This window comes from Orcinus orca, chromosome 1, assembly GCF_937001465.1.
Source record: "Orcinus orca chromosome 1, mOrcOrc1.1, whole genome shotgun sequence".
Classification (NCBI taxonomy): domain Eukaryota; kingdom Metazoa; phylum Chordata; class Mammalia; order Artiodactyla; family Delphinidae; genus Orcinus; species Orcinus orca.
The window spans coordinates 137,990,415-138,056,667 of NC_064559.1; the positions used below are offsets into that span (position 1 = coordinate 137,990,415).

General features: G+C 37.7%; 1 protein-coding gene across 5 annotated transcripts; it reads left to right on the forward strand.

The window, feature by feature from the left end:
• Positions 1 to 5,258: 5,258 nt before the first annotated feature.
• SYDE2 (synapse defective Rho GTPase homolog 2) lies at positions 5,259 to 45,254 on the forward strand. 5 transcript variants are annotated; one of them, XM_004262972.4, is made up of 7 exons: positions 5,270 to 7,995; positions 18,031 to 18,726; positions 23,893 to 24,995; positions 28,627 to 28,753; positions 35,240 to 35,421; positions 38,146 to 38,377; positions 43,132 to 45,254. In XM_004262972.4, the coding sequence occupies exons 1-7, from the start codon at positions 6,525 to 6,527 to the stop codon at positions 43,626 to 43,628; spliced, it is 4,308 nt and encodes a 1,435-aa protein (XP_004263020.3). In that variant the 5' UTR covers positions 5,270 to 6,524; the 3' UTR covers positions 43,629 to 45,254. The 5 variants fall into 5 exon arrangements, with proteins under 5 accessions (XP_049564714.1, XP_033287842.2, XP_004263020.3 ...); XM_033431945.2 differs by having other exon boundaries at positions 5,271 to 7,995; positions 23,893 to 24,278; XM_033431934.2 differs by lacking the exon at positions 18,031 to 18,726 and having other exon boundaries at positions 5,271 to 7,995.
• The last annotated feature ends 20,999 nt before the right edge of the window (positions 45,255 to 66,253 follow it).

The following is a 66,253-nucleotide window of genomic DNA, read 5'->3' on the forward strand; positions in this document are numbered from 1 at the left end:
AATATTGACAATATTTCATATTGACAATTTGGTAATTGATACCAAGTCTATTACTTGGTAATTGATAGAGAAAAGTAAACTGTAAGTAAGAAGCCACTGGTATTTATTTGTTGAATATGTAGAAACTCTATTGAAAACCTAGGATTTGGTATATGAAAGCATTTCTGACAGATTTTGCCCAGTGAAACAGTGGCCAAGCTGTTCTTATTTGCATCTCCAATCTTCTCTTAAAGGTTCCTTTAAAACATTTTTCTTTCATTGAGATTTTCCATGAATATTAGCTGGGAGTATAAAGATAAAAGGGCAGGAAAATAGAGCCTCTTTTAAAAAAATGAGATGTAATTTGCTTACCATAAAATTCACCATTTTAAAGTCTACAATTCAGTGATTTCTAGTATATTTACAAGGTTGTGCAACCATCTCCACAATCTAATTCTAGAATAGTCTCATCATTTTAAAAAGAAATCCCATGCCCTTTAGCAATCAATCTTCATCTTCCCCCAGTCCCCGGCAACTACTAATCCATTTTCTGTCTCTATGGATTTGCTTATTCTGAATAGTTCACATAAATGAAATCATAAAATATGTCACCTTTTGTGTCTGACCTCTTTCACTTAGCATAACCCGCCTCCCCAACTCCGCAAAGTGCAGCTTGCAGCATCTTAGTTCCTTCCCTGACCAGGGATTAAACCTCCCAGGGCTCACGGTAGTGAAAGCTCCGAGTCCTAACCACTGGACCACCAGGGAACTGCCAAGCATGATGTTTTTAAGGTTCATCTATACCCTGCTAAACAGTAGCAATCTGATTTTACCAGGGAGGAAATGGAAACATATATTAACTTGCTCTTGGGTGTGAAAGTCACACATTCATTCAACAAATAAGTATGGAGCACTAATCTACCAGGTGAGGTTACAGCATTTGGGGGTGTCGCTATAAACAAATAAATGGTGTCATATAAACAAATATAAACAAATAAATATAAACAAATAAATGGTGTCATATAAACAAATAAATGGACATCTCACGCAGTATTAAATAGTAATAGGTACAATGGAGAGAAATAAAGCAAGGTGAATAGATAGGGGTATTATTTTAGGTAAAGTGGTCAGGGAAGGGCTCTCTGAGGAGGTAACATTGGAGGTGAGACCTGAATGGACGGAGGGAGCAAGGCTCCTGAAATGAAATCATTTCAGGCAGAGGGAACAACAAATGCAAAGGCTCTGAGGCAAGAGTGTGTTTGGGGTGTTGGAGGGCGAGGAGAGGAGGGAGGAGAGGAGAGAGGTCAGAAAGTTAGCCTCAGGCAGGTGCAGGGCAGCCCATCTAATGTAAGGGAGTGAGGGAGGTGGAATATCAGGTAATGCCAGCTGGTAGATTTGGTGGTGGAAGAACAAGGAAGTTCTCTCCTGAATGTTTCCATTATCTCAGTGTAACAAAAAGAAAAGTGATAACTGAGAGTGAGGAGGGGGCTGGTGTCAAAATTAAGTTCAGAAAGGGAAGAGAATGAATGCACTGGGTTATTTAGTGGAGTTGTTTGGCAGCATCCAGGAACCACTTGAAGTCTGTGATGTTTTTCTCCAGTCACATTAAGCCATTCAAGTATCAGTGCAAAGTATGTGGGAAAGTTAGTTTTAACCAGGGATTGGGGTTTTGCCAAATGAGTAGGACAATGGGAAAGAGGGACAAAAGAGTTGAGGATGTATGCAAGGGACTGATTATACGAAGACCATGCAATCTAAACTGGGAAAGCAAGAAGGGGAGTGATAGACTGGAGGGATAGTGGGATCAAAGTATTGTTGCAGGCAGTGCTATAGGGAGTGAGCTGGAAAATAGGAAGTGGTGTCTGAAGAGTTTGCAGTTATTGGTTATGACAAAGTCTAATATATGACTCTAGGACTGGGTGGCTGAAGTGGGTGAAGGACAAGATTATTAGAGAAGTTCAAGAAAACAATAGGCGAGGGTATTGGGTGGATCCTTTCTGTGAATAATGAAATCACCAAGAGTGATGACAAGAAAAATAGTGGAGAGAAATATTGAGGTAGATGTTAGCAGGAATGAAGGGGAAGTTGGTAGATGACTACAAAAGCAGAGGCAGCAGGTGGTATTTCAAAAGAGCTGTGGAATTTTAGAAGGAAGGGGAAATACTGATCTGGAATTGGCAAAGATGAGCAAAAGTTCACCATGATCAGTGGTTTTGGGGTATATGATTGATCAAATTAGGATTTGAACTAGTTCTATCAGATTTCAGATCATTTCCATTATACCACTCAGAGTTTGGAATTATATAGTTCTTGGACCTAGATTTCAACATTCTCTTGACATCCCTGCAGTGTATATTATTTGGCTGTCCTCAAAGTTGTATTGCTTTAAAACAGGTGCCAGGATCTATTTGAAAAGCTGGATTCCAATTAAAATTTTGAAAGCTCATACAGTGCAATTGGTTAATATGTTGAAGAAACTGGATCCTCTGACCTGTAGCTTCCCATAGTCTGGATTTTGTGATCACATTCCCATGGTGCTATCTAACATGTTCCTCTGTTCTCTGTAATTCCTGGAAATTGGTAATCAGATCTTGATCAGACTCAGGTTTCATTTTTGGTAAGAATACATCATAGGTGGAGTTGTGTACTGGATCAGAGGCCGTGTAGTGTCAGGTTGTCTCTTTCTCCCTTTGTGATGTTAGTAGTCATTGGTGACTTTTGCCTAGGTCCATTCGTAGAGCCATTATTTCTTTAAGGTAAAAAATGTTGATATTGCATCAAATCTTGTTATTAGAATGACAACTCTGCAAAAGAGCAAATTCCCTTCAACTATGGGTTATCCTGAGGCACAAGTCACTTAGGAAAGACAGGCTATACCAGTTCACTTTTCAAGGGGCTTATCTGAGGGCTCCTGTGGTTTTAAGGATGCATATATTTTGTCTTTAAAGTATTTAATTGTAGCTTGTCCTACTTTTCAAATTAGATGACATTTACAGGATGCAGTTTCACATTGTGGCTTAATATTTACAGTTAAATGGGAATACATTATAGGATTTAGTTCTAACACCCTTGAAGAGGACTGCACAGAGAAGTATTCCAAATGTTGAACAAGCAGCTTTCCAATGTTCAGCTGCATTTCACAAAAGCTCATAAAATATTAAAATCTTTTCTGAAAGGTAACCAACTAAATAATTTATGAAAATAAAGGTTCAAGTCAGTGCAAGTAGAAAATGTCTGTTCTCTTCTTCTATACAAGGAAATATCCCAGGGCTGTAGTGGTTTTGGAATCAGATAGATGGGGTCTGAATTCCCCTTCACTTATTATGGTGACCTTGAGCAAGCTACTCTGCATATCCCAAATATGTAATAAGAGAAGCTGAAATAGTGAATATTCTAAAACATTATAGATTTCTAAATATTAGAAAATACATATGTACTTAGCAAAAGCCTCCTATTTATTACTTTGGTTGGAGGTGTGGGATGAGGTAAAAAATATTACCAATTGCCAGACACTGTTAGTTACGAGAAAACTAACAGAAAAAATTGCTCTATTGAGGACATGACTTCTTTGATTCCCAGGGCAGTGGTGATGTGGTCAGCTTTAGGCTGAAGCACTTTTTATTCAATTATTTATGGAACTGCATGGCAGACCATGTAGGTCTACACCAGAGGATCCCCATAAGGCAGTTTAGAGAGAGAGAACTGGGCAAATGCCAAGTTAAACTTGCCTTTGGTTCCACTAAGAACCAAGAATGGAAGACTGAGTAGCAGTGAGAAATGCACCCTACATTGCCTAGAAAATAACCATAAGATACCTAGATATTTCCCTTCTACTGCTGTTAGACTTAGCCCTCTGCCTCAACCTGCCCTGCCTTTCCCGCCTTTTCCTAGATTCAGTATGACCCCATCTCTAGTTTACCTCCCTGCTTACTAGAGCCCTGTTATCCCATAGTTATTTTATCTTTTGTGATAGTGCCGACACACAGTTGTTGATTCATGGGGCATCAGAATGATTTCCAAGTCACTGAGAAGCAAGTACAAACACTGGAAAATATATCCCTACCTCCTAGTTTTCATAGGAATCTGTTGATTAGAAACATATGAAAATTGAGGTAACTGTGGGAATAGGGTAGAAATTGTTAAAACACAAAAAGGATTTTACACAATATAGCTTATGTTCATATCTTGTCACTGTCTTAATTATATGCATATATAAGTTTTGAGGGCACTGTCTTCTTAGAATTACATTTTTATAAACTTATTGAAGTGTTATGCACATACAGAAAAGTGGGATTTGCATTTCTAAAGTCATTAAATAGTGTCACATAGCTATGACTGCCTACATTGCTGTTGTGACCCAAAATACTTCTTAAAAATTGGGAATTTATGAGTTAGAACATTCTCAACTTTAAAGCAACTTTAAGTTCAGTTGTGCCGTACAGCATCAGACTTAGTTCTGAATAATTCTTAGAACACTGCATAATATTTTATACCGGCCAATGTTTTATAGTTCCTGAACTCAACAAGATGACAAGTTGAATTAAGGATGAAGTTCAACCAAGACCTACCACCTTACATTTTTCTATTCATTTTAACATAGATATGCAACTTATGGTATTCTTAACAACTGTGTTAACTACAAAGAATAAAAAGATTTTGCAAACAAGAGTTGGAATGGAAACAATTTCTGAGATAGAGATCAAATTGTGTTTATAGACACCATTGGCAGCTTTATCATCAGCCATTTCCTGTGGGAATATTTCACTGGGACATAATTTTATGCCTTGACTATTCATTAAATAGCTTTGGTTCCAGAGAATAAAAATAGTGTAGAACTATAAATAGTAATGTATGCAAATTGTAGTGTAACATTTCACTGTATTTTCCTAGATGAGAATTAAGATTATTTAACAAAGTATGTTCTTACACATCACTGAAAGAATTTTAAAACAACACTAATAGAGTATGGTCTAGTGGAGAGTCAGGCAATAGACTGGAAATTAAAGTCATTTGCTTCCTTCAAATTAAAGTTGACATTAGTTTTAAAATATTTATTCGTCATGTACAGTGTATAAGATGTTATACTCTATGAAGAATATAAAAGTCAAGTATAAATAGTCTCTGCCCTCAAGGAGTTTATGAATTTTCTTGTATGGGAGATAGGGTGCACCTTGTAAAAAACAAAAAATAATAAACATACTTTGAATGGGTATGAATAAAGTACTGTTGGAGTTTGGAGGAAGAGAGATCGTGCCCATGTGGAAGATCAGAGACGACTTCATGAAGAAGGCAGCTGAATGGAATCTTAGAGGATGGGTAAGATTTCTGCAAATAGAGATGCAGGTAAAATTATTCCAGGATGCAGAGCCTACGTACTAATAAAGGAAGTATAGGTCAAAGCACATTTAGAGGCTGGAGCCTTTGACTGATAGGAGAAAAAAAAAAAAAAAAAGGAACTTACATAGATATATATCGTTGAAAATAGGGTCAGTTAAATTCACTCATGCAAGCATTTGTTTATTCAACAAATATTTCTTGAGTACTTACTAGGTGCAAGTACTGTGCTAGGAGTTAGTAGTACACTTATGAGGTACTCGGACAAAGGCCCCTTCTAATACGTAAGCGCTAAAAAGTTTAACTCTGAAATCAGATTGATTCTTATCAACCACAAACAGGTCCACTGCTCTGTGGCAACACAAGGTATTTTACAAATGTTACACAGAACATGGAATTTAATGCTTTTGAGAGAGAGTTGGTATTTCCAAATAACATTGTTTCTCAATTTCAACCCAATTGTTTTTCAACCCAGTTTTAATTAAAACAAAGTGTTAGGTGATGGGGGAGGCTATATTTGCGCCTCCGTTTTACAAGTTTTGGTTTATGCTACAATTAATTTTGTGTTAGCATGCATTAACAGGAAGGAAGGGAGGGAGGGAGGGAGGAAGGAAGGAAGGAAGGAAGGAAGGAAGGAAGGAAGGAAGGAAGGAAGGAAGAAAGAAAAATAGACTTTAAAAAGAGACACCAGTGGTGATTTTTTTGGGCAAAAGGGTTTTTCCTAATTGAAAAGGAATCTCTGCAAATTTCCTTTAAATGGGCAGCTCCCTGTACAAATTAAAATGATTCGGAACGTTTCTAGAACACACTTCACTAAGTGAGATACACCTGTACTCATACCTTATCCGTCAAAACAATCTTTGTTTTCCCTCAAGCTAGGACTTGCACTATAGGACACGCCTCGTGCAGTGGTGGCAATGCGGAGGGTGGTGAAGGTGACTGAGTGGCAGCCAGGAGGGCACTTTCCCTTTCTCCGTCTCCCCAACCAGAACTTTGCAGCCTCCAGCGCAGACTCACCTTCCCGCTCCTTCTTTTTCCCGCCTCGACTCTTACTGCAACCCCCCACCCCCCTCGGTACGCTCTCTCTGCATCCCTCGGTCTTCTTAGCTCTCACCCACCTCCCTTCCCCGCCCTCCGCCTTGCCTCGCCCGACACCCGCAGAGTAGCAGCCGGCAGCCCGCGCGCCCCGTTGCGGCCCGGGGCTCCGGGGCATGCGCTCTGCGGCGCCGCCGCCCTCCCCCACCCGTCCCGCGGCAGAGTTATGCCAAGAATGTGAGGAGCCCGCGAGGGCCAGTGTCGGTCATGGGGAGCCGCCGCCGCCGCGAGCGCGGCTTCCTCCCGAGCGGGACTCCGAGCTCTCCCCGCACCAGGGGCGAGCCTGGCTGCTGAGGCGGAGGGGGATGACGGACCCTTTGAGGAGGACGCTGTCCAGGCTCCGGGGGAGGCGGGGTCCTCGTGCCGCCGGGGGGCCCGGGCGCCGGCTGGCCACAGCAGCCACCGTGGCGGCCTCTTCGGCTGCCGAGGGAGATGCCGGGGGTGCTCCGGGCGGGCCCCTAGGCGAGCGCGCCGGCGGAGCCCGGCCGAGCCTGGAGCGACCGCCGCCGTCGCCTCAGGCGTGGGGTCCTGAGGCGCGGGTCCCGGGAGGGCGGCCGGAGAGGTCGGGGGCGCTCGGGCCTCGGCCGCGCGGCGGGAAGGAGGCCGCACCCTCGTGCCGCGGGCTCACTCGCGCCTCTCTGCACGCTCCGCCGGGCTCCGAGGGCAGCGTAGAGGACGAGGAGGACGACGCCGACTACTACGAGAACCTGCCCGGCGGCTCCCAGCCCGCGCCGGAGCCTGAGGGGGCGGAGGCGGAGCGGTGGCCCCCGCCTCCCCCGGCCGCTGGCTCCTCCCCAGGGGCGGAGGGCGGCCGTCTGGAGACAGGCAGGCTGCAGACCCAGTTGCGAGAGGCCTACTATCTGCTGATCCAGGCCATGCACGACCTGCCCCCTGACTCGGGCAGGCGGCAGGGCGACCGGGGCAGGGCGGATCGCGGCTGCCCTGCGGGAGCCCGGGCTCCGGGCCAGCCGCCTTCCCCCTGCGGCGCGGCGGCCCGCGGAGCCTGCCCCCGAGACTGCGAGCGGGGAGGCGGCGACTGCCCTTGGCAGCAGGTGTCCCCGCCCCGGTCGCCTCCGAGGGAGTCGGGGGGAGGCCGCCCGCGGACTCCTCGGATGCGGCTGCCCTGCAGCAGAAGCCTCGACAGCCTCCGCGTGGGTGCCAAGCCGCCTCCCTTACAGCGGTGGCGGAGCGACAGCTGGATCAGGTGCGGCGCGCGCGGGGAACCGGACGAGCCCCCGCCACGTGGAGGCGGGATGGACGGCTGGAGCGGAGGCAGCTCCCGGGCCGCGGCGCCCTCCGGCCTCCGGCCTCCCAGCTCCGAGGACCCCCGCCGCTCCTCGGGAAGCCGCGGCAAAGAAGACGGCCAGGAGGGGCTCCCCTTCCTCAAACCGCCCGCGGTGACAGTCAAGAAGCTGCAGAAGTGGATGTACAAAGGACGCCTGCTGTCTCTGGGAATGAAGGGTCGCGCTCGTAGGACACCCCCCGAAGTCACCCGAGCGCAGGCAACGTCTCCAAATCTGGGCGCTTTGAAAATGCGGGAAAGCCAAGTCGTCTCGGTGCCGCCAGACCAAAGAATTACGCTGACAGGTAGGATACCTTGCAATCAAAATGTGTTTACAGACCGGGCTTCTGTCTTAAGAGCGAAGAAGAAGGTATGGTTTTGCAGACTACGGTACGTGCCGGTGCCAAAGTGAGGGTCACGTCAGTGGCAGCCTAATGCCATTTCCAGCCTAATGCCATTCCAGTATAATGCCTTATCTCGGGTTTGTTTGTTTATTTGTTTGTTTTTTTTAAGACAGTGGCATGAGGAACTTGGGGTTTTTGTTTTTTCTTCTCTAAGAACCAGTGTACCTAGTTCTAAGCGCAACAGTGAGTAAAGGTTAAGTTCACCACACTTTGCTTTTCAGTCTCGGCTTAAGAGTTGGCCGGCGCTGCCTTGACTTTTATTCTTTGTAGCTCTGGGCTAATCTGTAGACTTTTGTGGAGTTTGTGAATTTGAATTTGATCCAAGTTAGACTTTATGGGCTTCATAAACTGTCATTTTACTCATTACACCTCCCGGTCAGAAGCGTTTGTGTACACAGATACACACAACCAAAACCCAAAACCCAACCAAACCGAGAAAACTATCATGGTAATACTTCTTTTTAGTCAGGTAGGATTTCACGTTTCTTCTCTTCACCTTTCCCTCCCCTCCCCCTCCCCCCTAAAAACATAACAATGTAGGTAATCTTATTATTGTGGAAAATGAAGGGCACTTGGATTTTAATCAGAAGAAAAGTATGTCTTATGTACTTTTTAAGAAAGTGTAGGCAGTTAAAGGAATTTGTAAAAAGTATATTTGTCCTAATAATAGGATTTTACTCCCTACTTTATATGTGTGTGATTTTTAGTTTTCACTGAAGGTTTAAGTTATCCATTCTAGAAATCTCTTATGTTGTAAATAGTAAAAGAATTCTCTTGTGAAAGAAGTACCTTTAAACTGAGCCAAAAACAACATGATCTTTCGGACTACACTTTTAAAGACTTTTAGTGAACATAATGACTTACATATTAGTAATACTTTAAAAAATATTAAATGCTGAAATGTAAAAGTATTCACAGTACTTGGCAGTTTCTCTGTTAAGAATTACAAATCCTACAGGACTAGGTTTGTACACATTAACTTTTTAAACCAATAAACACAAAACGGGGAGAAACAAAGTTCACAAAACTTTTTATTACACAATGAAGACAAATCAAATAATTCACTTCAAGTGTATACAAAATGAGAAGTTCTTTTGAATCTATAAATGTCTAACCCACACCTGTCAATTTCCCTCAAATTTATTCCATTCCACCTGAATAAAAAGATAGTAGAATGTAAATTTTTGTGAAGAGAGGTGTACTTTATGCTAAGTTTATATTAAAATATGCGTTTCCAGTAGTAAAGTATTTGTAATCACTTATTACGTTTTAGTGCTATTATATCTTTACCTCCACTGATTTTGGTTCAGTTAACTCTTTTTAAGACAGTTAATTTTTAGCCATAACAAAAATCTGTATAAAACTTCAGTAAAATATGTATTACCCTTTTGTTGCAAAGGTTAGACATTACTATCTGATGGCTTTTAACACCCTCAGTTGTTGTGTAAACATTGAAGTGTTTTAAAAGTAATAATAACTGTAGTAACTCTTAGGAATGAATTCATTGATTTTTTCATTGAGAAACTAATTAAATGAAACCAATTTTAAAAGAAATTAAATGACACATTAGAATTATTATGTGATGGTATTTTAGATATTTTACAAGAAATCTAAACAAAAGCTTAGATAATCTCTGGTTTTAAAAACTTTCTCAGATGTTATTTCCTTTCAAATCACCAGTTCATCTTTTAGGAAAGATAAAAATAATTTGTGCAATGTTTATATATCTAGTATAGATTTGAAGAGTTAATTTTTTTAAACTTTTTTATGAAGGTTAGTTGAACTTATTAAAACCATTCTGAATACTTTGTGGGGTTTTCATATAATCTTTATTACTTCCCTCCCCTCCCCCCTCCATGGAGGTATGACAGCTGTTATTGCACAACAACAGCAAAAGCAAAGAAGGGGTTAAGTAGTTTGCCCAAGGTCACTTAAACTAGTATTTGGTTTATGTATACTAGTATATAGATTCACAAACTATTATGTGGATTCAAACTCAGGTCTTTATGACTCCAAAACCCCTATTTATATAAGGTCAAAGGGACTCGAATTTCTAAATTGCTTGGACTGAGGAGATAGATGGAATTTCAACAAGATTTAGAGGGGTAAGTAACTTCCTCAAAGTTGCAAAGAAGATGGGGGAATCCTAGAATAGGTTTAAAGTCTTTCTTTTAGTCAATTGCTTTATCCATCTTAAACCTTTACCTTTAAATGTTTAGTTCAAATTGGTTACTTGGATTCTACTTTTAATCATGTTTTCTAAAAAGTTAACTGGGCAGTCCCGATGAAGCAGTACATTCTTGGTTGTATAAAGATGTTAAATAGCTCAGAAGGGGACTTCCCTGGTGATGCAGTGGTTAAGAATCTGCCTGCCAGTGTTGGGGACACAGATTCCAGCCCTGGTCCGGGAAGATCTCACATGCTGCGGAGCAACTAAGCCCATGCGCCACAACTACTGAGCCTGTGCTCTAGAGCCCGCGAGCCACAACTACTGAGCCTGCCTGCCACAGTTACTGAAGCCCACACGCCTAGAGCCTGTGCTCCGCAACAAGAGAAGCCACCGCAGTGAGAAGCCCGTGCACCGCAACGAAGAGTAGCCGCCTGCTCGCCACAACTAGAGAAAGCCCGCTCCAACAACGAAGACCCAATGCAGCCAAAAATAAATAAATAAATGTTTTTAAAAAAAACAGCTTAGAAGGTTTATATCACATTTTTCTGTACAATATTATTTGTGGCGATGTTTTCTTTCAAAATAGTTATAGTTAGAATTTATAACACAGAATAACTATATAAGGATATAGAAATACCTAATCTACTTAGGTGTTTTGGAAATTTTTGAAGCTATATGACAAATGGAAGCCAAAATGATATTCAGTTTTGATTTCTGGCTCCTACTAAGAACCACTAAAACTTTTCATAGTATAATACTGCCAATGATTTGATGCAGTTGGGAATGTAGTGCTCACAGATTGACCAATTTGTTACTAATTGAGATGATTATTTAAGAAATCTAAAGTCATTACACATAGTAAATATTGTAAAGTTTCTTCAAGCCTTAAGGTTACAAAGGAATTTTAATCTATTTGCTGACTATACTTCATTATAACTCTTTATAAATAAGTTTTAATTAGCATATAGTACTCAAAAATAAATCGGAAAGCACTGGGTTGAGCTATTTTGGCCTTTTACTGCTTTAAAAATAATTAGCCTACTTTGACTCTACTCTTCTTGCTCCATGATCTGTGAAAGAAAAAAAAATTGGGGCATGTAATATTCTGTTCAAAATCTTTAGACAGTTCTTTAAAGGTAGTATTAAATAGCTGGTGTGATCTTGTGCATTATATCTTAAAGTGAAGTTGACACTGTTAATGCAGATTTCTATCTATTCCCTTCTCAAGTATTTGTAGCTTCAATTTCTTAACTTTATGAGCTACATTATCTGTATGAATTTTTCCAACAAATTCTTTTATGCATTAGCCCTTTCAAGACTAGTAACTATAGGCAAATACTTTTTGAGTGTCTTCTAGCTCTAAATTCTTCTGTTAGAAATTCTGCCATCGTGGCCCCAGAAGCAAGTGAGTCCATTTTTTTGTTTTTGTTTTTTGTTTTGGGAAGAGTGCCATAAAACATGGAGTTGCTGGTGGCAGGAAAACATTGAGAGTTACAAATTCAGCAGAAAATAGTGTTGTGTTGATTTTTGAAAGTCCTCCATTTCTAAGTGGTGTTTATGTTTTGAGAATCCTAAGGCTGTTTTCCAGACCTTTGCCACTCAACGTGTGGTTCGCAGTTATAGAGCAGAGCTTTTCAAACTTAATGTGTTTATGAATTCTCTGAAAGTCTTGTTAAAATGAAGATTTAATATGTATGGGGGTGGGACCTTGAGATTCTGCATTTTAACGAACTCGCAGTGTAGATGCTGCTGTTTGGTACACACTTTGAGTAGTAGGCTCTAGAATTCTCAGTATCTCAATCACCTATCTTGATACATTTTAAAAAGTTTTCAAAAAGCATTCTACTTTATTCTGATACTTGATACTTAAACTAACCCCTATTAGAGCAAAGCACTTGAGCTCTTTCTGCTTCAGTTTTATGTGTATGAATTTATACTTACTACTTATGTATGACAAGTTTAAGCAGATCCCTCCATGTTAGTCTCATTTTGCACCAACAAAAGTGAGATTTTAGAATCTGCAAGAGAGAATGCCATATAGTGTAATGGCTAATAGAATAGAGATTCTGGGTTTCTGATCAAATCTACCACTTACCAGCCTTATGACCTTGGACAAGTTACTCAGCTCTGCATAGCCTCAGTCCTCAGGTTGCTGTGATGATGAAAAAAGATAATCCATTTGGTACCATGCCTGGCACTTAGCTGTTATCAAGAGAAAGGCAAGCAGGCTTTGTGAAAATATATTAGGATTCTGGATAGAGAGTGAAATGATCTGAAGTTGAGAAGGACTGCTTTAGGGAGCATTGGGAATTGAACTAGAGGACACCACTTTAGGAGCACTTATTTATTCCACTCATCTTTTCTTCTGTGCTTCTTTTCTCTTGTTCCTCCTCATTACTTTCAGGGAACTGAAAAGAGTCTCAAAGTTTCCTTCTCTACTTTCCTGTCCCCAAAGCTAGCACACAGCTTTTTTCTTAAGAGTTTTTATTGCTAGTCACAAGGGAGGAAAAATAAAAGATAGAAAAATACCTTTTTTCTTTTCATTGTACCCCTCTCCTCATTTAGATTTATCTGGGAAAGATAAAGACATACATATAAACACACTCATATGTAAACCTAAGGCTTAAGTTTATTCTAGTAATTTCATTTGGGCTGCCAAGCCTGACTCTATAAGCAGGGCTGCTTTTATTTATTTAAGCTCAAATACATTGTTCATAAGAATGCTTTTATTTAGGATTTTTAAAAGAGAAGTAAGCTAAAACAACAGTTTGTTTTTGCAGTAGAATGTTTTAAATGATGAAAAGATGTTGTAGATACTGTACATTTTCAATGAGGGCTGCAGTACATAATTTCCCAGAAAGTTTGCTGTTGATTTTGATCTGGGGCACTAGTTAAATGTTTAGTAATAGTAACTCATCTAGATTTATTATGAAATACGTAATAGTTGAGAACACAAAATTGACTTGAGTAGTTCACCACTATGTAAATATTTTTCTGAGTGAAAAACTTTTAATTGCCACTTCCGCATTCTCTTACAGATTTTCAAGGAAAATGACTTTAATTAGAGTCTGATAGTTATACCATAACGTGTATAGTTGCAAGAGAATAAAGACTTTTTTGCCTTGCAACTTTGCACACTTATTTTTATATCTTTTTTACTTTTGTCTTCTTTCAACATATAAATATATAAATGTCAAAATATATATATACACACACACATATATATAAAATTTGAGGCTAAAGGTAACTTTTACATTTATGCCAGTAAGGTTTAACATTAATTTTAGCATAAATGGGGAGTGAAGAGAAGATGGTAAATAGCTTTCCATTTCTGTGTAACTTATATTCATATGCATCCGTTTAATTAACTGAGATAAAAATGAAATGCTTTAAGTTATATATAAATAATTGCCCAAGTAAAATTTTCTACCTTGAATAATGTGTCGCTTATATTCAGTTTTAATAACGGAATAAATTTGGTTTTTATCAGAACGTATAATAATGTACCTCTTTATCTCTAAATTTAAACTTCAGCATATGTGTTTTTAAATATTCAGCAATAGCAAGCAGACTGTTTCATCTCAAGTTTATGTAGTTTGTAGTTTCATGAAAAATAGTTGTATTGTGTCTCACGATATAATTATTCCTTTTAATATTACATATTCATTACATATCAATAGATGTATCGGTTTAAATATGGGATACTGGTAGCTTTATTTTTCTCATTGTAGTTCCTTGGAATATAGTACAAGTAGAAGCATGTTTATTTCATTTACAATGTACATCAAAAAACTCTGAAAGGGGCTTCCCTGGTGGCTCAGTGGTTGAGAGTCCGCCTGCCGATGCAGGGGACATGGGTTCGTGCCCTGCGCTGGGAAGATCCCACATGTCGCGGAGCGGCTGGGCCCGTGAGCCATGGCCGCTGAGCCTGCGCGTCTGGAGCCTGTGCTCCGCGGCGGGAGAGAGGCCCGCGTACCGCAAAAAAAAAAAAAAAAATTATAGTAGGTCCTTTTTTTTTTGGCTGTATGCGGGGCCTCTTACTGTTGTGGCCTCTCCCGTTGCGGAGCACAGGCTCTGGACGCGCAGGCTCAGTGGCCATGGCTCACTGGCTCACGGGCCCAGCCGCAACGGGGTACGAACCCGTGTCCCCTGCATCAGCAGGTGGACTCTCAACCACTGCGCCACTAGGGAAGCCCGTAGGTACTTTTTTTTTTTTTTAAAAAAAAGGTCTATAATCAGTTTATTTTTTTTTGTTGTTGTAGAAGTAAAGTTGATTTACAATGTTATGTTAGTTTCAGGTATACAGCACAGAGATTCAGTTATATATATATATATATATAGTTATATATATATATATTCTTTTTTCAGATTCTTTTCCCTTATAGGTTATTACAAAATATTAAGTATAGTTCCCTGTGTTATACCGTAGGTCCTTGTTCGCCTATTTTATACATAGTCATGGATGTCTGTTAATTGCAAACTCCTAATTTATCCCCCCCCCTTTCCCCTTTGGTAATCGTAAGTTTGTTTTCTATGTCTATGAGTCTGTTTCTGTTTTGGAAATAAGTTCATTTGTATCTTTTTTTAGATTCCACATAAAAGTGATATCGTATGATATTTGTCTTTGTCAGACTTACTTCACTTAGTATAATAATCTAGTCTATAGTCCATCCATGTTGCTGCAAATGACATTATTTCATTCTTTTTTATGGCTAAGTAATATTCCATTGTATATATGTGTATATATATATATATATATATACACACACACACACACACACACACACACACAGACACACACACCACATCTTCTTTATCCATTCATCTGTCAATGGACACTTAGGTTGCTTCCATATCTTGGCTATTGTAAATAGTGCTGCTATGAACATTGGGGTGCAGGTGTCTTTTTGAATTAGAGGTTTTGCCTTTTCTGGATATATGTCCAGGACAGTTCTTAATTTTAAGTGTAAAGAAGACAGAACCATAGAAAGACTCTTGAATCTTCAGGTTTCATTAGTTAAATTAAATCAAATCAAGATATTTATTGACTATTTGTTACATGTTTGCATGTTAAATCCTGGAGAGTGGAGGTGGGTATCCTTTAGTTAGTAGCCCAGGTGTACTACAAACTTTGGAATCAGAAGAGTTTGTTTTGAGTGCTGCCTCTTCCATTTACCAACAGGTGATCTCAGGCAAGTTACTTGACTTTTCTGAGTAGTTTTCTAAGTATTTCAAACATTATTTTACTTAATCCCAGGAGCCACCCTATAAAGTTAACTTGGTGGATATTATCATAATGCTCAAGAGGGACACCTACTTCCCTACTCTTAGTGGGTAGCATGGTGTAGGGGAGACAGGTGAGAGCAAGGATTTTAAGGTTAGACAGGTTTAAATTTGAATTCTATGGCTAGCACCTTGGCCATATTCCACATATGTTTGAGGCTCATGGAAATAATCCTACCTGTCTCAGAATTGTGGAGGTTAAAGGAGGTTAAGGGCTTTCTTACTGCTTTATCTCTTGTTCCTGCCGCATAATAGGCGCTCAATAAATATTTCTTGAGTAAATAAATATCTGGCATAGTAGACATTCATGAGAGGTTCCTTCCCTTCTGATTCTTAGTCTGTTCCTCTATTCCTGCCTCTGGAACTATTGAACTTGAAACCCAGTTTGTGTTTAAGGTTTTGTTTTGTTTTTAAATTAATCTGCTTGATTAGGTATTTAGGGTTATAAAAAGGACAAATTTACTTTTTTTTTTTTTTTTTTTTTGCGGTACGCGGGCCTCTCACTGTTGTGGCCTCTCCCGCTGCGGAGCACAGGCTCCGGACGCGCAGGCTCAGCGGCCATGGTTCACGGGCCCAGCCGCTCCGCGGCACGTGGGATCCTCCTGGACCGGGGCACGAACCCGTGTCTCCTGCATCGGCAGGTGGACTCTCAACCACTGCGCCACCAGGGAAGCCCCCAAACTTACATTTTTAAATGATTTTTTTTTTCAGTAGAAGGGAGATTCCTGAAAACCTTTAGTATGCATGAACCTAATTTTTTGGTTGTTATTAAGCTCCTCAGAGTTTAATGTGTTTTTATCACTCTCTGTTACTGGACTATTATATTTTACTTGCTGTAATACTAAAATGAAGCAACCAAATACACACTCAAAGTAGCATAGACCATAAATTACAAACCTGACATGATCTTAAATTAGAAATGTGGTTTTGTTTTAATAATCTATGTGTAGTGAGTTAGTTTATGATATATATTTATTTAGCTTATTGACTGTCATTGAAGCCGGGAAGCCGGCTTTATGTAACTCTTTGGAAGTGCAAAAAATTTTCCCCTTTATATGGAATTAATGTTACATATACATTTTTAGAGTCTTATCACATTATATTAATACATACACATATCTAAGTATTTGACATCCTCCATTGGGCTATGAATTCCTTAAGAGCAGGGGCTATTTTGTTCATTCTTGTATTCTTGCTGCTCAAGTTTGTGCCTGTCAATAATATAGCTGTGTTGTGCTTGTTGTGAGACAGGATACCTGGTCCTAATCAAGGGCCTCCTTAGGGACTTTTATTTTTAATTTTGCCCTAGATATTTAGAACTTAAACTCTGCATAAGTTGCTACTGCACTATATGGTTAGGAAACAGATGTTATTTTGAAATTTTAATAATCAGTAAGACATTCAGTAATAAGTAAGGCACAATTGTTTTGAAAGATTTATTCAAAGTTAATCTTTGTATGAAAAGGTAGTAATCTTACTTGTGTTTTCCAAAGTCCTTGTAGCAGTGAGTTTAAAATTACTCAAATATTAATTAAAGGCATACTGTGTATAAAGCATTCTATACAAGCTTTTTATAAAGCATGTTTTGCTTAGGGTAAAGCTTTTTTAGCCCTATGATATTTATAAAGGCAGTCTCAGAGATTGTTTATCCTTTTTCTTAGAATTCTTATGATACCTATACTAGCAGTCTGATATCTAAATAATAGAAATCATGTTTAGGTGGAAAATCCAAAATTTGTCTTGTTCAATTTTTGTCTCTGAATGTGATTAATATTACTTTTCTTTCTTTTTATCTTTTTAAAAATAGTATATATGGGCTTCCCTGGTGGCGCAGTGGTTGGGAGTCCGCCTGACGATGCAGGGAACACGGGTTCGTGCCCCGGTCTGGGAGGATCCCACATGCCGCGGAGCGGCTGGGCCCGTGAGCCATGGCCGCTGAGCCTGCGTGTCTGGAGCCTGTGCTCCGCAACGGGAGAGACCACAACAGTGAGAGGCCCGCGTACCGCAAAAAAAAAAAAAAAAAAAAATAGTATATATATATTTTTAAATAATTTTATTTATTTTTATTTTTGGCTGCATTGGGTCTTCATTGCTGCACGCGGGCTTTCTCTAGTTGCGGTGAGGGGGACTACCCTTCGTTGCGGTGTGGGAGCTTCTCATTGTCATGGCTTCTCTTGTTGCAGAGCACGGGCTCTAGGTGCGTGGGCTTCAATAGATGTGGCACGCGGGCTCAGTAGTTGTGGTTCGCGGGCTCTAGAGCACAGGCTCAGTAGTTGTGGTGCACGGTCTTAGTTGCTCCATGGCATGTGGGATCTTCCTGGACCTGGGCTCGAACCCGCATCCCCTGCATTGGCAGGTGGACCCTTAACCACTGCGCCACCAGGGAAGCCCCTAAAAATAGTATTTTAATAACTAGTCTTAAGTGACATGCCTTTCTTGGTATGCCAGGCATTATATTCTGCCTTCTTTTTTCTTTGAAACAGACTTATTTGAAAATGTCTATGAGTCTTCAATGAAGAGAAGAGAACTTGAAGATCTGAAGGATAATATTGGCTTCAGGGGTCATAAGCCACTTAATAGCATCACTGTGTCAAAGAAACGCAATTGGCTATATCAGAGTACTCTGAGATCTTTTAATTTGGAAGACGAAAATAAGAAATGCCAAGATATAAGTCATTTATCCATCTCACCCGTTTCTCTACCTAAACTGCAGCTGTCACGACCTTTCCTCAAATCATCTGAAGAATATTGTACGTATATGGTGTGTACTGCTACAAATTCTTCATTATCAAGAGACTGTTCATTAGATTTTAATGAGGAAAATGATGCAGATGATGAAGGAGAAATATGGTACAACCCCATTCCTGAGGATGATGACTTTGGTATTTCAAATGCCTTGAGTTTTGGGGAGGCAGACTCTGCTGTTCTGAAGTTTCCTGATGTCGGTTTGAGAGTATTATCTGGTAGTGACCTAATGAAAGAAGAGCAGCACACTGAAGACTTGCTGTGCTCTTCTGAACACACAGGCGATGTTCAGACCACACAGTCAAATGAAATAAATCCTATAGATTCCATCTATTCCACAGAGTTTGTGGAGCAGTACAAGCAAAGGCATGGACACAAGACACAAGAAGGTATAATAGTAGAGGAGAGTCCCACGTTGAAATCTCCTTTTGCAGGTAAAGATGATCATATATCTGCCTTTTCTTCTTCCATTTTTCAATTCTTTGGCAGTATCTAAAACTAAATATAGATGTCTATTGTAGCTATGTACTTTTCCTTACAAAGTGAGTATATTTTCATGAAAATAAAACTGAAAAAGGTTTATAAACATTTTTATATACATGATGGTTTAATTATTCCTATTACAGACTTGGTTTTGTAAGGGGTGAAGGAGCTGGGGTAGTCCTACACCAACTTTTAGTGTGTATGGTGTGGTTTTAGTATGTCTATCCTTTGAGGCAGTAATTACTTTTCTCTTAGTTGAAAGAATGGAGTCACAGGGACTGGAAGAGATATATTCTTCATGTATGTCTTGTTTTGCTTAATTCATTTATTTATTCATTCATTCATTCACACCTGGTCTGGCCACAAATGAAAAATTGTATATTCAGTATACCAGCAGTCATTAGTTTTCACTTTTGTGCCTACATTTCCTCAGAAACAAAGGAAAGGAAGAAGAGAAAAAGAAAGGAGAGGTAGAAGTAAAGAACTTGCAAATAGGTGCTACAATAGATATGGAACCCAGAAAGGAAATAATTGAAGTTTGATGTGTATTAGTTTGAACCATATGAAACTGCCAATATTTAACAGTTTTTGGTCTGAAAACAAAAATAAAAACAAAAACCTGGCAATTCATATAGTTTAACCTAATGGTGTTATTTTCCCTTGATTGCCTTGATTTCTGGTGTGCTTCTTTTTAAATTTAGTCCCAGACACACTACCCAAGAAAACACTACCTAAGCACTTTTAGTTGCAGTTATTAAATGTTGAATAGAAAGCAGTTCTATATAATGAGTCATTTTAATTTATAAAATTTCAAATGATACAGAGTAGTCAAAGATGTGGGGTATAGAAGATGCTGTTAGTACTTGTCCATATCCCTTGGGTTTTATTACTTATTTAAATGGAGGCGGCCTACTTCCAAAAATCAGTATCTACATCTCTACTTGAGGACTCCTTCCAAAGTGTTAGAGAGTCTCCTGCAGGACATCCTGGGAGTGCCCCTCAACAAGTGACTGACAGGAGTTGGTATAGGCCTACCCCAGCTCCCTCCACACTTGGGTGGGATAATTGTATATTGTTTCCCAGAGTTTTCTCATGAAGTTAAGCTCCAGGTGCCCATACTGGTAGCAGGCTTGATAATTCACCTTGAATTTTCTCCTGAATTTTCTCACTTTCTTGCTGATCTTTTTGTACTTTACAAGTAATCTACTTGCATTTGGATCCTTTTCTCAGGGGTATGAGGAGAAGGAGTAAATATTATATTGATAAGAAAAAAAGTGAGTTAAAAAACAGTGTGAACTGTATGATGTCAATTTTGAAAGAAACAATGAAAAGCTGTCCTGGAACTGTTAATGCTTGACCCATCCTTACCCCCTGTGTTGGGATTAAAATTGTGTGTGTGCATTTCTAATTGTAGTCTGATTTTCCAGAGCAAATGTATGTTTCTTTTGTAATATGGATGGGAAGAGGAATAAATAGTCTATAAAATAATAGTTTGGAACAGAGGTTGTGATCAGGATGGAGTGATGAGGAAGGCTTGCAGGAGTAGGGCAGACAGATAGTGATGGGTCTGGAATGGTGCAGAAAAGGCAAGAGGACATAAGTATAAGAGCAACATTAGAGAGCCAGTGTCTGTAAAGTGATATACACTTTAAGTACTGTCTTTAAACTTTATTATTTTATGTTTGTGGCAAATTGTGAATCTGTAAAAACTGACAGACATTACCAAAAAAACAAAAAAACCACCCAAATTTGAAAGTACAGTAGGGCTGCCAATTATGTCTCCTTTCTTACTGTTATTCTTCTCTTAAGTATATTATTACAACAAGCACGTTCCTAAGTTGACCAAAGGAAGTATTTGGACAGTTCGTTTATATGTCATCTTTTTGCTTTAGTTTGATCAGAAAGGTCATTTACCTAAAGTGGTATGTTTTCTTTAGCAACATTGGCAGAAATCTGTTGAGAAATAGGCAAAGAGAATGGTTGAATTTCAAAATAATTTTTTGTTTAAGAAATAGGAAAGTTTAAGTATTTTTAATATGAATGACAATTTTATGATCATCCTAACACAGTTGTGACTTGTTTTTTCCCTTTTAACTTCTGGTTGTTTATGTATCTTTTACCTAGTTGCTGACATAGTGGACTATTTTTGGTTTTTGCTAATTTCACTTGCTATCTATGTTTTGTGTTGTTACATGTAGATTAATCTTATGATTGTTTCCCTATTTTTAAAGTATTTAATTGAGTTGATGTGCCCTAATCTGTTTGACTGGTTCCTTAATGTTGGGTGTTAATAGACTCCACTACTGTTGCAGTGATCTTTATCATGATCTATTTTGCTTCATTAGGATCCATTACTAGTATCTTTACTTGGTCTTTTTAGCTGGTAACTATTATAGGTAATTTCTATATTGTATTTCCTGAAAGGTTCACCAATTTATAGACAATTAACAATTGGTTAATTCATTTATTCAATAAACACTGAGTTTCTGGTATGTGCCAGTTACTGCTCTAGATGCTGAAGGAGTGTGCCAGTTTCAATTGATTCAAGCCTGGTTCATGAATTAAGCTGTAGCTAATCTGTGATTTGGTTAGTATAATTTTGGTTTAATTTTAAGTGATTGCTCAAATTGGTCATATTTCAGCTCTTGGATTTTATAAAAACAAAGCATTTAAAAAAAATAAATTCAGTCTTGTCTGCAGGAGAAATTGCTAACGAATACAGTATTTCATTTTAATAATTAGGTAAGGACTTCAGTAGGAGATATTTAATGCATAATATGTAAAAAAGTCAGTATGTTAGATTAACTCTTTATTGATTTAATAAAACCTAGAGCAATTTCATATACTGAGTAGCTTTTTTAGGCCATGACAAAATAGATTGTAGACTACAGTAGGACTCTGACTACTATAGAATGTTTTAGACCAGGAAACCAGTAGAATTGTACTACAATTTACAGTACAAGGGAACGCTTTGTCTAGTTTATCAAACACTCCATTTCTTATTAGTTGCTTACCAGAAAAGCCCAGCAGGCATACTTAAAATAGTCCTTTCTCTACAAAGAAACTACTTTGTCAATAGGACACATTGAAGGGTGGAGGAAGAATACTATATTAATACTTTAAAGAAAGATCATTTAGTCTACTGATTTTTGAAATGAATAAACACTTTTTTCTCATTTTAGTTGTCAAATGTAGTATTACATAGAGTAACCTCTGATATTAGGGTCATTAAAGATCTTTATAAGGAATTATTAAATAAAGTATGAACAATTAATTTAAATTTTAAATAATTGGGATAATACCAACAGAGTTTTAGAAGTTATTTTCACTTTGTTCTATTAATTTGAAAACTTACTAGGAACAGGTTCAGATTTTTAAATGAAATTGTTTAGTCTTTACATTCTTATTTTTGCGGGGGGGATTGAAAGTTTAAGGTTAAATGGAATACTTTAACTTCTTAACAATAGTTGAGAAAAGGTATCTGAAAATCAGTTTGATGTATATGTATGGACAGAAAATTATTTAGAAGGATGGAGAGACTGAAAGCGTAGTACTTTAGAGCATAGATTCTGAAAGCCTGTGTTTAGGTTTGAGTCCTGATTCTTCCACTTACCAGCTTTGTGATCTTAGACAAATTAGCTCATGCATGAGGTTCCTTACCTGGAGAATGGGGTGGTAATGGTATCTTAACTCTTAAGGTTATTATGAGAGTTAAATGAGGGTCTGCTCATACTAATTATTAAATTAATTTTTCACACTTTGTCTAGCTCAGTAAATGTTGGCTGGTATTATTTTTAATAATAACTAAATATTAATAATTTAATAATAACAATAGAAACTACTTTTAATATTATTTTCACCACAATATTTACCATGATTAATCTCCTGGTAGTGCGGTTTTATAGTGGTTAATCTCTTGGCAATGTGGGCTATTATTTACTTTATTTGTACTTTTTTGAATTTTTAAAAAACGTCTTATTGTAAACCTGAGTAACTTTGACATTTAGGAAAAAATAAAACTATTTTTGTGTGGAGAAGAATTCGAAAGAATTTTAACACTTTACTCTTTATGAAAATTGAAAATTATAAGAAAACATACTTTATCTCTGTACTGTCATTTAATATATTAAAATTGCAAAGAAACGCCCTAATTTAGCTTTTGAAGTTCTACGGAATTATTGCATAAAGATAATACAAGAAAGAAAATGTCTATACATTTAAAAAATTATTCAGGTAGGTTTATGATATTCATTATTCAGTTATTCTTGATTAACTAGAGTTCATTCTATATAATCTTTGGTGATATGTTCTAATACAATTTTTTTTGCGATACGTGGGCCTCTCACTGTTGTGGCCTCTCCCGTTGCGGAGCACAGGCTCTGGACGCGCAGGCTCAGTGGCCATGGCTCACGGGCCCAGCCGCTCCGCGGCATGTTGTATCTTCGCGGACCGGGGCACGAACCCGTGTTCCCTGCATCGGCAGGTGAACTCTCAACCACTGCGCCACCAGGGAAGCCCGTTCTAATAGAATTTTAGAGCAAATTAAGTTGGCTCTTAGTTGTCAAAATTATACACTTGTTTGGTTTTTAACTTTTTTTTTTAACCAGCAATGCTATGTGATGAAATTTAGTTTTTAGAGTATTGTAAATATAGAGGAATCATTCTTATATTAGGTAGAATTTATAAATAAACATATTAAAATGGGAAACATGTTGAAATTAATGTTTTAATATGTTAAAATGAACATATTAAAATAGGAAGCTTTCCTAGTTTTCTCTGATATTCACTGTTTACAGTTATAAACACATGCTCACTGAAGTATATTGCAGTGGGAAAGATTTAAAAGGAACCTATATTACCTTTCCTCCAAAGCGTCAGAATAGAAGGGCAGATGGAGAGGGAGATATTTCTTTCCACCGGAAGCCATTTGTAGATCTTGATATTCTGCTTGAACATGGTAATGGAGATTCATCTAAACTTTTGACTAAATCTCACCCTTAAGATGAGACAGGGAAGAATTTGTGTCCATGTGAGAGCTTGTTAAGTTGGTGTTTTATAAAGTAAAAATAAAAGTAGGAATCAAAACATTTCACCTTATAATGTCTTTTATTTTCAAGGTCCTGGGATAGTAGCTGCTACAAATAAGCCTGATTTGGGAATTGCAGGACCATCTTCTCCAAGCCCTAGCCCTGTGAAAAAAGGCAGTTCAATTCATTGGTCTTTCCCGGATAAAATAAAATCTCCACGAACTGTGAGGAAACTTTCCATGAGAATGAAAAGGTTGCCAGAATTTAGCCGGAAACTAAGTGTTAAAGGAAACTTGAATTATGGAAACAGTCCGGATAATACTCCTTCCTTGTCTAAATGTAACTGGCAAGAAATTCATCATGCTGTTATTCTACCTTCTGGGAACACAACCACAGCTGCTAAGAGGAATGTAATAAGCCGGTACCATCTTGATACTAGTGTGTCTTCTCAGCACAGCTACCAGAAGAAAACCTCTGTGAGTTCTAAGTATTCCTGCAAAAGTGGTTACCTCAGTGATGGAGATTCTCCTGAACTTATAGCTAAATCTAGCAAACATGGATGTGAAAACAAATTTGCAAAAGGAAAAGAAATAATTCCAAATAGTTGTAGCAAGAATGAAATAGACATTGATGCTTTTAGACATTATAGCTTTTCTGATCAACCTAAGTGTTCTCAGTACATATCTGGGCTCATGAGTGTGCATTTCTATGGTGCTGAGGATTTAAAACCACCTCGGATAGATTCAAAAGATGTCTTTTGTGCAATTCAGGTAGATTCAGTAAACAAAGCCAGAACAGCTTTGCTCACATGTCGGACAACGTTTTTAGACATGGATCACACTTTCAACATAGAGATTGAAAATGCACAGCATTTGAAATTAGTAGTATTCAGTTGGGAACCCACTCCAAGAAAAAATCGAGTGTGTTGTCATGGAACTGTTGTTCTTCCCACCTTATTCAGAGTGACAAAGACACATCAGTTGGCTGTCAAACTTGAACCTAGAGGTCTTATTTATGTGAAAGTGACTCTTTTGGAACAGTGGGAGAATTCACTTCACGGACTAGATATAAATCGAGAACCAGTAATATTTGGTGTTGATATTCGAAAAGTTGTAGAGAAAGAAAATATAGGCTTGATGGTACCACTCCTGATTCAGAAATGTATTATGGAAATTGAAAAGAGAGGCTGTCAGGTATTATTTTACTGTGTTTCTCTACTGCCCCCTTATCTGTCTATTTGAGTAATAATTAAATTTATTTATAGTTAAGTCTTGGGGGAAGGAGTTCAAGGTAAGTTAAAAAAAATCCAATTTAGACTTTTTCTCATTCCGATTCTTTATTTTTATTCCATTGCTGTTTAGGATGTAATTTATGCCTTAACCTATGTTGTCAGTGATTGAAAGCGTGCTAGATGGTTCCATAATTTATGTTGTGATGCAGAGCTGCATGGTCTTATACCTAGAGATGAAGATTGCTTTACAATGGCATTCCTAGGAAAAGCCAGAGCTGATAACATAGGCTAAGCCTAATTCATTTAAGGAATGTTTTGACATTCTTTTGGTAGAGAGTTCAACAGTGAATATTATAACCCTGTTTCACTCCTAAAATTAACTCCCTGCCCTTATTCCCTGTTCTCCCTCAGTTCCACTCTTTGGAAAGCATAAGCTTATCCATGTCTTACCTTTGGGATAGCATGGAGGATAAGGAGAGGTCCTACTAATAAAAGCACATCTCATTCTCTTTTCCTTTTAAAGAAGGTAAAAGCAGTTCATTAGAACAAACAAAAAACCTGGTGTTATTTGTAACAAGATATGTACATGTTAACTAGTTAGTAGACCTTATCTTTATTTTCATTTATACATGTAGACTATGACAATGAGAAACAGTGTATGACTGAGGATATTAATGAGGTATAAGTAATTATTTATACTAATTTTTTGCAATACAAAATAAGCCTAAGCATCATTATGTTCTGAAGTATTTTGCTTTAATGCTATCAGAATTTATAACATTCATTAAAAAATATCGAGGATAAATACCACAAAATCTGAAATATGATTTCTTTATAAGAATGTAGACGCAAACTTAAAATAATCTACCTTGAATTTAACATGGAAATGATAGAAATTGCATAAGTTAGTGGAGTTTTGTATAAAGGTACAAGAGATTTGGATTCTGGTTTCTCATCCATCATTGGCTGTGTGATGTTGGGCAAGTCACTTAATCTCTGTGGGTCTTTTTTGCTTATATTAAATAAAAATAGATGCAGTAGCTTCCTGAAGCTGAGAGGTAGGACATTTGAATTTTTGAAACCTCTTTTCAGATATGTGATTCCATCAAGTCAAGTTTACGTTGTCTGGGTGGAAGTGAGGCCTTCAGTTTCCAATCCAACTTTTGGTCCAGTTACTTTTTTCTCAAGGTCCTCTGTTTCCTGTATTTTTTTTTTTTCCACGCAGCATGTAGGGAGGCCAGAGATTAGGCAGACTTTAAAGCTAATTATTTAAACAGAAACTTTTACAATTGTATATTAAAATAAGTAACTCAAATAACGCTGTACTTTTACAGTCTATTTTCTGAAAATATTTTATAAACAGCAAGTATATAAGACTGTAATAACTGATTTTAAATGCCAAGAAAATATTTTTAGCAATGCTTTTTATTTCTATACTTAAAGTTTAGAAAGTTTTATTTTAATAAAGAATTATTTCCTGTGAAATAAAAAGTAAAAAAAATTTACAGTTGTATGTTTGGAGCTGTACTTTTTCAACACCTTTTCTTGTTTTGTCTCTTGTGCTTCTCCCTGTTGCACCCCAACACACGCACAGAAAGAGGCTGATTGTGCCTGCAGTTTACAGAGCAGCATACTGCTTAAATTTTGTTTACCTCTCTAGTCAGTAATTATTCTTGTTTTTTTACAATGAACATCAGGTTTTGATAGTCAAACAAAAAATGGTTTGTGATATCTTCGAAATACTTTGAAGGCTACTACCACCTGTCTCCTGCTTCCAATAGGAAAAATTAGTATAGAAATTATCCTCATGGTCCATCCAGTTCAGATTCTGTCCTCAATAGAGGCATCAAGCATGTACTTCAAGTGTTTGATTCAAGAAGTCAGCCTCTGAAGGTAGGGGTATATCCTAAAATATCCCTGCCTGATATATCTATATTAGCTCTTCCTTCTTTTATTCACCTTTAAAACTATATTTGTAATTGCAGCTTTTGGGATAACATGTTCCATTAATTTATTACTTGCTATTGAAGTATTGCTTTCTTTAATTTGTTCTAGGTTCATCTCTTTCTCAAGTTTAAGAGGATACATCCTTATGAAATTTTGTGACACTTAAGTGTGCATATACCAGAAGGGCTGTACTCAAGTTAGTTTCTTCTCATGTGGTAGCATTTCCTTTGATCCTGTTTAATATTTTAGTTTCATTGTCTGGATCATCTACCGTTCTACTTTTCTTTCTTGTGATGATGTGAATGTAACATGAATGTGGATAAGAACAGGAAATTTGAATTTTCTTTCCAGTACCTTCCCGATTTCCCATATCATGTTGATTCTTTTGAATGCAGCAGCACCTTGAATTACCTTCTCTTAGAAATAGTTGTAGGTTCTTTACTATCTTTCAATCAATACTTAATGCTTGTCATCGCAAGTATTTTGGATAACATTTCCATGTATCCATTACTGACGCTTTCCTATATTGAGACCCACTTTCTATAGTCTATCAGTTATTTAAAAACTCAGAAGAGGTTGTCATAAGTAAACCGGGAAATTTCATTTGCATTCTTCCTCTAGATCACTTTTAGCATTTTAAAGTGATTCCTAGTTCAAATCCTTGGGGATTGCACTGTGTGTTTTCACTTTATTTCTGTCTTGAAATAATTTCTTTATCTGTAACTTCTTTCAATTCAAGGTGATTAAACTTCCTAAATAGTCTTTGATGTGGAAGTATAGGTGACAACCGCTTTCCTCAATTTTCTTGAAGGTTTATCCTTTTAAAAAACTCCAATTGCTTAATCAGGCATGTTTTCTCTTTAAGATACCATGTTGATTTCCTCTTAGTGAATTCATACTGAACTAACAGTGTTTAAAAAACAAATCTTTTTAATGTAGGTTGAGGGGGAGAGTGAGTGGTGTCTTTGCATCTTATATACATTTTGAACTAGAAGTTTTATTTTACCTATAATATATTATTTTAATTGAATTTCCTTCATTGCTTTATAATCGATTAATTTGATAAGTTAAAAAATCCTAGATTTATTTTTATTTCTTCCTCAGAAACTTTTTTTTTTTTTTAAAAGATAACTTTACACAAATAGTATACTGGAACCTTATTTCAAAAATATACTTTTTTCGAGTTTTAAAGAGATTAAGTAACTTGCTCAGATTCACCAAGCAAGGAGTGATAGTGTGGGGCTTTATGAATCCAAAACCCTAGTTTAACTGCTGTGCTGTATTACTTCAGTCTAGAGCAAAAGATGTGAAAGGGCAACATCTTGGGGCATGGAGATATTGTTTGAGCATGTAAAACTAAAGGGTAAGGATTGTATCTTTGCTTAAGATATGATAGGCAGCATTACAGAAATCACAGTATATTGTTCAAATTTAAAGGAAAGAATATAATTTTTTATGAAACTATATAACTATAACTATAATCAGTATAGTCTATGGTGAGATTTCAAAAGCTATGTTTGAGATGTTTTTAATTAAATGCCATCAGAACATATTAGATTGCCAAGTTCATGTGATTTATACATACTGCACTATAATATCTTCTCTTTATCCAATGTACCATAATGTGGCCATAATTTTATTTCTAGGTAGTAGGCCTGTACCGATTATGTGGCTCGGCAGCAGTCAAGAAAGAACTTCGAGAGGCTTTTGAGAGGGATAGCAAAGCTGTTGGTCTGTGTGAAAGCCAATACCCAGATATAAATGTAATAACAGGTAATAAATAGATTGTGTTATTTTTATGTACACATTGTGGAAAGACTACATCTGCACGAAAGAGAATTGAAATACTATTTTGTAGCCTAAATTTAATTTGGTTTTATTCTGCAGTCTTATTTTCCTTCTTTTACAAACACTGCTGTGTTATTTTCTGTGGGGAGATACCAAGATATGGTCCCTGTCCTCAAACAGCCAACAAGTGTTGGGAGGAAGAGACCTACATTAAATTAACTGTAGTAGCTAACAGAAGGAAAAGGGCACCTTTTCTTCATAGAGAGATAAATAAAATGTCATCAGAGTTCAGTTTGACTGGAGCTGACATGATATAAGGGGCATTGACTATCTGGTTAGAGAATTTAGATTTATTTACTAGGCAGAGGGGATCCATCAACGATTTTTGAGCAGGGGAGTGAAATCTTTAGAGATAGTCTTCAGGAATATTTATCTGGCAAGTCTGTGTGATGGACTGAAATTAGAAGATATAAGAGGAAGGAAAACCAGTTAGGAAGCCTTGGCAATAGTCTCAGCAAGGAGGTAATGAGATTGGATGGCATCTGGCAGCAGCAGCAACAGCAGGAAGAAACAGAATTGAAAGTGTTTGAAGAAAGGGAGGGCCCAGACAATCCTGACTTTGACACCTGGTTGATTGAGTTCCATTAGCAGAAGTAAGAAAGCTGAGAGGAAAGCTACTGCTTTCGGTGGAGAAATGTAGAAAAAGATTATGAATTGGGTTTCTTTTTCAAACTTATATATTGAATTTGATGTACTAGTAGGAGATCTCAGTGGATATATCAAGGATATATCTCCTACAGCTAAGGAGAGGATGTAAGTAGAATGTGAGGGATCTGCTGTTTACCCAGGTGATGAATGCAATCCAATGTATAGCATTGTAAATACACTTCTAATACCCCGACTGGTGGGGGTAGAAAACGGCAATTTGATGGTCATTGGCACTAGTTGTAATTAACGCCTTGCAGTTATCTATAGAGTTTGAAAAGACAAGAACTTTGAGGATCTCCAAACTTTGGAGGCAGGCAAAGAAAGAAGAAACAGCTAAAGAGATTGAGAGGAAAGGAGTCAGAAAGTATGGGAAACAAGAGACTACAGAGTGTTAAGGAAAGGTGTGATGCACTGTCATTCTGAGAGATCATATAAAATGAGAACAGAAAAAAGGCCTTTGAATTTGGCCATTAGGACATTTTTCATAACTAATCGTTATTCGAGGTCTATTGGCTTATAATTCCATGTTTGTTTTTTGTTGTTGTTTTACTTTTTATTAGCAAAGTTTTCAAGCATATACACAAGTAGAGAGAATACTATAATAAACCTTCTTTATCCATCACCTGGCTTCCATAATCAACACATGACCAAACCTGTCTCATTTATACCCCTCATTTGATTCTCCCCAAACTTGGATTATTTTGAACCATATCTCAGCTATCACATCCTTTCACCTACAGATGCTTTGGTATGTATTTCTAGATCATCTATGTATTTTGATAGTCTTTCTCTTCTCTCTACTGTCAACTACCGTTTTTTTTTTCTTGCTGTAATAGTGTTTGTTTTTCTCTTCTAATTTGCTTTCTTATTTTACACACAATTAATTGTCTAGGTGAGAATTTAAGGAAGGTTAAACTTGCACATATTCAAGAGATTTTTATTAGTTGAAATCCTTAAAGCTAACTGTTAGGATTGAGGCTTTCCAAATAACTGAGCTTCCCAATCTCTGAACTCTGAATGACTGTATTTCATAGAATATTTAATATTATATTCTTGGATAACTAAAACTTTGATCCCAAGCATTTTAATTTTGAGAGGGAGCAAACCAAAGCACTTTTTCTTTCTCTTAAGTTTTAGCAAACCAGAAATAATGGTTACTTTTATAAAGGAAGAAGGCATATTATTTCTACTAAAAAATGGGTCATTTCTACAAAAAAGTAGACTTTTTCCCTTAATAATGTGTAATTAACAAAATCAGCAAAGGACTCATTTTATGAATTTATTAAAGAAAAATTTTATAAATAGCAATCCTTGGAAAATTACACTCTATAACTAAATAAAAGGAGATTTTGTCTTGGTTGAAGACTTTCTTGGAGATAAAAATTATGTCAAATGTGTATAATTTAAAAAGATGAAGTGATGTGGTTTGAATTGATTATTTGTTATAAGAGAAGGTCCTTAGTTGGAAATTTGCAGCATATGCAGAAGGTATGACAATAGGTCAATGAAACATTTATAGAAGCATTCTTTTCTAAAATTGAGAGTTTACATAATTTATGAATTGGGTATTTCTTGGCTTTATTCTTTGTATATTCCATTTCAGTAAACCTGTTTTTCAGAAGAACCTAGAGCTGTTTTCATTCTTGATAAAAAGCCAATGGGATGACTTAAGGTTTGCCTGAGAAATGTCATTGGAATTGCAATAAAATATACACAAGGGCTCATCGTGGCTCAAAGTAAAGGGTATTGTTGATTTGGGGAACTGGCCAGTAATAGTGTTGCTTCATGTGTTTGTTCCACGTGAACTCACATTTCAAGTAAACTTTAAAATATAATTAACTGTTAAGTAGGTCTAAAAGAAGAGATATTAATGGAGTGAATGATAGAGTTTACTCACAATTTAATGCATTCTTAGTAGTTGGTTTGTCTGGAATACAGAATGAAGTGCTCCAGACAAACCAGATTTTTTTCAGTCAGGTGCAAAATTTAAGGTATAAAATCTATTCATAGTACAAGAGAAGAAATTGAAAAAGTCAACATTATTTATTTAGTGATTATTAGAGTTTTAGGCAGAGAGAACAGGGTGAATTTTGTGATTGAGAATTAATAAAATATAGGTACTTCAAACCAGCCTCTGAGAAGAAGTAGTTTTAGAGATTAGAATGACTTGTTTTTAGTGTGGTGATACGTGTATCCCACCATGGGGATGAGTAGAATTTCTCTGTGTAGTTGGTCCTGTGCCTGAATGAGGGTGAGAGGCATATGATTTCATAGTATCTAACTATTACAGGGCAGCTTAAGAGATGTAACTAGAACCAGCTCTTTATTTATCAATAATTGTCTGCTTCAAGTACATGATAAAAGATTTACTGTGTTGCATTAAATAAACTTCATCATAAATTCTCCCCAAGTCTTTTTTAAGTAGCTCCTGTAACATTAAAGATTGTCACCACAAATTTATTATCTTACGGTTTTTATGTCCCAAAGTGTTTGAAAGATGTTAAGAAGGCAATATGGCTTTAAGATGCTCCTGCCTATAACTAAGTTTTTGGGATAAGGCCATATAGCTAATTTCTAGACAGATGAGTAGTCATATCATACATGTTACAGCGCACTATGAATACCTTCTCGCTGTTTCATTTTATGAAATCTTTTGATTATTTTTCCTGTGACGTTTGCTTATAGAAAAGAAACTATAATTTTTACTTCATTGAACATAATGTTCATTGAGCATACTTTAAGTGCTTAATATTTGTTATAATAATTCTCTCTTATTTGCCCTCGAATTATAGTGAAGCAAGTAATCTTGAACTTGGGTTAATTTAAAATTCCATTTATATTAATAGTTGTTTAGCATATTAATCATATAAAGGATAATGATATTTGAAATACATGTTTCACTAAGGTATAAAGTTATCTTTTCTGGAGATCTTTTAGGTTTTGATTTAATATAATTGCATTACAGGGCAAGTCTCAAGCTACCAGGGCATATTGAGTTTTATAAGAACTAACAAGTCTTGCTTTGTCAAGGAACAACTAGGAACCTTTAAAAAAGATTATGCCCTAAAGGGTTAGTAGTGTCTTTATTTGGCAGCTACAGAAAATTGCATTTTCACTTTCTAATTGTAACTCAATGCTCTTTACACTGAATGTTGCAATTCATTGTAGGAAACTAATGATAGTAGTAAAGATCACATGATATAAGTTAAGGAATGTGAATAAACAACTGTTGCATGCGTACTGTGTACAAAATGCTTTATCATTATCATCACTGTATGTCTAACATGTATTGATTATTATTATATGCCAAGCACTTTATATATGTGTATCTCTTTGTATATATCGAAGAAAAAGTTTGGGGCTTCCCTGGTGGCTCAGTGGTTGAGAATCCATCTGCCAATGCGGGGGACGTGGGTTCGAGCTGTGGTCCAGGAAGATCCCACATGCCGCAGAGCAGCTGGGCCCGTGCGCTGCAACTGCTGAGCCTGCGCTCTGGGGCCCGCGAGCCACAGCTGTTGAGCCCACGTGCCTAGAGCCCGTGCTCTGCAACAAGAGAAGCCACCGCAGTGAGAAGCCTGCGCACCGCAACGAGGAGTAGCCCCCGCTCGCCGCAACTAGAGAAAGCCTGTGCACAGCGATGAAGACCCAACGCAGCCAAAAATAAATACAATAAAATAAATAAATTAAAAAAGAAAAAGTTTGGTCAATATCCTCTTGGCTCCTTAGTGCTATTTCCAGGTTGTTACCTTTTTACTATTGAGTAGGAACTTATGCTCAATGAAGGAATAAGGCTTTTTGGAGGCTCATGGCACACTCTTGCACCACCTCTGCCTTTCGTATTTAACATCACCTACAGAACTCTTGGGCATTCCCATTTATTCAGTGAAGACTTTGATACCTCACCTATGGTTAGATTTCCAACTGGAGTCTTGCCATCATCCTGAATGATTTTAACATACAAATGACCAATCCAGAACACTCTTCTTATCTAACCTAACTCTTATTGGGTATCAACTGATACCTTAAACTCTTTCTTGAAACATTCTTTCCTTGACTTCCTTGCAGCATATTTGCCTGTCTCACCCCCACCCCCATCCTGCCTCTTCTTACCACTCATACTCCTTTAGCCATTCTTCCTACTGATGTTCTTCATGGCCTTCTCTTATCACTAGGCCTTCTCATATCATTCTGTATGCTGCCCTGATAATCTTAGTCATTCCCAAGTTTCCAGTTATCATCTTTAAGTTGATCATTCTCAGATCTGTGTCTCCAGCCATCTCTTCCCTGAGCCTCAGATTTTTATATCCAGTAGGCTTGAATGTCCCATAGATACCTTAAGCTTAATACGTTCAAAATGAAACTCCTTCCTGTACCCTAAAACATGGTTTTCCTCCTTTTTCTCCTATTTCAAGTAATAGCACTGTTATTCACCTAGACGCTGAAGCCCCAGACCTAGGAAATATCCTTACACCTCCTTTTCCCTCAAAATGACAAATGTATTTTTGACCCAGTGGTCCTGTTTTGGGAATTCGTCCTACCAACATACCTGCATACAAAGTAATGATGTGCAGGTTATTCATTGTAGCATGTTTTGAAATAACAAAAGATTAGAAAGAACCTAAGCAGCTGTCTATTGTAACTGACTAGATCAAATTATGGGACATCCATACATTGGAATACTGTGATGTGGCTGTAAAAATGTTTGAAGAAAATCTGTGTACTGAAAATATGGCAAGGATGTGATGTTAAATGAAAAAGCAAGAAACAGAACAGGACATATATGCTATCTTTTATGTAATAAAGGGGAACAAATAGTAATATTTATATTTGCATAAGCAAATACTGGAAGGATGCATAAGAAACTAATGAACCATGGTCTATCAAATTTAAAAGATTTATTAGATGGGAAACTTCCTTTATGATCATGTTTAAATTCAAATTAAGCTCTCAAACTAAGTTCTCGGCTAAGCTGAGAGCATTTTCTAAATCAATATTGTCTCTATTAAGGTTTTTGGTGTCAGAAATGTCTTCTATATTTCCTTGTGATCACATTCTAGCCTTTAGCTAGTATCTTACCTACCTTCCTTATATGTAGCAACCATTAATTACTCTTTCCTGTTTCCTCTACTATAGGTATATCATCTCTTAGTTCATAACTACTTGTGGTGTGTTTGAAATTGACTTAACCTCATTCTTACTATAGTGACAAGTCTGATGTTTTCTGTTCTTGGCTTTTGGTTTCATTTGTTTGGTTTTAGGAATGATTTTTTCCTTCCATAGTATAGCATTAGAGATTATCCAGACTATCCAGTATGTATGTTTAAGCCATATCTTCTGTATTAAAGAGGAAATATATTTATATAGCTCACTTATTTGCAAGGGCTTATGAAAAGCCTAGAAATTAAAAATTCACATAATTGAAATAATTTAAAATTAATATTAGTATGCCTTATTTTCTTTTACATGCACTTAGAGGAGCTTTTTATAAGGGATTTACTTTATGAACAAACCTAATATGTATGATAATTGGCTATTATGTGTGTACATTATTAGCATGGTTTCAAAACAAGTCAATTAGTGAAGCAATTTCTAAGGATACAAATTGCTCTTGTTTTGTTATAATACTTCTTTTTACATTGTTGCTTTTATTGTTTTCAGAGTGTTAAAAGTTCGCTGTAACAATTCTTTGAAAAAAAATTCACCACAGTTTTTTATTTCCCTCTAAAGACTAATTGCCATCTGTCTCTGGTTTGTTTTCTGAAGGTGTTCTTAAGGATTATTTAAGAGAACTTCCTTCTCCTCTGATAACAAAGCAGCTTTATGAGGCTGTATTAGACGCAATGGCAAAACATCCTTTGAAAATGTCATCAAATGGTTGTGAGAATGATCCAAGTGATTCTAAGTACACTGTTGACCTGCTGGATTGTCTGCCTGACGTCGAGAAGGTAAGCACAGTTGATATGCATTGAAGGTAAGCACAGTTGATATGCATTGAAGGTAAGCACAATTGGTATGCATTCTTTCTGGAAGCCAGCTAATGAATTGTATACTTAGCTCCAGAGCTACAAATAATTTTTTAGATATTTGACATTCGTAGCACTCATGAGTTTTAGCTCTGCCTTTGCCAAAGGCTACTTAAACAGCATAAATCTAGAAACTGCTTCTTAAACAGAATAAATCTAGAAAATAATTTTATCTTTTCTGTATATGATTTTAGCCTAGGCATGAATACTCCCTATAAGTTTTAAAAGAGTATTGTTATTATTAAAATGATATATGTTTATTATAGAAAATTTAGGAAGATATAGAAAAGAAGAATGGAAATTATAATTATCAATATCTAAAGGCAACAATACTTAACATTTTGGTGTAGTTCCTTTTAGTATTTAAAAAATATGGTACCTGATTGGTGTACATGGCTTAGCCTCAAGACTTAAACAACCCTCACCACCACCATTTCCTTCCTCCTTGTCTCTTTCCATTTGCCCCCTCCCCACAATCTGAATCTTGGGACCAGTATCTTCAGGTATGCCTGCAGGAGAGATAAGATGACTGAGTCTGCAGAACTAGTTTTAGCCTAACTTTAGCTCTTGTTCCTTAGAACAAAAGGGAAAATAAGGGAAAGAAATGTGGCCAGGCTTATCCAGATGAGGCTGGCTTTGCCTATGTTTCTTTCTTTTTAAAAATTATTTATTTATTTATTTGGCTGTGTGGGGTCTTCGTTGCGGCATGTGGGATCTAGTCCCTTGCAGGGATCGAACCCGTGACCCTTGCATGGGGAGCACGGAGTCTCAGCCACTGGACCACCGGGGAAGTCCCTATATTTCTTATCATATGAGAACAGAAAGTCCAAGAGTGAGTGGGTAGAAATGTTTTAAGCCCAATACCTTAATTCACTAGTTGATTGTAGTCATCTGAATGGCCTGTACTCTGTCTGGTTAGATTAGCAATTACTGCTCCTTTGAGTGGGGAAGGGGAGCAGCTACAAAGGTAGACAGAAGCAGAAGGGTGGGGTGTGGGGTAGAAATATCCCTTCACCAATATAAGGTAAAGTTATACGTGTCATTTTACTTATAAGTGAAGATTTGAGTGTCAGGGAATGTAAATCACTTGCCCAAGAGTATATAGCTTTTTTGAGTGTTGTAGTCTGTCATATGAATCTAGGTCTTTCTGGCCTTAAAGTTCATGCTGTTAATATTCTTTCTAAAAAGGCTGCATAATATTCCATTGAGTAGATCTGACAATTTATCACCATTCTGTTTTGTGTAATATTTAGGGTTTGAACCTATTTGTATATATTTGTCCACAGATTTCTTTTCAGTTAGAATTACTTATTTGGAATAGAATTTCAGAGTGGAATTGCTGATTTAAATAATGTGAACATTTTGAGGCTCTTAATACATTTTTCATATTACTTTTCAAAAGGGACACAACAAGTACATTTTTTGGCTGATCTTATTTCGTAGACCAAAAAAAAAAAAGATTTCTTATTTTAGGTTGTGTTTCTTGGCTTGCTATTGAGATTGAACCTAATGTATTTAACCAGTTGTGTGTGTGTGTGTGTGTTAACTGTGTTAATCAATGTGTGACTGGTTTTGATTTCAAAATATCAGTCTAGTCTACTCTAGATCCATTTTGATTTCAAAATATCAATCTAGTCTACCCTAGATCCAATTTTCCCCTCATTCCTTCCCTTCACAACCAAACATTGAGCAAACGTTTATTCTGGCGGTTATCACTTCTTCACCACTCATTTACTATTGTCACCTGGCTTCCTGCTCCACCTCTGTGGACCTGTTCTTGCTAAGGTTACTAATTACCTTCTAATCATCAAATCCAGTTGTCACTTTGACTCCAGAAATGTCATTTTGATTTTTTTTCTTTCTTTAATAATTTTTAAAAATTACAAATTATAGTTGGCATTTATTTCTTCAACACAATTATGAAGAAGAAATTACACACTTTATTTGTTAAATGATTGATCATATGCTAGTATATCAAAAAACATCATTCCTTTCCATAACTGCTTAAACCTAAATAACCATGCTAACTTCTTGAACAAACTCCCCTTACTAGTTTTTTCAAGGATTTAAAAAAATATTTTTCAATCAAATTTTTTTTCATTTCTAATTATACTATTCTTCCCTTTTCCATGGTTTGTCTACTTAAAATATTTATTAGCTAAGAAGCGCATTGACCTTTTTCCTAACTGGATCACAATAGAACCTAGCCATGGTTGGCTCCCTAGATTTTAGGATGTTGGTCCCTACTTATGACTACAGGATTTATCTGAACTTAAAAATAAACATTCTCACCCTAATCCCCTTTCCATTGTAGCCTTTGCTGTTATCTTTTTAGAGGAGGGAAGTTGATGGTATATTTTCCCAGGGACTCCAGCTGAAATTTGGAATGCATTCATGAGCACTTTATAGAATGCATATTTTAACCATTTAATGAATCAGATTATGTCATTGAAACCTAAGGGCCCTGTGTAACATTTCTATAAGAAAATATATTTCAAGTTCCAAACATCCAACTTACAATCAAATCTTTGAAACAACCTTTTAAAAAGTGATAGTATGCCCATCTATATTTTCTGCTATAAATTGTGTCCTTGAATTTGCCCCTGTGTGACTGTGTTAAGTGAAATTTAATTTAATTCAATTTAGGCAACCCTAATGATGTTGTTGGATCATTTGAAATTGGTGGCTTCTTATCGTGACGTGAATAAGATGACTTGCCAGAATTTGGCTGTGTGCTTTGGACCCGTATTATTAAGTCAGAGGCAAGAGACTTCCAGCCATAACAACAGAGTCTTTACTGATTCAGAAGAACTTGCAAGTGCTTTGGATTTTAAAAAACATATTGAAGTTCTTCATTACTTACTTCAACTCTGGCCAGGTAAATGATTCTATGGAAATATTTTTCTCTTTCAATGATAGGGTGTTTGAATTAGCTGATCATTAAATATGCCCATGTATGATTGAAGAAAATCTTTTCTAGATTTTGCTTTTTAAAATAGTTATGAATTGATACCTGCCCTTTAGATTTCTCCATTTAAATTTTCTGCTTTTGCTGATACTATTGTAGACATAGAGATAGATCAATGTATACTTTCTGGATTTGGTCAGCTCTGGATTTGAATCCTGGTTGTGTCACTTATTAGCAGTCTGACCTTGGACAAGTTCTTTAACATCATAGAGCCTCAGTATCATCTTTTGTCATGTGGATTAGTAATATGTTTATAGAATTTATAGGAGGATTAAATAAAGAATTATGTGTGTAAGGTGCTCAGCACAGCTCTTAGCACATAATAGGTACTCAGTAAAATATTAATTTCTTTACCCTTCTCGTTTTTATTTCAACTGATATAAAGCAGAATTCATTTTTCTCCTTAAATCAGTTCTTCCTCCTGATGTCTATACTGTATTCATGGTCATTCTTCAAGTTATCCAGCCTTGAGCTGACAATTACCTGCAATCTTTCCATCTTTCTTATCCATCCCCATTCTACTCGATAACGAAAGGCTGACAGTTATTTTTCTAATACATCTCTTATGTAGTTTCAGAGCTAAAAGGAATATGTATTTAGTTAGATGTTTTATAAAGGATCCTGTATTTAGGTTCCAAAAATTTCTTACATGGTAGTAGCCCCTGCTTCCCTCCCCTACCCTGCATAGTACCAAGTGTGAAAGTACTTAGATGCTTAGTGTAGTGCACAGTGGTAGAAGTGCTTGGGCCCTGTAGTCAGGCTTAGATTCAGGTCCGACTGTGGCACTCACCAACAGTGTGGACTCAGGCAAACACTAGTTTTCCTAGGCCTCAGTTTGCTTCTCTATAAACAGTGCCTACCTCAGGGTTTTCGTGAAGATTGAGATAAAGCATCTAAGGAAATGAGCAGAGAGTTTAGCATAAAGTTAGCCCTCAGTAAATGTGCTTTGTTACTCTTTTATTAATGTATATGAGAAGAATATACCAAAGTACAAAGGATTGCTTGATTTAGTCTTTTAAAAAATCTAATTAATTTAAAAAGATGAATTAAAAGTTAAGCTAATAAAAATTTTCAACTTTTAAATTTGTAGAGTTAACATTTTTGCTTTCTTTTAAACACAGGCTTAAAAAATCATTTCTAATTTATATTTTACCTGAGTTAGTATGTGTTACTTATTATTTAAAAGTCCTGAATGAAGATGCTCTGGTTAATTGGTCTGATTTCTGCACTTGGTGCCCAACATAAGAAATCACTCAGGTTCAAGTTTTAAATGTGTGTTTCTTAGCTTTTCCTAGACCTGCTTTAATTTTAATAAACATGAGGAATTGGGAAAGGAGCCATCTTATTCTAATCACAAATGAAAATTTGTTTGCCTGGAGATACTAAGTTTACTATCAGTACCTGAGTTCTTTATCATTAATTCTGTACCAGTGGTTAGTATCATTTCATTGTTTTGTAATAGTCATCTTAGTCTTGGGTTTAGGAGCAAAAACTTAACTTGTATGTTATAGAAAAAGGGCAGGTTCAGACTTGAGATTCACTGTACAGTATTTCAATGACAACCTTAAGCAACTGTCTCCTAATGTACAGTTCCTTATTCCAAAGGTTCGTGTGATTGGATTTAAAAATAACCGCCCCATCGTCTATAACCTGTTACTTTTCTTTAGTTATAATACCTCAAACAAAGGACAGAACAGGGCAGAAAGATAAGAGGAAACAGCAGTTAGTTTTGCCCTCTAACATCACTTGCTTTTGCAAGAGGCAGAAATCAAGTAGATATAGTGCACTTACTGAGCCTGAGAAAATTGATGGTGACGTAGAGACTGGGCCACACCATATTAACTTGGTGAATGCTCATCTTCTATGCATTCAGTGGAAGCTTTTAGCTCCCTTGCTATTTGTATCCTACTTATTTTTCTTTTTGGAACTTGCCCTACTCCAGAGGTAAAAAGAATTGGTTCCACCCTTTCCTGCCCACCTGACTTTTTACTTCCTTAACTTTTTATTTTGTTCTGTGTTATTTTTAAATTTTGGGCAAGAATATAATTTGCTTTGAGCTTTCTACTTGAAAAATCTGTCTTCATTCAAAGTGATCAGTTAGAACCCTGGCATACTGGTACTGGAAGGTAAAAGTCAGCCTGCCAATTGCTTTTCAGATTGTCTTCTGCCAAAGCCCTAAGTTCTCTAGAAGCAGCCTTGAGGCCAGATTGGCAACAGGTGAGGGAGCAAAATGGAAACATATTTCCCTTTTGACCAAAACAGTCTTCTTTTCATCTTTCTTATGTACTGGGTTTTTACAAAGTAGTTGCTTTTTAAAAATAGGGTTGCTGTTTTAAGAGTATTGGAAATTAATGATGGCTACCCTTTCACTTTATAGATGGGGAAATAGCTTTAGAGAGTGTAACTCTTAGACCAGCTGTTTGGTGTATCACATATTTTATGATGAATAGATTCGGGATAGGGCTTTCTTTTTATTTTTCTTTTGGAAAAGCTATCAATTTTCCCTAATTCTTTTTGTTTCATTTTCTCACTAGACTAAGCTTCATGAGGTCAGGGACTATATTTTGCTTACCCTTATATTTCCAGGTCCTAACAGAATACTTGGCACTAACTAGACACCCAATATATTGTGTTAAATAAGGTAATTATACTATAGATAAAAAGCTAATAAAGTGGTGACTAAAAATATAAATCTATTGGAAGAAAACAAGATAAGAAAATAAAGTTTCTTAGTAATTATCATTATGTTTGGAAAAATTTTCAGCAAATTTATAGACTGCATGTTCATTTTATCCTGTTGAAGGTAAGTAGTCCACAGTGCTAGGAAAACCAGAACTTTTCTTTTGGGGTTAAATTTAGCCATTTTATCTACATATTTAATAAGAAACCATTTCACCATCAGTATTTTAAAAAGCTAGTAAAGTTGATTTTGTAGAAATTGAAGTTTTAGTCTAAAAGGTGTAAAATATTATAATTGTTTCTTAAACATTTTCCAAGAAAATATACAAAAATAATGTTTGGATAGGAACTTGGTTAAACAACTTTAAGCACCTGACAGTAAAATGAATGTGGGTTTTGCAGGTGAATGTCGGAAAATGCAGACAAAATAAGACAAGCTTAACACAGAATCAAAAATGTTTTACTTTGGTTGGATCACAAACCAGTTGACCTCAAGGTTAGCAGAGTACTGTAATGGGTTGGCAAAAACAATAGGCATGACACTTAAGCACTAAGAAGAACAGGAAAAGCACAGAAAATGAAGGGAGGAAAGCAAGGAGATTTAGAGGAGATAAGCAGTTTCAACAGAAGAAGGAATATGAATAATTAAACAGTGGAAAAATTCAGATATCAATTCTGCAATTACATCAGTTAATGGCATAGGACATTCTATATTAATATTGTTATTAAATATCAAGGTAAAGTAACTATCAGACCTTTATTTTCTAGAAAATTTTAGATCAAGAGGTTTTAGCTGTCATAATGATCTGTAATAACCATCATAAAAATGCAGATAAACAAAAATGGTAAAGACATACCTATACAAAGTTATCAAATATTTTAATAAAATAAGTTAAAAAATTATGCAATCTCTGAAAATGTTATCAAATCACTGTATGTCTGGAAAACTAGAACCATATACATGTTTGTATTATTCTTCAATTATTTTATACAGTAGGAAACAAGTATTTATTAGATGTTGGAGAGTGTAAAGTTGGTGCGTTATCACTGATTATATGTTCCCTTTATCTTAGTGAAGGGAAGTATTAATGGAGAATAAACAAGCAGAAAGGGAAAGGTATTATGGACAGTTTTTAATAGCCGCGCCTCAACATTTAAATTAAGTCCATTCGACAAGTGTTTTGTTCAATACACACAAAAGAATAAGCTATAAAGCCTTGGTTTGTTGTGAAATAATGTGTCTCCATGGTAATATATTTGGCCAGTGCAATGCATACTAATAGGGGAAATAGTCTTAATATGAGGAATGTTATTTGAGATTGTTAGATTCCTAACCAGAATGGGAAAATAAAATATCTGTACTATTTTCAGGCAATAAATGAAGACTCTTAGTAGCTAATGCTGTATAATCAAGCTCAGGTAACAAGTGGACAAGTCTAGATTTTGTTCATTTTATCAAAGTGAAATTTGGGCTGCTTAAAGTAAATTATGACACTGCTGCTAATAGAATTGCAAAAAAACACAAAGGTTAGAACTTTTAGAGTGAGCACTTTAGATGCCTTGGCCTCATTTAGATGTTTGCAGATGAAGGAACTTTTGTTTCGTTTGTACTCCAACATGCCTTGCCTGCTTTTTGCTGTAGCATTTAATTTAGAAGAAGCTACCAGCTTAGCTACTGTTTGAATTACATCTAGATAATAATTAACTTGCACAGAAAGTTAATCAACATTGGAAATTTATTTGGGGATGTTGTGATATAGCATGAATTAGCACCACTGAACATTCTACTGGCTTCTGTCCCTAATCTTGATTATGTCTGATGATAGAAAAAATAATTATGGAATGCTTTGTTTTGGTAGTGTGCATGTGTTTGTTTTAATGCATGTTTATAGTTGATTATTAAATGGCTTATATTTAGCTCTGTGTTTTTAAATTGGATTCAGTTGGATTACTGTCGCTAAAGCAAATTTATTGTTTGCTTCTAGTGCAACGTTTAACTATCAAAGAATCAGCAAACAATTTGTTCCCAGAGCAGAAGTCTTCTCTAAATTATTTGAGGCGGAAGAAAGAACGACCTTACCTGTTAAATTTGAGTGGTACTGATTCATCAAGAGTACTTAGGCCAAGGCAAACCAAATTAGACAGTCCACTAAGTAATCGTTATGCAGGAGACTGGAGCAGCTGTGGGGATAACTACTTTTTAAATATGAAAGAAAATTTAAATGATGTGGATTATGACGATGTGCCTTCAGAAGACAGAGAAAATGGAGAAAACTGTAGCAAAATGTATGAATCAGATATCATGATTGAACAGCCAACTCCCACATCCAAAGAATGCACATTTCAGACATATTTGACAATGCAGGCTATTGAGTCTAGGGACCGAAAAGTCAATCTCAAAGACCTACAAGAAAGTATCGATACTTTGATTGGAAATCTGGAGCGTGAACTCAACAAAAACAAGCTTAATATGAGTGTTTGAGGTTGAGAGTTTTTTTTTTAATAATGTCTTAAGTTTCACATCAATCTTTGTCACTTTCTTGTATCCCTCACAGTGATGTTTTAAATTTTTTACTCTTGAAAGCTTCAGTTACTTTCTAACAGGTTCATGTGATTCAATTAAAAACACCATTCATTAACATAATTTTTACTTATTTCATTAGAAAATTTTTCTTGAGGTAAAAAGATAACCCGGACTTCTTGTGGATATTTGTTTAAATCTTGCCAATTCTATGGATACAACTTTAAAATGCACTTCTAAGATTCACGTAAGTTACTAGCCCCTCAGATTTTTGTACTTCATAGGAACTGCTTTTCTGAAACAGATGTTCCTTCTAGAAGAATGCTGTGGCTGCTTAGTCTGATTTGCAGTATGAGTCCATGCACACTGCAACATCATTCAATCACATTTCATTTGCAATGCAAATGCTGCTATAAGAAAACCTTTTTATAAATAAAAGTAAAATTATACAAATATTAATGTATTCTGTATTAACATTCAGTAATTATTTAAATATAAAATTAAATATTTTTATAATCCCAAAAATACGTATATATTTATAAGTGCATATATATATAGGTATTAGAATGAGGGGAGGGATTGGCTGCAGAATCACATGTATCTTTAAAATATATGTCATGAGGCCAAAATCATTAGCTTAAAAATGTCCTTTTCAGGGAAATAACATTTAAGTTAAAGGAGGAGTTGCATAGAAACACTTGAACCAAAACACTAGAAACATCTAAATATAGAAAAAATAGACTTTCCTTTTTTGATTCACAGAAAGTCACAATATCCCCAGTGAGAAGTCATCCTTTAAATTGAAATCTTCTAATTTTTTAAGGGATTAAGTTTCGAGATTTCTGCACTGGTGACTTAAATTTAAAATTCTTCACCTAATCTATGTGTTTTTATCTTCTGCTTTTTAAAACAAAGTAATTACACTTAGAACATATTTATTTGTAATACATATATAACTTTGACTTTATAATTACCTTCATTTGTTTCTAAAGAAATCTTGCCATCATACTACATGTTATTGATTTTTAAAAATTAACTTATTTTGGCTAATTATATCTTCAAGATAGTCATTATAGCAATCACAACAGTGTTTGAAAATGTAAATTTAGAAGTTTTTTAATTAAATCGGAATGTATTTTTTTAAACTTTTATACCTACAGAATGTGTAATTTAAAATTATTAATAAAATTTGAGTTATCAACTTAAAGATGTAGCAGCCATTAAAAAAACTGACTCCTTGATGTTTTTCTAAATATTAAAGTATTTAACTATTTCTATGCAATATACATTGATAAGTGGAACACCTTGTTATTTAATTTGAAAATTTACTTGTTAAAAAACCAGATAAATAACTATTTTTATATGAAATTTTCATTTTTAAAGCTTTGTATAACAATTCAGAAGAATTCCAAAAGAATATGTGACAGATATATATATATTGAGTAAACAGTCAATAGAAATGTACCTAAATATTTTGTAAGAAGACTGTGTCAGTCTTCTTCCTTTTGTTTGCTATATCATGTATATTGTATGAATTACTCAGTTGTTCCAGAAATGTAAAAGCTTTATTAAAATATATAACCTTGGTGTCATGCTATTAATTATTATAATGATTTTTAAGGGTCACTTATTTTGAAGTCATTCTTTTAAAGCGAACATGTTAAAGTATTGGACCATCATATATTATCCATAAATATATGTAATAACTTTTTTTTGTCCAAAATTGAGTTTTCCAGAATCTGCAGTACTTTAAGGGCCACACTTATTTTGTTACGTTATTTTGAATGGGAATAGTTTTAAAGTTAATCCCTGCCATCTTAAGTAGAAAATACTAAACATTGTTGTTTAAATCACTGTCATAATAAACCTCTTATTTTTTTTATTTTTTAAATTAATTAATTAATTCATTCATTTTTGGCCGTGTTGGGTCTTCATTGTTGTGTGCGGGCTTCTCATTGTGGCTTCTCTTGTTGCAGAGCACGGGCTCTAGGCACGTGGGCTTCAGTAGTTGTGGCACGTGGGCTCAGTGGCTGTGGCTTGTGGGCTCTAGAGCTCAGGCTCAGTAGTTGTGGCGCACGGGCTTAGTTTCTCCGCAGCATGTGGGATCTTCCCGGGCCAGGGCTGGAACCTGTGTCCCCTGAATTGGCAGGCGGATTCTTAACCACTGCGCCACCAGGGAAGCCCAATAAACCTCTTTTATTGACTCTGCTGTATTCAGAAGTGCTCAATAGGTATATGCCTTTATTTAATATGGCCTTTTACTTCAAATCTATTTTGAGCTTCTATAACTCCTTTTTGTAATCTCGTGGGATCTTCCTGTACTGTTAGACAGTCAACTCTCATTCCCGACTAAGCCTGCCAGCCCTAATGGTTTTTAGGATTAAAAACAATTTTAGTTTTAGTGCATGTACCTGAACAAAAATTTTAAACAATTCAGGTAGATGGAAAATAAAAACCAAAAGTGTTCCTCTCTGACATCCACATCAATCCCACTTCTCAGAGGAAACAATCACTTTTTATTCTTTAGGTAGCTTCCTCTGTTACTCTAGGTTTACTGCTGCTGTTCCTTGATTTGTCATTTAAGCCATATCTGTTGGTTGTCCATTATGAGTGATAAGCAATTTATCTCACTCCATTCCTCCTCCCCATTTATTCTTTTAGTTTTCCTTTTGGTTTCCTCTATAACTTTGTTATTCCTTGGTCCATCAGTTTTAAACAGTATCTCTTGACTCCATACCATTGTGGAAATGACCAACCCTGTACTTACTTTCCAAATCATTACTGCCCTTTACCTTCAACTTCCATAAGTTATACTATTAGTTTATATAATCAGTCATTAATAGATGTGTATTGACGTATGTTTTTCCTTTATATATTGATGCTAAAAACTATAAATCAATAACGAGCAGTTGTGCTAGATTGTGCAGAAATATTAATGGGTAAACCAGGTGATTCTACAATATCTCTAATCTTATATTCTTAAGTCTATGTACTGATTTAAGCAGAATACAAACTAAAGGTCAAATGGATTATTTTACCTTATAGCCATCAATTTCTCCAAATCATACTGTGTGTTACTTGCTTCATAATTGGGTCATGGCTTTTGAAAATTTTAATTTTTCCTGGAGTAAGAAATTACCTTTTTTTTTTTGGACAGAAGAAAAATACTTCCTTTACTATAATACTTGCTTTATCATTGAATTACCAAATTTGTTCAGAGTGCTTTTAGCTCTCATCCTGAAGTGTATTATTGCCTTTATTTTCTTTGACAGAAGAAAAATATTTTCTTTACTGTAAACCCTGAGATCATTTTAAGCTGCTTAATCAGCTTTATCACACTTGGGCAAGGTGATTTTTAGCTGTTATCTCGGGATGTATTTTCTTTGCACTCCTATGTGCTACTTTTTTTGTTTCTTATTGTTTCGTGACTTTTTTTTTTCTTTTGGCCTTGCCACGTGGCATGTGGGATCTTAGTTCACCGACCAGGGATCGAACCCGTGCCCCCTGCCGTGGAAGTGTGTATTCTTACCCACTGGACCTCCAGGGAAGTCCCTCCTATTCTTTCTTGTTTTCATTTTGTTTTGTTTTGTTTGCTGAAGTATATTTATAAGTAACCCCCCCCCACACACACACACACGAACCTCCCAAAACAGGGCGCATGGGATATAAACTTTGAGTCCTTACCTGTCTGACAAGGCCTTTATTTCTTCCCCATACTTCACTTTGATTGGACTTGCAGTTCTAGGTTCAGACTCATTTACCTTTAAAACTTTGAAGACATCTCTCTATTATCTTCTAGCCTCCAGCTTTGCAGTAATCCAGGCAAGAAAGAAGGTGATTCAGACCAGGGAGGAAACAATAGAAGTGATTGTATTTTCAATACTTTTTGAAGTAGGAGCCAAAGAAACCTGCCAGTGCACTGTGAGAGAAAAGAGTAAGACCTGAGCAACTGAAGGATGGAGTCGCTATCAAATGGGACTGACATGACTCTACTGTATTTTTTTAAATGAGTTCCTTGTAATGGATGTTGCTATTATTAATACAGTGGTTATGGAAATGCCTTATAAAGTCCTGTTAACTATAAGTACTAATGCTTCTGTACCTGGTGATGATGCCCATAGAGTCACTTCAAGAATAAAAAAGCAAGAAGACTTCATATATATCTAAGCAAAGTCCCACATCATAACTGTCTTTGGAAGTTTTCATATTGTGTAGCTTTATATTAGTGATGCTAAAGAAACAGGTTTGGGAGTAATACGGTTCCTGGAAAGAATTTAGTTCCAAACCACAGAATGACTTTGAGGCTTAGGATTTTATAACTTTAAAACATCAATTTTTAGCTACTTGGATAGTGATAAAGTTGTGGTATGTCTAATAATCGACAGCAAGTCCTAATTTGGGTCTTGCCGAATCTGGTACAAAGAGGAATGCCCTTTTCTCTTTTCCCTGTCCAGTGTTCACTTTGAATTCAGTAAGGCTCATACGTGATTAAACATTGAAGTGCGAACATTCCTGATTCAAAGTCTGTGACAGAAACATCAGATTGTGCCCCAGCTTCCAGGAGTCAGACAGCAATTAGTCAGCATCGTTTCTCTGAAACTTACACAAAGGTAAATTCTATGAAAATAAAAAAGAGATTTAGATGCTGAGCAGTGACAAATGTCCACAACAGTTCCCTAGGCTTCATCTCGCCCTGTTGCCCCAAACTTGGAGTCTTTCTCTTACCCCTTATACACAACCTGTCAGCAGTTCTGACTACGGTATCTCCTGAAACTGTGCACTTAAGATTGTCACTACTAACACCCTAGTCCAAGCCACCATCATCTCTCAATCGCTTCCTATTTCATCTCTTCGCTATCACTCTCCGCTCTGCACACCCACAATCCCTTCCATCCATTGAAGCTAAAGTAATCTTTAAAAAAGATAAACCACATCCTTTCCTGGGCTTTTTCCCTTGCTCTCTGTACTTCAGCAATACTGCAGACCTCATTTCTGTCTTAGGATCTTTGCACTTGCCATTCCCAGTGTCTGGGAAGCTCCTTATCTAGATCTTACTTGGGTGGCTTTTTTGTCATCTCACATCTCTGCTTAAATGTCAACCCAATCAGTAACTGCTTTGAGAATTGGGGGAGGAAGAAGATGGAGATTTCTGTTTCTTGTAAAAAGTACAAAATAGTTATGCTATTAAATGATTAAACTATAGACATTTATAACTTTGGAAAATGTTTCCTGCCTTATTTTTATCAAGACGTGTATCAATATCTGAAATTACCTTGTTTATTTGATTATTATCTGTGTCCACCCTTCTTGAATGTAATTTCCGTGGTGGTAGGGACCTTGTATATCTAGTTCATTGCCATAGGCCTAGGACTTTTAACATAGAAGATGTTCAGTTAATTTTTAATAAATGAATGAACAAAAAGGGATTCTTAGAGAATACTTAGAGAATGCTTATCTTTTTTATAAAATTTATTTATTTAATTTATTTGTTTTTGTCTGTGTTGGGTCTTTGTTGCTGCGCACAGGCTTTCTCTAGTTGTGGCGAGCACAGGCTGCTCTTCGTTGCGGTGCAAGGGTTTCTCATTGCAGTGGCTTCTCTTGTTGCGGAGTACAGGCTCTAGGCTCACGGGCTTCAATAGTTGTGGCACATGGGCTTAGTTGCTCCACAGCATGTAGGATCTTCCCAGACCAGGGCTTGAACCCATGTCCCCTGCATTGGCGGGCAGATTCTTAAACACTGAGCCACCAGGGAAGCCCTGAGAATGCTTATCTTTTGTCAGGAAAAGACGAAGGACTATGTGATGCAATGTCTCTGTAATATTTCAAATATTCACTCCTGAGCAATAAATCATTTGTGGTTAAGAAAGTAATGCCTTCTCTCTCTTTCTTTCTTCCTTTCTCTCTTTCTTTCTTTCTTTTCTTTCTTTCTTTTTCTTTCTTTCATCTCTCTTTTTTTAAAATAATTTATGTTTCTTTTGGAACTAGAGTGGCACTGGGAAAATTAGTGACTTAAAACGTTAGTGGATTGGTAATTTGGGGTAATTTTTTGTAGTAATTTTTTGCTGCAGAGCTCAGTAGAACCAATTATTTAAATGATGTGTGAAAAAGTACATCTCACCATAAGAAAGGAAGGTTTCTAAGAAAGCTTTTGCTAAAATGCATCATTTATTTCTTTACAGAAATCGTGATGAACAATATCCTCTTAATTTTTGTGCACTTTTTACTAGAACTAGAAAAACCTATTCATTTTATCAAAAAATATTTTCATAAAGTTGAATGAACCCTATAAATATTTAGAATTCCTTTTTTTTAATTAGAGAGAATAGCAGAGACCACTGTGGGAGCCAGGCACTACATTTAATGTTTTTATTTTTCTCAAACAAGTGTTTGTTTTAACTAAGTGAAAAAATGCCTAAATATTGCCCCTGAGTTGGGTTAACCTAATCCTCATTTGTTTGATAAGGCCATTGGCATGCTTTTAAGTCAGTTGAGTTAATCTTTCTTTTTTGGCTTAATGGAAGTATTATGTAGTGAAAACTTTGTGTTGGCCTCAATATTCTACATATTTCTTTGACTGGAAATTCTACTCTTCAAAATAAACTCTTCCAACGAGAGTTTAAGATTCCAACTTTAGAAAAGTACAACGGATATTAAATCAAGAAAAGGGAAAGTTCTTTGCATTCAAGGTGTTTATGTGAAAGTGATGAGCCTGCAGCTCACATTTTTTCACAGCAACAAGATACTGAACAGTGACCCCTTGTTCCTGACCTTTGTTCAAGAAAAGGGATCTCTTTGCATCTCTTCTTGCCTGACTTTCCCCCCTGTCGCCAGTGTAAAGCCCACATTTTAACCCAAGAGCAAGTTTGAATCATTAGGTAAGTGAAAACAGCTTGTCTAAACCAGGTAGATGAGAAATGTCAGAGCGTGAAGTACCATCTGTCCTAGGTTATGGATCTGTGTTTGATCTGTACATGATGTCAAAAGTCACCTGCAAAGTCAATCAATCTACACATAAAAGAAGGCACATTAATATCTTTTTCCATCAACATTTTATTATGAACATTTAAAGTATAAAGAAAAGTTAAAAATTATACAGTGAACACTCACATATCTATCATCTAGAGTCTAATTGTAAGCATTTTGATGTATTTGCTTGATCAAATATCCATGTATCCACCATTATCTCTCTTAATTTTTGGTACATTTTACAGTAAGTCACAGAATTCCTGTACATGTCACAATGTGTCATTTTGGACGTCACAAAAAATTGAATCGGAGATCAACTTTGTGTGATTATAATTAACCTCTAAAAGAGTCATGGAATATGTGAATTCACTGCAAATCCTAGGTTTCATCATCATTAGAAAGATCAATTGCTATGAAAATCCTCTAAAAAGTAAGGCGTACTTTGGATGTCTTGTGTTCCTTTCCACATTACTTTTAGCTATCCCAGACTTCCATCATTCACAGACAACCTCTACAATTTCTGCCATATTCAAGTACCAGGTGTAATATTATTTTCTAATTTTCTCTAAAATTTTTTTCAATTAAATTTATTATTAAAGTAAAACTTCATATTGCTACCATAAACGGAAAACCAGTATCATTTGTCATAAACAAGTTAACTACATATATTTTTTCAATACACTAAAACAAATTCATAATGTACACCTTGGCATGCATACCACACTTAGGGCAATACTGAATTACAGTCCCTGTTCTATCCAATTTTCCTACCACAAATATTGGGACATGCAAAGTCAAAGCTGAATTGGAAGTTGGACACACAGATGACACCAGGCTGTTCTCTTTTTGAGGGACAAAAGCACCACATGCAGATTTGCCCGAATCTCACCTTGAGCTGGCAATGAGAGGGGTGAAGGTTTCCTAGCAGGGCTAGGAAGGATCTGTCTGCAGCCTGTCTGACATACGTCCCAAGCAGGATCCATTCTTCATGAGCCCTATGCTGTCAACACCAGTGGTCCGACAGTACCCGCACCAGCAGGAACAGAGCTAAAGTCCAATCCTTGCAGCCTGAGTTCCTACTCTGGGGACTTCTCAGCCCTGTGGCCCTGACCACATTTTCCATTTTGTTTCCTCTTACACGTTTAGCCCTCTCCTGCCAGCACACCTTCCTCTCGACTACCTCTGCTAACATAGGTGAGGTAGGAGACCGTCAACACGCCTATCTTTCCCTCCTGAAATTAGAGCCCATCAGATTCACTACTGATAAAGGCAAACTGGACAATGTGACTTGGGTCTATGGTGAACTGGGCTTCTTTCTACATCCCTGTGATCTGATTGTTCCCACCAGTCACTGGCAGCATTGGTTAAAATCAAGCCTCCCCTGGCAGAGGTAGAGCCTGTCAGAGATATAAAAACAAGTGCATATTACCGACAGGCTGGCTCTGAGCATGAGGGAACAGGGAAGCACCCAGCCAAGGAGGCTCGTGTCTTGCTCCATTCCCCACTCGGATAAGTCCATCTTCTTGTGACTTGGGGAACAGTAAATGAGGGGCAGAGAGAAGCTGAAGAGTTCCTCCCGTACTCTTTCCCCTTGAGAGGTGGGGAAGTTCCCTCCCTTTTATGGAAACAGGAGAAGAACAGGATGTTATCGCCCAACAATTACCTCCTATTGCTTCCTCCTCCAGTGACCAAATGTCACAGGATGAACTTGGGGACCCTTGGTCAAATGGAGCAGGAAATAGAAACGCCGAACTGCATGTTGGCAGCCAAAAACAACATGTAAAGATTTTCTGGGTAATGGCTAGGAAGTTGCTGCCATTCAGCACCCTGGTTAATCTGCACGGTGGCCGAAATTCGGCTTATTCTTGCCTCTCTTGATCAGTCCTTTTCTCCTCAAGGTCCTGAGGCCGTGTGCCAGCTCTGGAGCCTCGAGCCCCAGGGGCCCAAGCAGTCTTGCCCTTCCCCCCTGTGCCCAGAAGAATCTGGTTCCCCCTCCTGCTCTGCCTCCAGGGAAAAGTCACCTTCCATCTGGTCCTACAGGCTCACCTGGAAGTATGCAGTCTCCTCGACTGAGTAAAACATTAGGGTGTTGATGACAGGGTTTAATCTGTACTTTATTTTAAAATGACAGTGGGGGAATTCCCTGGTGGCCCATGGTTAGAACTTGGCACTTTCACTGCTGAGGGCGAGGGTTCAATCCCTGGTCAGGGAACTAAGATCCTGCAAACCACGGGGGGTTGCAAAAAAAAAAAAAAAAAAAGACACTACTGACTGTAAAATGAGAGTTTACTAAGCCCCTTTTTAAACAATATGTATAAGAAAATATCAGAGGAACTCTTTTATTTTCTCTCAGTTCTTTCTGTTGACTGTGGGCTCCCTTGCTGCTGCTGTTACGCTTCCAATGTCACATTCACTTCTGGAAGATTATCAGCTTTTGTATGAGCCGTCTCCCTTTCCCATATCTACTTACATCCTCAGCCATCACAGAAGAGTACTTAAGCCATTATCAGCTCTATCCTTAATGCATTTATACAGGGCCCAAGTCACAAAGGGCTTGGGTTTCTAGCAAATCACTTAATGGAAATTTTATGAAAGTCAGAATTGCATATGTAAATTAACATATGAAGGTCTAGGCTAGCCAAAACAACATTGAAAAAAAAAAGAACAATGCTGGAGAACCAATACTACCTGATTTTAAGATGACTTATAAAGTGATAGTAATCAAGACAGTATGGTATTGGCATCAGGATAGATGAATAAATCCATGAAACATAATAGAGAGTTCAGAAACAGACTCATACATATATGGACGACTGATTTTTGGCAAAGGGAATCCAGGGGAGAAAGGATAGGTTTTTTAACAAGTGTTGTTGAAACAACTGGACATTCATATGCAAAAAAAAATCCCACCTTCAATAATATATACAAAAATCAGCTAGAAAAGTATCATATATCTAAATGTAAAGCCTAAAAGTATAAAACTTCTAGAAAAAAATCTTGGGTTATGCAAAAATTTCTCAGGTCACCAAAAACATGATCCATTAAAAAAAACACAAATTGCTCAACTGAAATTCATCAAAATTAAAAACTTCTGCCCTTTGAAAAACACTGTTAGAATGATAAGATAAACCAGAGTGGGAGTAAATGTTTGCATGTATTTGGTAAAGGACTTGTATACAGAAAACTCCCAAACCTGAATAGAAAAAGAAAAGAATGAGCAAACTATGTGAACAAACATTTCATGAAAGAAGATATGTGGACGGAAAATAAACACATGAAAATAAGCTCAGCAGCATTAGTCATTAGGGAAATGCAAATTAAAACTACAGTAAGATACCACTACATCCTAATTAGAATGGCTAATTTTACAAGACTGACCACACTGGTGAGAACGTACAGGAACTAGAACTCCCATCACTGCTGGTGGCAGTGTAAAATTGTTTGGAAACATTTGGCAATATCTTAAAAAGTTATATCTATCCACACCATATGATCCAGACATTCTACTCCTGGATATTTATCTAAGAGAAAAAAAAAGCATATGTCCATAAAAAGGCTTGGACAGGAATGATTGTAGGAGAATAATTTGTAATGAACCCAAAGAGGAAACAACCAGTCCAAATGTTCATCAAACAAATTGTGGTATATCCATATAATGGAATACAACTCAGCAATGAAAAGTAATGAACTATTGATACACACACATGGATGAATCTCAAAAGTGAAAGAATAAGACAAAATAAGTATATACCATACAATTCGATTTATATAAAATTCTAGAAAAATACAAGTTAACCTATAGTAATAGAAATAGCAGATTAGCAGTTACCTGGGAACTGAGGGGAAGATGCTAGAGGGAGCTATTAAAAAGGAGCATGAGGAAACTTTTGGGTTGATGGATGTTTATTTCTTGATTTTGGTGATAATTTCATGCGCGTATACATACGTCAAAACCTAACCAGTTGTATATTTTAAATATATACAGTGTGTTTCATGTAAATTATACCTTAGTAACACTGTTAAAGGTGTGTATGTGTGTATATTTGTGTATTGTACATATGAGATTCAAGTAGCACAATATTCTGAGATTCATAGCATAATATGGCCTCTGAGAGCAGGAACTCTGGAGCCAGTCTTGGTTTGTGTCTCATATATCTTGGAACAGTAACTTGATTTTTCTATGTCTCAGTTTTCTTGACTGTAAAATGGGGATGGTACCCACTACTTCACAGAATCGTTGAGGGGATTAAAATATATTAAAGCATTTAGGGGTTTCCCGGGTGACGCAGTGGTTGGGAGTCCACCTGCCAATGCAGGTGACACGTGTTTGAGCCCTGGTCCGGGGGGATCCCACATGCCGCGGAGCAACTAAGCCTGTGCACCACAGCTGCTGAGGCCTGCGCGCCTGGAGCCCATGCTCTGCAACAAGAGAGGCCATGGTGATGAGAGGCCCACGTGTCGCAGCGAACAGTGGCCCCCGCTCGCTGCAACTAGAGGGGGCCCGCGCACAGCAGCGAGGACCCAACACAGCCATAAATAAATAAATAATAAAAAATAAAAAAATAAAAATAAAGTGTACAATTCAATGGTGTTTATTAAAAAATAAAGCATTTAGGAGCATTTAGTAAGGGTTCATGAGATGTTAGCTATCGTTCTTAGTAGGGTGGCATCAATGAACAGTTTTCAGCAGTAAAGACAACCACTGTCAAATCATAAAGGCCCGTTATAAAATACTCAAGTGATACAGACCTCTTAAAAAATGTCCCTTTGCTTCAAAAAATCTCGAGTGACGGGTATAATGGATTCAAGGAGATGAGCCATGTAACCATTAATGAAGATTAGCTGTCTTCATTAAAGCGGAATGCTCACCCACTTCTCCTCGTCTCCTGTTCCACCCCTGAGAAAGATTTGGGATGGGGAGATGTCCCTGGATTATCCAGATGCACCCTAAATCTAAACACAAGTGTCCTTATAAAAGGCCAAGGGAGGTCTGACCACAGAAGAGGTGAAGGGCAGTGAAGGTGGAAGTGGAGCTGAGTGACGAGCTGTGAAGGAGGGATGCCAGGAGAAGGAGAAGCAGGGTCTCCACTGCCTCCGGAAGAAAGCCGTCCTGCGAGACCCAGTTCGGACTTCTGGCCTCTAGAACCGTAAAAGAACAAATTTCTATTTGCTTTAAGCTGCTAAGTGTGTGGTAATTTGTTAGGAAACTAACACAGAAGTCTACTTCGCAGTCTTTTGCGATTAATTTTTGCTATTTTTAAAATTTGTTACTTGTTAACTGTTTTGGTTAGCTGTTTTTCTCTCAATGAATGTTTTGCAGACTTCAGAGCAAAATTGAAAATGTGATGAAAATATGAGTTTATCATGGCGTTTTATGACATAGGTAGTGGCTCCCTTACCTCCTAAACTCACCTGCTTCTTGCCTTCCCCGTCCCCACTCTCCCTGCACCAAGCTGCTGGGGCGTTGCTTCACTTCGGTCCTACATCTCTGCAGTGAAGTTCCCGCTCCAGAGAACTCCCTGCTTCCCTTCTAGCCCAGTGGTTCTTGGGATGAGAGGTGCCAGTTTTGCCCGCACTTCCCCCACAGGGACAGTTGCAATAACTGGAGACATTTTTGTTGTCACAACTGAAGAAATGTTATTTGCATCTAGTGAGTAGAGGGATACTGCCAAACCTCCCATAATACAGATGACAGCCCCTCACAGCAAGGAATTATTCAACCCCAGATGACAACAGTGCAAAGGTTGAGAAACCCTGTTCAGCTCCTCCATCCCAGCTCCCCTTCACCTGCCTAACTCTTCAGGCCTAAATTCAGAAGGAGCTTCCTCAGAAGCAGCTAGAATAGATGCCTTCCTGTGATTGCTTGGTTCTCCTATGTCTGCTGCTTTTGACCAGTGATTCTTAACCCTGCCTGAGCATCTGTCCTTTTATAGTCACCGCAGGTCATTTTCACATGCAAGCCAGGCTGAGAACCCCTGCTCTAGGCTGGGGTTCTTCGGGCTAGTTGGTGGCAAAAGTAAAGCAACCTGGGCATGTCCAAGCTTAGAATGCTGTTTTGCAAATGCTTGCAGGTCTTCGTTCCTTTCTAAGGCACATTTTGCTTGAGCAAGAGTTTTGATACTACAAAATAAAATATTCAAAATAAAATATTCAGAAATATTTCTCTAATATCTTTTATACTTGCATGATATTTGTTTAAAGCCAATAGATTTTTTTAAAAGCTGGCTTTGGGCTTCCCTGGTGGCTCAGTGGTTGAGAGTCCGCCTGCTGATTCAGTGGACACGGGTTCTTGCCCCGGTCTGGGAGGATCCCACATGCCGCGGAGCGGCTGGGCCCGTGAGCCATGGCTGCTGAGACTGCGTGTCCGAAGCCCGTGCTCCGCAACGGGAGAGGCCACAACGGTGAGAGGCCTGCGTCCTGCAAAAAAAAAAAAAAAAAAAAAAAACTGGCTTTGTTTCTTTTTAATAAGAACAGTTTGCTTTTAAAAATTCAGACAATATGAAAAGTACAAAGACGAAAGTAAAAATCATCTGAACATCCAAAATATGGATTGGTTACATGTCGGTGACTATACTTTCAGGCAACTCAGAGTCCATGTAATAGTTATGTAGAGACATATATGACATCTTACAAAACTGGGACCATATATGTACTGTTCTATACGTATTTTTAAACTCAGTGTCGTACTCTGTGTATCTTTCCTGGTCGATAAATATAGTTATACATCATCTCAACATCGAGAAGAGTGGTTCCTCCGCTGTCTTCTTCTTTTACAAAATTGTTTGGGCTAGCTGTTTTAACCATATTAGCTTGGGTGAGGTACGGTGAGGGCAGACACAGATCAAGAGAGAAAAAGCGGAAAGAGTTTCACCGTTGTTATGCTCACAGTTCCGGGGGGTGAGGGGCGAGGCTGGGGGATGCAGCTACCACGCAAGGCCGTTCAGGGGAAGCACCGGGTAGGTTGTGAGACCCGTGGGCAAGAGCCTTTATTGTGATTCCTGCTGGAGGAGTGGGTGAGATGGGGTAGGCTGGCTTAGGACTTGCTAGGTGCATTTGAAAGTGGCACCCTGCAAAATTTGTGTTCACTGTGACTGCTAGAGCCTATTGTTCGGAGCTATCTCAAATCTCCTGATATTTTGGGGTGGACCAGGGTTTACCTGGGAACAACTGGTAGCCATTTTGTAGATGTCAAAGCATCAATTTACAGAAGTTAAAAGTATAATTAATACACTATCCCAGAGTCTTTCCCTCATGATATAAACTTTAGAATAAGCTTGTCTATGTCTACAAAGAAGCTAGCTGGAATTTTGATAGGAATTGCATTAAATCTGTATATCATTTAGGGGAGAACTGACATCTTTACTATGCAGGGTCTTCCAATTTATAAACGTAAGTCTATTTGTCTTCTTTGATTTATTTAATCAGTACTTTGTAATTTTCAGCATAGAGACCTCCACATTAGAGAGCAATTGTAAATGGAAGTCATTTAAAAATACATCCTGTCAAACTGCTTTCCACTCCTCTGCTGTGCTGCTTTCTCTAAAACTTCACCAATACTGGGAATTATTAATCTTTCTTTCCTAACCAATGTACAGGCAAAGAAGTACATTTAAAAACAAATTTTTTACATTTAAAACCAAAATTTTAAAAAAATGTACTTTTTTATTTGTTTTTTGGCCATTTGTATTTCTACATTTATAAATTGCCAATTTTCTACTTAGACATTGTTTTCTTATGAATTTATAAGTTATTTGTGTTTTAGAGGTACTGATCCACTGTCTAGCTCGTGTTGCAGATAATTTTTTTTTTTTTTTTTTGCGGTACGCGGGCCTCTCACTGCTGTGGCGTCTCCCATTGCGGAGCACAGGCTCCGGACACGCAGGCTCATAGGCCATGGCTCACGGGCCCAGCCGCTCCGTGGCATGTGGGATCTTCCCGGACTGGGGCACAAACCCGTGTCCCCTGCATCCCCTCAACCACTGCGCCACCAGGGAAGCCCTTTTTTTTTTCTTTAAATAATTTTTCAAATTAAAAAATGCTTATTGAACTAATGCATGCTTGGGTAATTGTTACATGCTTACACGGGAGTATACACAACTAAAAACGAAGTCAGCTGCATGCTTACAATTTGTGCACTCTACTGTTTGTAACACTTCAGTAAAAGGAGGATAATAAGTAAAGAAATGCATGTTTCCTGTAGTAATTCCAACAATACAGAGGAGTATGCAGTTGAAAGAATATTCTTTTATGCACCTCTTTCCCCTCTTTACTTGCTTAAAAGTAATCCTACTCACCAGAGGTTTGCACTACTTATAGTTTGATATTTATTAAGGACCTTTATCAAATTTTAAGGTGCATAGCACTTATTTCATTCTGTCTTCTATTGTAGTCATTTGAGTATATAGTTAATAGTCTTACTAGATTATATGTATTAAAAGCAGAGACACTATGTACTATGCTTCTTATAACCCTTCCTTGAACAAAGTAGGGATAGAAATAAATAAATATACTATTTTGGAATAATTTCCATAATTATTGACACATTATAGGAAACTAACATTATTGAGGATCTACTATGCTTTGGACACTGTACTAGGAATTTTTTATGTTCTATCTCATTTAATCATCACAAGAGCCATATAAGGTGGTTTTTCCTGTTACCTGTAGCTATGTAACAAACCACACCAAAACTTAACAGCTTAACATAGTGACAGTGTTTACTTTGCTCAAAAATCTGGTCTCTGGCAGATCTTGGCAGGAATAGCTCCTCTCTCTTCCATGCAGCATCAGCTGGGGTAGTTCATCGGCTCAGGGCTAGAATCATCTGAAGTCTCATTCATTCACATGCATGGTGGTTGATGCTGGCCTTTGGGTGAAACTATACCTCGGGTTGTTGACTAGAACACCTACCTGTGCCTTCTCCATGTAGCCTGGACTTCCTCACAACATGGTGGCTGGGTTCTAAGAGTGAGTGTCCAGTGAGAGTGGGCCAGATGGAAGCTATATCCATGTTGCCCTGTATGACCTCAGAAGTCATGCAGTATCATTTCTGCTGCATTCTATTCTTTGAGGCAACCACAAAGCCCCACCCAATTTCAAGGGGAGGGGAAATAGAGTCTATCTTTTTTTTTTTTTTTTTTTTTGCGGTACGCGGGCCTCTCACTGCTGTGGCCTCACCCGTTGCGGAGCACAGGCTCCGGACGCACAGGCTCAGCGGCCATGGCTCACGGGCCCAGCCGCTCCGCGGCATGTGGGATCTTCCCGGACCGGGGCACGAACCCGTGTCCCCTGCATCGGCAGGCGGACTCTCAACCACTGCACCACCAGGGAAGCCCTAGAGTCTATCTTTTGATGGGGGTGTGGCAAGGGTTTTAAAGAGTTTATGGGACCAGAAATATTGCTGCAGCCATTTTTGAGAATTCATTCAGCCACAGCAGAAGCTTGTCATGGTTAAATCTCTAAAGCTTGTAAGTAGCTCAGAATTCTCTCTGACTCCAAAGTCCTGATTCTGATCCAGATACTTCTCTTACTTTGTAACTTTGAAAACTATTAACATCACATTGTCAATTCCTTTTTTAGTCTCCAAAACAAGTTCTTGTGAGCACTGTTCATTTTTCCATAGAAGGACTACACATGAATTATTATTTTTAAAAGGCGTGTAGGTACTATTCTGCTGCATTAGATACTAATTCATTTTAGAGCATTTTTGAATTCTTGGTAGCTTTTTATCCATGGAAGGGGAATAGCATTTTCCAGGAAGCTGAGGTAAGAGAGAGCACAGCACTTGTGGAGAACAGCATGGATTGCAATGTCTGGAGGGGAAGTGAGGGAAGGCAAACCTGTAAGATTGAAAAAGCAAGCAGGCTGTGTCATAAGCAGGCAAAGAACTTAGACCCTATCCTGAAGCCAATGAGGGCCAGCCATTGAAAGGTCTTAAGTGGGCAAGTGATGGGGCTCAGATTGGATTTTTAAATGACCACTTTGGCTTTAGTGTTGAGTACTTAAAACATGAGATTTGGAGTAATATGTAAATCCCAATTCACCCACTTACTGAATAAGTTGGACTTTGCTTGGAATGTAGTGTACTCTTTCAACCCATAGACCCAGGTAATTTCCAACTTAAGAAAGTTTTTTTTCTTTTGATATCTTTAGTTATGGCTTTTTAAATTTTCCTAGTGTCTTATTAAATGTGCACAGATTTAAGTCCAGTTCCTGATTTCCAACTAACAGTTATGCACATGTGTTCTAATGAGACTGTCCTCTCATTCATCTGACTTTATCAGGATGGGCTAGGCTATGAAGGGGTAACAAATAAACCCGATGTCTTGGTGGTTTGATACAATAAAGGTTTATTTCCTGCCCGTGGGAAGTCCGAAACAGGTTGAGAGACTTTTCTCTATTTTATAAATATGGCATCTGAAACACGTAACAGGGGAAGGTACAGTCAGAGGATTTCATGAGATGAGTTAAAGCAAAGCCTGGAAGTGGCTTCTACCATTTCTACCCACATCCTGTTGCTCAGAATTCAGTCATAGCCCCAACCTAACTGCAAAGGAAGCTGGAAAATATAAAGGTGCATGTGGATGTTTGACAAGCACTGGTGGTGTCTGTCAACCACTTCCCGCCCAGATGACTATGAATCAATTAAAATTAAGATTCTCGTAATGAACTGGTGCAGAATCTATTTGTTTCAAACTCTGTCTACAGGGTGTCATTTCTGGGGACTAGACCCCTCTGGCTGCACAGCCGCATCACCAGGGCTCCCTAGTTAGAGCCCAGGTGTTTTTCTGGGGTTTGCTCACTCCTGAGGCTGGAGAAGGGCAGACAAAGAAAATTCTGATAGTCTCAAAAAATAAAACCCATGCAATTGAGTGATTGGCGACATGGCTCTCTGGTTGATGTGGATGGGGTTGAGAGGCACATACAAAATGTCTTCTGACCTCTTAAACAGGTAGCTCTCTTTCCTAAGATAATGTCTAATTTTCCCCTAAGTTTCAGACTTTAAGACCCATTTAATTTTTAAGCCAAATCAATTGGCTACTAATACAGATAAATTGTTTATATTTGGTGGGGTAAGAGAATGGAACATCTTGGTTAGCTAAATATTAATTAAACACTATCAGGAATTATAATGTAATAGAAATATACTACAGTAAACATAAGTAAACTTGTTTGATGATTCACAAATCACCTTACAATTCTGAAATAGTTCACCATCTATTATTATTATTATTGTACATATTTATGTTTAAAGCAATTAGATTTTACAAGGAACTTTCATATGTTTTATCTGACTATAATCTTCATGATAATTCTGTGCAGTGGGAATTATTATCCTCATTTACTAGGTGAAGAAATGGAGGATCAGAAAGGTTATTTGCCCAACATTACAAAGGTTGAGAGCGGCTGAGCTTAAACGCTACTTGGCTGTCTCTATACTAATGACCATCAGAAATGATTGTTCGGGCTTCCCTGGTGGCGCAGTGGTTGAGAGTCCGCCTGCCGATGCAGGGGACACGGGTTCGTGCCCCGGTCCGGGAAGATCCCACATGCCGCGGAGCGGCTGGGCCCGTGAGCCATGGCCGCTGAGCCTGCGCGTCCAGAGCCTGTGCTCCGCAACGGAAGAGGCCACAACAGTGAGTCCCGCGTACTGAAAAAAAAAAAAATAGTGAAAAATTATTATAAGTTTCAGTTGTTAATTTAGCTTGTTTATTCAGGCTGAAATAAAGCAGACACCTGCCATATATTAGATTCAATTTAGAGTTGTTTTCTTTCTTTAGAGTGGTTTTTTAAAAAGAGAATTATTCTTCTTAAAAATATGGCTTCTAAAAAGGACTGGAAGATGTATCTTTAGTTGACAGGGAAGAATAAGAAATCTATTTCATATCTTCTTCCCTTCTCCTCTTTAATAAAAGTATAAAAACAGTCTAGAATATCACATGTACAGGTGACTTAGAGAAACCTTATTTTCTGTCCTTTTAAGTTTAGAATGTTGGCATTATTGCAGAGAAACACAACCTATATTATTTACCATACTCGCTGCATATATTTTTAGTGTCATATTTGTGAACAAGAAAGCATTTAGAAGCAATTACACAATTTTTTTAAACCATCAATTGCCCAGTAGATTTCCATGGCTGGTTTCTTTGATGTTTGGGATTCTACTCTGATGGTGCAAAGTTGTTTTACATGAGCCTGTGACCCTCAAACAGTTCACCAGCCATGGAAGGAGTGAATTTATCACACATGGTTTAATTTGCCCTTCACTGAGATATTTAATTTCTGTTGCAGGGGCCTTGCTCAGTCACATAGTATCTGACCTGGCAATGGCAGCCTAGCAACTGGGTGCAGAGAAGCTACCCCAAGCAGGCTCTGGGGTGCAGGGCACAGGGAGATGTTAATTATTTACAGTGGTGGATTAGTGAGGCTGTGGAAGTGTGCCGGGGCCGACGTGTGCTAGAGTCAATGGCCGTTTCCTCCAAAGCACACACACACAATGTGTTTATCTGAGGGCCTGAAAATGCACAGGTTTAATTATACAACATTTCTTGGTGGGTAAAAAGCAGTTTGTACAGCTGAATGATAATTAAATTTAGGCTAAATAAATCAAGTCTTATTAGAATGATTAATTTTCAGAATAGTCATAAGCATTTTAGTTCTACAAAAAAGAAAGCTACCATTCAGATTTTAAATACTATGTCTAACATGTCTCGTGCTAAAATGATCATAGGCTAATATTAAACGAGGTGTGCAGAGCCCCCGCTTAGGTCATATATGGGAGTGAGAGACATTCTCATTATGGTTAATAATAACAAAAATGGGGACTTCCCTGTGGTCCAGTGGTTAAGACTCTGCACTTCCCCTGCAGGGGGCAAGGGATTGATCCCTGGTAGGGGAACTAAGATCCCAAATGCTGCGCTGTGCATCCAAAAAGTAAAATGATAATGATAATAATAACAAAAATGTGAAAATGAGAGATTATTAAATAGGACAAAGAGGAAACACTATGGTTTCTCTGGTGTGTGTGTGTACACCTGACACCAAGCAAGAAAAAGAGGCACCATTTATTGAGCACCAACTATATGCCAGATGTTTTACATACATTTTTGTTGTAGGAAGTAGGTATGATTATTATCCCCATTTTACAGATAATGTAACCAAGACTTGGGGGACAGAACAGTTTGCTTAGGGTGAAGAAGCTGGGATTACCACTCAGTTCTGCTAGGATCTCAAGACCCCTTTCTTTTCACTATACTGTACACCAGACCAAAAGACCTAAGCGCAGACAAAGAAGACTGGGTTGACCCACAATGCAGTAGGGGAAACGGCTAGAGCCGTGGGAACTGAAAGGAGACACAACACCAAACTCTGTTTTCATTCATACCCAATATTCCTACACTTTCAGCCAGAGCTTCCCAGCTTGAGTCTCAACTGTGTTCTCTGCTGGGATTCAGCAGGTCTGACCTTGTCTGCCAAATGGAGGATCCAAGCCAGAGAAAAAGGCATTTGTTGGAGGAGCTGAAGAGCCTTGGAGAGAACTCATCCCAGGGAAGGAGGAGGCAGCACAGTGAGTGTGCCCAAATTCCAAAGCCTCAGTGAGCATGCTAGGTGGTCTGAGACTCACCCTACCCAGTTCTCTTTCCTCCCCTCTCTCCTTCCATGGGTAACAGACCAGCATCGAGGTCTGAAGGCTCTCCCTGGCATCTCCTGCTCAGTCTCCCAATAAATCTCTTGCACATCTAGTCCTGCCTTGGTGTTCGCTTCTTGCTGGAACTTAACTAACACAGAGGCACTGACCCAGAACCTTCTTCCATGTCACAGGCCATTAGCATCTCTAGCACATAGGGAAAAGGGAGTCTTGAGTGCCTGGTGGTTGTGGGCTTGTTTTTAAACATATGACTGTACCTTCATTCCTGGGACTACAGGACATACCTGGAGGGGCTTTGCAGAAGGATGAGATACCTGTTAAGCAGGTGGGGCAAGATACCATGAAACGTGGGCTATGGCTATATGACTCCATTGGGGGCCATAGGCTGGTGAGATGACGAGACCTGGAAAAACTGAGGTTATAAACACACAATAAAAATATCACACTGAACTGATAATAACTGCTATCATAGGCAATGTTTAGTTTCTATAGCAAGAATATTATAATAATATTGTATTTATAAATTAGATAAAATAGTAGCAATACATATTTACTGCTTGCTATATGCCAGACCACACTAAGTTCTTTACTTGATAACCCTAAGGGAGACGCTTATTCAATATCTTTTATGCTAAGAAAACCTTGCTTTTGTTTGAGACAACAATGCACCAGCCCCAGGTAACTCCTGTTCTCTGTAGTCCCACCTTCTTTTGCACTAAGAGGTGGCCACACCTCTGTCCAGGAGACCGAAGCAGAAGTCGGCTGGGGTTGGGAGGTGGGGGGCTGGGTTAGGAAACGTGCTTCTCCTAGAAGACGACAGGGCAAAACCCCTCACCTTCTTCAGGTCTTTGCTCCAATGTCACCTTCCCAGTATGACCTACCCTGAACACTCTGTTCAACTATATACTTCAATTTAAAAAAAAAATAGGGCTTTCCTGATGGTGCAGTGGTTGGGAGTCCGCCTGCCGATGCAGGGTACACGGGTTCGTGCCCCGGTCCGGGAAGATCCCACATGCCGCGGAGCGGCTGGGCCTGTGAGCCATGGCCGCTGGGCCTGCGCGTCCGGAGCCTGTACTCCGCAACGGGAGAGGCCACAGCAGTGAGAGGCCCACGTACCACAAAATAAATAAATAAATAAATAACTTATAGAGCCTGGTACATAGCAGGTACTCAAAACATTTTTTTTCTTTACCTTTGAGGGAACACGTGAAAATAAAACAGGGAAAATTGCTGGAGAAAGCACAGACCAGCAAGCACAAATGCCCTGGGACAGGAACATGCCTGGCATGTTGGGTACATAGGAGTCTGGCATGATGAGGGGAGGAGAAGGGGAGATAAAACCAGGATGACAGAGGGGAGCCTGACCACACGAGGGCTTGCAGGCCCAGGAAAGCATTTGGCTCCTACTCTTACTCCTAGTGAGCTGGGAAGCCCAGGAGGAGCTCTGAGCAGAATGACAGCCTCTGGCTTCTATTTAAAACCACCACCTGGCTGCTGTTGAGAGAGACTGAAGGGAGAACCGTCACGCCACTGTGAAAATCCCAGCTGGCGATGATGGTGGCTTGGACCACGGTGGTAACAGTAAGGAAGGCGAGACATGCTCAGGTTCTGGGTGTAGTTTGAAGATGTAGTCAACAGAATTTGCTCACAGATTGGGCGTGGATTGTGAGAGAAAGAGAGAAATGAAGGATGACATCAAGGTTTTTGCCCAAGCAACTAGAAGCAAGGTGATTGGGAGGACTGCAGGAAGCATGGGTTTTGGAGGGAAATTCAGGCACTCAATTTTGGACGTGTTTAAATATGAGATGCATATTATACACCCAAGGAGAGACAGTAAGTACTCATATGAATATACAGTGCTTGATTTTATGGGAAAAGTCCAGGCCAGGGATAGAGGTAGTATATAAACCTATGAGACCGGATGGATTCACCTAAGCCATGGGTGTGGATTTAAAAAAAAAAGGAAAGAAAA

Coding starts and splice junctions, on each gene's coding strand:
- SYDE2 (XM_004262972.4), top strand. CDS start 6,525: ATGCGCTCTGCGGCGCCGCCGCCCTCCCCCACCCGTCCCGCGGCAGAG. Junction 18,727..23,892: donor GTTGAAATCTCCTTTTGCAG/GTAAAGATGATC, acceptor TTTATTTTCAAG/GTCCTGGGATAGTAGCTGCT. Junction 35,422..38,145: donor GTCTGCCTGACGTCGAGAAG/GTAAGCACAGTT, acceptor AATTCAATTTAG/GCAACCCTAATGATGTTGTT.